Source organism: Polyodon spathula, chromosome 2, assembly GCF_017654505.1.
Source record: "Polyodon spathula isolate WHYD16114869_AA chromosome 2, ASM1765450v1, whole genome shotgun sequence".
Taxonomy (NCBI): Eukaryota; Metazoa; Chordata; class Actinopteri; order Acipenseriformes; family Polyodontidae; genus Polyodon; species Polyodon spathula.
In genome coordinates this window covers 96,385,785-96,443,284 of record NC_054535.1, presented here as the reverse complement: position 1 = coordinate 96,443,284, position 57,500 = coordinate 96,385,785, and the positions used below count along the sequence as shown (strand labels likewise).

Here is a 57,500-nt window from a genome sequence, read left to right as displayed (position 1 = left end):
GAGTGAGAGTAAAGTTTTCTATATGAATGTACTGATATACTACTACTACTATGATCCTACTAATATGAACTACTAATATATTATAGAATAATAATAATATAATAATAATAATAATAATAATAATAATACAGTGCAATGTGACTATGATGAAATCCAAGAAATGTGGAAACAAAATATACTGTAACCACTTTATATGATGAAAGCCATGCAAAGCCAAGGGGGTGCTGCCGCACCCCCAGCACCCCTAATTCCAGCGCCCTTGCGTGTGTTTTGTAATTGGTTGTACAGCCAGGTGGAGCTAAAGTGCACAACACCAAATGACTTCCCAAAATAAATGCATAGTGTATATTTCAAATACTGAACAAATCAAAGGGTTCAAAATGCTCTATAAAGCACAGACTGTGATAGTGTAATTTGAATGTATGCACACCATCGTCCTTCAGCATTATGTTCAATGTGATAATGGACGTTCGCCTAAATACATGTTAAGGTAAGTGGAGTACTAGAGAATATGTTTTCTTTTGCATAGATAATAGGGGACGAACTGGTTAAATACAGCTAAAAGCAAATCTAAGTTTCTGACGTTAGAGTCCAGATGTAAAAGCAAATCTCAACCGAGCATGAAAACTAGTATCCCACGCCCCTCTCGGTGTGTATTGGAGAGATTGCCTTGATAGATATTCAGAAGGCGGCACAGTGAGAGAGGACTGCTGAAACGTCACGTCTGTCAGAAGGAAAGGCCCGCCCCTCAGCTTTGGTAGGATGATCGAAAAGCAAACCCATCCTGGACAGCTCCAGCTACCTAAACACAAGACATAGGAGGAGGAAAGGGCTCGGACATGGGGAGAAACAGCACTGGCCCGTCTGCTAGAGATCGGTAATATTTTATTTTATTTCCAAAACCCGAGAGGCCTTACAAAAAACAATAAAACCAAACCCTGGCACAAAAACATACAATAGATCAATGGACTGAATGAAGACTGCTTACAACGCCTATAGATGTCTGGCCAAGGAGCTGGATGCTTACGCCATGAACCCAGAGATGACAATGGACAGCATTGGCAGTCTGCATGGCGGAGTAAGCCATGAGCAGGATTTGATGAGCAGTCACAGCCCCCATCACGATCGGAGCACTGGGGCTTCTTTAAGAATACATCAGGACTTAGCTGCTGCTTCTTCACGATCCGCTATGGTTTCCAGTATGGCTACGATGCTGGACGGGACTGGAGACTACCGCCCGGAGTTGTCTCTTCCGCTCCATCATGCAATGAGTATGCCCTGCGACACATCCCCACCTGGTATGGGCATGAGCGGCACCTACACCACTTTAACTCCACTCCAGCCCCTGCCACCCATATCTACCGTTTCAGACAAATTCCACCATCCGCACCACCACCACCATGCCCACCACCAGCGTCTCTCTGGGAACGTAAGTGGGAGCTTTACCCTGATGCGGGACGAAAGGGGGTTACCAGCAATGAACAATCTCTACAGTCCCTACCATAAGGAAATGACAGGGATGGGTCAAAGCTTATCCCCCCTGGTCAGCAGCCCCCTTGGCAATGGTTTGGGCTCCATCCATAACACCCAGCAAAGCCTCCACAACTATGGCGCACATGGGCACGACAAAATGCTCAGCTCAAACTTCGATGCCCACGCTGCCATGCTAGCCAGAGGCGATCAACACCTCTCAAGGAGCCTTGGTGTCCCTTCCGCTGGTATGATGCCACATTTGAACGGAATGCATCACACTGGTCACCCAGGCCACCCTCAATCTCACGGGCCCGTGTTGGCTTCCAGCCGGGAAAGGCCGCCCTCCTCCTCGGAAACTCAAGGTAATAACTCGGGGCAGTTAGAAGAAATCAACACCAAAGAAGTGGCACAAAGGATCACTGCAGAACTCAAGCGGTACAGTATCCCGCAGGCTATCTTTGCCCAGAGGGTGCTGTGTCGTTCACAGGGGACCCTTTCAGACCTCTTAAGAAACCCCAAACCTTGGAGTAAACTTAAATCTGGAAGGGAGACCTTTAGAAGAATGTGGAAATGGCTGCAGGAACCCGAGTTCCAGAGGATGTCAGCCTTAAGGCTTGCAGGTAAGACAAGGTATCCTGACAAATGCTATATAATATAGAATTGCGCCGATCGTGCAGATTCATACCGTTTTGAAACCAAGCACTAAAACACAGTTCGCGTTAAGAACTATTATTGTACAGTCTCTAAAATAATGTTTTTTTTAGATGCAAATTTGCAACAGATAACCAACCGCACACATTGTGATAACATTAATTTAACTACCAGTAAGACACGTTTTACATGCCATGGTATTGACTTTTGTGTACTTAGCAAATGTTATTGAAATTTAAGATTGTTGCTCACCTTTTCTTCAAAGGTTTGTACTAAAAGTAAAGCAAAACACATATTCTCATGTTTTAAATTCTATTAACATATACTAAGTCAGTTTCTACATGAACGTTGTTTTAGTGACCTGGTGGTTCTTTTGTTTTATACATAACTTTTTTTTTTCCCATCCTTAATTCAGTTTTATATATTATTATTTTTGTCTGTTAACTTTCACTTTTAGGAGATTTATAGAAAAACGCTACAATAGAATGCTACCAGATCCCTCATTTAAAAATGTCATTTCCCTTTGTCTCCTGTGCACTTGAAAGGGGGGGGGGGGACCTACAGCTCTCTGCGGTATTAGTATGAATCTGGTGAATGTAATACAAGGTCGTCCCCCCGCCACCCCCCAAAACAAACAAACAAACAAATAAATAAATAAATAAATAAACAAATAAATAAATAATTGCTATTGAAAATAAGGAAGTTATGGTAATATTACATGTTTCGATCTACCTATATCCACTATCCGTGTTTTCGTGAAGTCAAGCTTTGTATGGCAGATCATTGAAATTGTAAATATCTTTCTTGGAGATATTTATGTAATTCTAGCGTGATACAAGTATATTGCTATTGTTCATATTTCACAACTAAACCAGCAGCGATAATTCACTGGGCAGTTAATGCTCACAGTCAAATATATATCATGTTTTGTGAAGGTTGTTTAAAGGTTTATTATCCCAGTTGTTGTCCACATTAAATGTATTAATTTATAACAGACTTTGGATTTAAGTAAGAACATCTATGCTTAAAAATAGGGTTACAGACCAGTTGAAATGTAATTGTAGCCGGTTGAGCAATTGATGTGTTATTGTATTGAAAACTAGTCATCTAAAAGAGACCATGGAGAACAAGAATACAAACAGCTACCAGTGACTTGTTCTGTTGTGAGGTGTGTGCACTCTCTAGCGGTACGAAATGGAAACTTTTATCAATCTGTGATCTATTGTTCTTTTCATTTCAGATGCTGGTTTATTAGGCATTACTGTTTTATATAAAATATATTTTAAATGGCTTGCCAATGGTGTGTCAGCTGTATCAAACCTTTTTTCCCCCACATTTATTTAGAATTCACACATTATTTTTTGTTCTGTCTTTGTTAGAATAAATTATCAATGTGATAATTGTGATTCATGTAACTTTTGTGTGAGATACATGCTTATAAATGAGGCTTTTTGCCCTTATTGATAGGAGAGCATATCTATCTATCTATCTATCTATCTATCTATCTATCTATCTATCTATCTATCTATCTATATATATATATATATATATATATATATATATATATATATATATATATATATATATATATATATATATACCTTGTAAGATAAATGTAGCCTCTCCAGAAGATGTTTAATTTGTGCTTTATTTCAAACAGCATATAGATATATTTTAAGTAATTAGTCAAGCTGATTTCTGTAGTTTGTTTGCATTAATACCGTGTTTTTTTTTTTTTTTTTTTTTTTTTGTACAGTGTTAATGTAATTAGATTATCAAATAGGGAACAAAGACACCTTTTTTCGTATATTAATTAATTCAATAAATTTGTATTTCTGGTATTTTTTAAAAGGTTACAGAGTTTTGGACATCTGTCTCGTTTATTTTAATAAAATATGACAGAAATGGCAAAAGAAAATGTATACCAAAATAGTTTACATATCAGCATCATACACAGACTGTGTTGGATTGTACAGTTTAATTATAGCGTAATAATATGTCATTTTATAATATCAGCACTTGGGTTTTGCATTATAAAGATAACGTATTTTAGTACCAAAAGATTGAATTTATAGTTTATACAAATATAAACTGTTATAACAAACCAATGGAACACTTAAACGGTCACAAAAGCCAAAATCCTAAATTGACACCATTTCTAATTGTTTACAAATTAAGTATGTGAATAAATCTAAACCGAACGCAACCCCCTGCTTTGCTAGTTTAGAAAACTTGGAAACATATTGTACAAACTGTTTAAAAACATGTTTGGTCGTGATATACCATTACTATTAGCATATCACAAATGTATTAAAATGTGTTGTATATGATGTGTTGCTATTTAAATGAGATAGCATACTAAGCCATAGTGACGATAGTTAATCTTTCCAAAGGGGTAACATTACGATTGATTTTGCTGTTGTTCAGTCTACAGATTGTAAAATATGCATGTAGCGGGGGGGGGGGGGGGGGGGGGGGCGGTGTCTGGGTGGAGGGAAAGTATTATGTGCTCCGAGTAGCTGTAGGGATTGGAAAGCGAGGAGCAGAAACTGCAGCAACTCAATGAATTATTGATAGAAATCTCTGCATGACCCAGAGCTGGAGCTCAAAACGTCACCTTGCCTTTGGGTTAACCAGGCACAACGTGAAGATGGGAGCCAGGCTTTTGTTCTTTGCACCATAATCATATGCATTCTTAAATAATAGAATGCTTTTTTTTAAATTTAAGTTTGTCCCACCATTTTCAGTTACGCAGTTCATTTTAAAAGATCTGCATATAATAATAATAATAATAATAATAATAATAATAATAATAATAATAATAATAATAATAATGATGATGCTGTAGGCAGGCTAGGCACGGTTTATATTTAAAAATTAAACTCACAGAAGTCGTAAAACTGTTCCATTAAAACATGTATTGTGCTTAAAAGCCACTAAAGGTGTTAAATCGTATCACATCGTCTAAAACAGTATCCAGGGGAACTTAATCAGGAGTCCTGCCCCTGCAGCGTTAATCCTGTCCTAAGGTTAAGTATGTTCTGATTGCTCTTTTTGTATTCGTTCATGAAGCTCCAACAAACGACTGGGAAACAAAAGCGCACCCTTCAAATACGTGATCATTTTCTTTCTGTGTATAAGGGATGACTACCGGATATACCAAAATAGACATAGAAGCGCGCACTTTGTTAATCAGCATGTTGTTATGGCCTTTTACTAATTGGAGACTTGCTGCAGATTATCAAACTTTAAACCTTGCATTTTAAATGCTTCAAATTGAAAAGAGGAATAAGAAAAAAAAGCAACAAAATTAAGATTGTTGCTAAATTATTTTTCAATGGAATTAGCTATTTATAACTAGGATGCTAAAGGTACAGCTGATTAGTAGGGAGATGTTATTTAGTATTCACAGCTGTGTTGATGTGCAAACGATTTATGGAAAATACCCTCATCGCACGAGTACTGGCAATTTTGCAACTAAACGTGCGATTACTAAAGTATTGCTACTGTATATCATCAACACTGCTATTGTTTATTTTTCTTTTCGTTTTTGTTAACTAGAACGAGGTACAACGGTTTCTCGTAGAATGCTCTATTGTAATTGCGTGGTTTATTTTTAAATTAGTACATTTACACATTAAAACATATGAGTAATGCATAGATTGTTCCGTCTAAACAGGTAGTGTGTTTTTCCTGACACCCCATTTCAACCACTTATTGCTGCCTATTGGAATAAGTAAAATTAATAATTAATGAGCCCCGTGTTGTCAGTCCTTGCATCTTGCATTCCCCTGTGAAAGAATAACACCTTCCAAATATACATTAATGTATAGGATCCCTGAGAGCATTGAGGGCAGAGAGAAAAAGACACACGAAAACATTGGAACAAGATCCAATGGTAAAAGCCTTCCTCATTTATTTTTATTCCAATCTTTCAATCGTGTGGTTATGTCACTTTCTAAAACAAATGTGTGTATATGGGTGTGGGTCGATACGGATAATCTCTTGAAGATTAAAAGGGCATTAATTCTGGCAACAATAACATAAACGTGTGGACCCAATTCTCATTGATCTGGAACCTGATCCTGTCTGATTCCAGTAAAGCTGATGATGGCACTCTCTTCCCAGCACTGGGCTCAACACCAGCCTTCGTTTAGTCGGCGTCATCGTAATCATAGTTTAACTGACTATCTCTTTTGTGTATACTTCTATTTATTATTATTATTATTATTATTATTATTATTATTATTATTATTATTATTATTAAATGTAGGTATATACGCAATCAAATTGCAATCTTTTCTCTTTTGTTAAAACACACAAATAAATAAATGTTGTAAATCCATGCAAATTTTAGGTTTACAGTATTCTAACTAAAGGTACATCCCATAATAAAGTAAACATACACAGAGAACCAAATGTTGTTGTAATAAGCCACCTTTATGCGGATAAATCTCGCAGGTCAGCGCAGCCATTGCATCGAATATGTGCTCGGTGCTTCATATAGCCTAGGACGAGCACAGTGTATGCCAGTGGAACGCTTTTCTAATTATGTATGAATACATCTGGAAGTAAGGGGTGGCCAGCATGATACGTCACATTAATTACACCGAAATTTGCAAATGTATTTTCCAAAACCCTGAGTCGTGATTAACAGAAAATAATAAAACGTAAAGAAAATTAACTCACCTCCTTTTTAAGAAAGAAGACCATTTGGACAAACTAAAATTGTATATGCACTGATTAGCAAAACATAGGTGGAACCGCCCTATTTCCAAATATGTGCCTGGATAGAGAAGGTCTTGTCGCCATGTTTTTACCCAACCCAGTCTCACAAGCAGAAACGTTAACAAATTAACGTTTCTGCATTGCTGCTTTCTGGAGGAAAAAAAACGTTAGGTCAGTAACGTTTTAACATTCAACCACAGTGCTTCTGGCAGCTTTGCGAAGTTCTCTTTTTATATTTATTTTCTGTGAACGTTAGTTTATGGATATTTTAGTTTGCTTTTAAACCAATTAAATTATTACAAACTATGTATTTTCTTTAAGAGTATTAGTGGGGTTATTCTTGGCTCACTCTGATAAGGCCAAGTCTCGGGTAGTAATTGTGCGTGCTGTGTTTATTCTTTAAATCATTTACATAAAATACGCAATGCAAATATTTGTAAATAGCATGTTTACACAGATAACCGTTAATAAAAGTGTAGATAGCGTCTCGCTTTGTTCCAATTTGACAAATTTGTCTGTTTTAAAGATCGCTCATCTACAGTACAATTATTCAGAGAATGTGGATTCGTAACTAAATATACTACGGTGTTCCCCTTGTCTGGTGAAATAAAAAAATAAAAAATATTGATAGAAAATTAAATTCAACATACTGAAATGTATTATTTTCCTCACTAACAGTCGGCGAAATTCGGCGCTTACCCTGAATATTAACACCCCGCCTCTGCTCAGAAATGATTGGACAGCTGTCAGATATTTCACTTTCCCATTGGCTACTCAGTTGTCTTCAATTTTCATGCAGATATGTGAACAGCTTCTGCTTGCTTATGATTGGGCAGCTGCGTACAACTCGGCAGATATTCGACTCTCCTATTGGTTAAACTTAAAGTCGGTAACTATACCTGAAACAGACACAGTTTATGTCCCACCCAGCTAACCTATGATTGGGCTACCGCAGAGACAATGCAGATATTAAATTGGTTGATCGTATTGCAAAAGCCATTCGGAAAAAAATAAATAAATAAATGTCCAGTACGTACAAGCACAGCATAAGCGAGCAGCGCTACCAACAGACTGCTGTGGCGTTTTTGTTGGAAAAAAAAGAGTCTGAACATGTGCTGTACAAAAATGATAATTGCTCCAGCTCCAGCTGCTAACTTGAACAGCATAACAACCCTAATGATTCCATTCCAGGTATACTATTAACTATATGCTATTGGTCTGAATGACGAACGATATATATATATATATATATAATATATATATATATATATATATATATATATATATATATATATATATATATATATATATAATATATCGTTATATATATACATAGTTTGTGTCACGCACTCACGTCTGTCATAACCCGTTTGTGTATATACATAACATTGATAAACATTTGTACGTAATACGATGTGTATGAATATAATAATAATAATAATAATAATAATAATAATAATAATAATAATAATAATAATAATAATGAAAACACACAAAGGGCTATTTCTATTAGTCTAAACAACAGTGGATCAATGCTATCATAAAGGGGTCACGGTTATGAAAATTAAACATCCAGAGCAAGTTATTGCCCACATTGTTTATAGCTCTAAAAACAAAAGGTTCATATTTGAGTGATTTCAGTGAGAGTGGTTCAGTTAAGCAATACACACAGTTTGTGTTTATTTCTGATTGAGTGAGAAATGTAAAAGACATTGTTCATTATATAAGCTTATTTAAAAAAAAAAAGTACATTGAGTCTGAATTGGTGAAATACAGGTTAGTGTTAAAAACAATAAACTTAATGTGGGGAAATAAACTATGTATGTGTTGGCTAACACAAAAATGTTTGTGCTTTTACTAATACAATTATTTATTTTTCTATGTACATCTTTTACTATAATTTGGGACATTATTATTATTATTATTATTATTATTATTATTATTATTATTATTATTATTATTATTATTTTCAGCTGTGTAAATCATCTGCATATTTGTATTAGTCTATAATGATGATCTAAATAGTGCCAGATCTAAATACTACCACCCTAAAAGCATAAACCTGTTGTGGCAGAATTCATTTCACTGTAATTTATATTGTCTTTTATGATGTTAAAACAGGGGCTGATAAATATGCCAGCAGGATTAATATAGAGTAAAAGGATGGCTGTATTTAGATACAGCACTGTCAAGATCATTAAAATAGATCCCTAATGATGTTTAATAGGCCTATGTTTAAGTGTTAAAATGTTTAATAGACATACTATGCCGATCAGGTGAGGTAACCTCATGGTTGGTAGTCCGGTCAGTATATCTACACACCAGTCTTATAAAATGTATACAATTGTCTGATTTTTACATCAATAATTCATATCATACTTATTTTTTACTGACAGCTTATGCAATAATTCCTATTAGGACATTCACTTTTTGAATATAAACATCAATATTGTGCTGTTTTTTTTTTGCATTTTTTTTTAATGATTTATCTCGCTGTCCCCACCAGGAGGTTACTGTAAACAAGATGAGGCATCTCAGCGACTTATGTTCTCTGGTAAATTATCATTTTATTTTTATATTTTTTGAAAAAAAAGAGGAGATTCCCTTTGTCTTTATAATAGTAAAACAATACTATGTTATCAGCATTTGAATATGTTTTTGTTTATTTAGGAAATATGTGCTAAAGAAAGGCATTGTATATCAAGTTTCAATATTTATTATTATAATATTTTGTGACAATGAACCTATCACTGTATAATTTCTTATGTTAATACTATATTAAAATGATCTCTTACAAAGGATTCATAATACATAGAATTGTAATGAACACTTATACGTCTTTTTCAAACCCGTTTTAACGACTCATTCTCTTAAATTGTTGCATGGTTTTTAATATTATTGAATAATGTATAAGACACCTTTGTGCTAGTATATTTAATGATTTAAACAATTACTTCAAAGTACTAAAATCAGCCACCACTTTCAAATTGACAGCCCTTGCTACCTATTTTACCCTACAAAAATATACTAATTCTATTATGTTTTCTGCAATAATGTCTGAAATTCTGTAGCATAATTAACTTTACCAGAAGGTCAGATAAACTAAGGCCTTTAACTTTTATAAAATGACAGGAGCTCATGTGAATTGCATTATTATAAAACATGTAACCAAAAGGCAAGATCTAATTATTGTTTTACAGGCACACAACCGTTATTGTCACCTGTTACAGACTGAATTCGGACAGGCTTTGAGATTATAGCCCCTACAGATTGCTGCTCTCTGCTGGTTGCTCATTAACAAAGGAGATATCCAATTAGCAACACTGGGGGTGGGGTGGTGAGAAGGATGGGCGACGGACTGTGGGGTCTTTCCATGTGTTTGACCTGGAGATAGGACAGCTTGAGTTGTCAGAATAGCGTTACTTTCTCAAGAATTCATAATTACAAGGAAATGTATGTGCAATTATTAGTATCCTTTTTAAATGTGTACTTTAATTATCCAGGAATCAGGATCACTTTTGGGTACATTGCATTTAATTCAGAAGAGGTACTTTTGATGTATTTATTTATTTATTTATTTACCGATGATCATTTTGTTTATATCCTTAGATAAATATAACAGACTACCAGCTATTTTGTTTTTACTTCAAGGAAGCTAATAATAATAATAATAATAATAATAATAATAATAATAATAATAATAATAATAATAATAATAATAATAATAAATTGACATACACATTTCTGTACTTGTGTAAAATGTACTTCCGGAGTATACATTTTTCAAATACCTTACACCGCGGGTTTAACCAAAATAATGAAGCAACCGGATGGTTTTGGAAAACATTGCTGCAAAATGTAGCACATCAGTCTTTTTTTTTTTTTTTAAAATGCATTTCTTTCTAAAAAACAAAAAAAGGTATCACTTTTAAAATGGAGGCATCTCATAGCAGTTCATTTATAACCTGCCCTTGAGTATTGATTTCTACATCGCAATCCTCATTTTCTATTTATTGCTCCGTATTGACACATCCCCCGTTTTGTTGCATTTTGCTGGTCGGGTTTTCCATTCATTACGTCTTTCTCTTGTTTTGTGATGTCTACAGACTTTATTTTAGTTTGATACCAAGTTTCCCTGTTGTTCCACAAGGATATTAAAGAGGCACGAAGAACTGAACCCACGCTCGCATTGAACTTTAATTTAATGGATATGCATGCATTTCAACGAATTTAACTACTTCAAATTATGCTTAAATTGTATAACCAAAGATATATAGGTGGTATCACAGACGCTAATTAGCATTAATCTGGGGCTGCCTTACCTAAGGTAACATTGGGTAGTCATTGCTAACTGGGGTCTGTGAAATGTTATGATTATATCTGTGGTGAAAACACAACATGATACCCCCCCCCCCCCTTTTATGAATGTTACTTAGCTATCAAGTAGGCTAACTTAAATAAATTCAAATTCAATCCAGGTAATATCTAGTGCAAGGCCAGATATGCAGGTGGGTTACTGTACAGTACAGTCCAGTGTCTGCTTTCCCAGTGCTGCGCTGTTAGAATCCGCTGATTTACATGTGTCAGAAAGGAAAGATAAACCATGGAAGAGAGAAGCTGTTATCCTTTTGATGCAAGGCCAGGGAAACCTTCGGTATTGATCCTATTGATTCAGCCTTTCCCTTTAAGCAAACCACATAGTTAAAGACTTCTGTTCAATAGATTCAGGCTTCTTTCTGAAAGTACTCTATTAAATGTTGTCATTCGACTTGTTATTGCTTTGAAATCCAAGGACATCATGCAATGCGGATTTAACAGGCAAATTCAAGAACAGCTGTACAGAGTGCAAGGAATAACACCGTCTGTTTTACACGTGGCTTCAGTTTTCTACACAAGCGAGACATGTGCGGTGTAACGATAGAGTTAAAACTTCTATATAGTCACAGCATTAAAGAAGATGATAAATCACGGACTCCTGTGAAATGCAGAATTGTCCCCACATTGATTTATTACAACTGAATACTGTGCTAAAAAACTGAAAGTACAAACAAAACCAAAACAAATTGAGTCAATGTGAACACATGGCAACTGATTAGCACATTAACACAATTTAATTTAGAACCAGTCAAAATCAGAGGTTAAAAACCCCTAATCCAGAATCCAGCAAACACTCAGTAATGCCTGGATGTCATGGTAAAATTACAAATACAGTGGCAAATATATTCAGACCTCAAACGTGAATTCAGACTATCCTCTCAGACAGACTGTTGTAACCCAATGGCCTATTTCCTGCACATAATTTAAATATCTCTATACAGTACTTCGCCGACTGTTACTAAGTTGTTTGGAAGTTCTGTATACGTCCTACTTCTGTAATCAAGCCATTTTTTTGCCCTCTCAACAGCCTGCTTAATTTTGGGTTATATTTAAAAGGGGGAAAAAATGATACATTCTCTGCATGTTGTTACCAATCGATATACATACATACATACATACATACATACATACATACATACATACATATATATATATATATATATATATATATATATATATATATATATATATATATATATATATGGAACTAGTAGTTCTTAAGTAAAATTAACAAGAATGTCACTGTGCAGAGCGCATCAGTTTCAGCACCTTGGACAGATACACACAGTCCATTACTAGACAAAGGAAAGAACTATGACACAGGATACTGTCTATGCAAAGAATTGACTGCTGTTTGGTATCATTACTCCAGTTGTATGGCTTCTTGAAATGTTTTATATAAATGAATTGTGCAACTGCATTTTAAATTATATTTACTTTATCCATAAGGAAATTACAAAAACGTTTCTATACCTTTTTTTTTTGAGAAGGTGAAACCTAAGTTTTGGTTGTTTTAGGAAGAGAACAAGTAAGTTGTTTAACTCAAATGATTTAGCATAAGGACCGAGCTGTGTAACATTCATAAGATAAAGCCACGATAATTCCTTGACCATATGTTTATTTACACCCTTATTCAGATAGTTTCTTCTTACATAGTGGTTTTGTACACAATGGAGTACTTAACCTGATTTATATTGATCTCAATTGGTCTCAGTTGTGCATGCTTAATTCAGAGAGGTAATCAAATTGATTTCTAAGGCTTTCCTTTATAGGACTGTACCAAGGTAGACAGACAACTTCACTGGAATGGGCTTTCCACAAACAACATTATTAAAGTGTTTGAAGTTTTTTGATCTGTTTCAATGGGTAGCATTTTACATTAAGTCAAATGAAGTCTTTGTATGTAAGTTTGTTTTTGCTGGACTTAAGTAAAGCCATCTTTACTGGTTAGTAACTAATTGAAAATACGATTAATAACCCTTATTTTAAATGACAGGGAGCTTATTCCAGTGCTGGAGATTGTGTTTGCAATTCAGAGTCATTTGTTCTATGTTTTTTGTTGTTGTTGTTGATGCTGGTGTATTTTAATCCAAATCATATTGTATATGTGTGTGCTGCTGGCACACTGGTGTGTGTTTGTTACTTTTGGGATTTGTACAGCAAGTATTTAAAAAACAATACCAAGTACATATGTAAAATATGGTCATTTTTCATGAATCTTTACAGATAACACATGCATTGTTTTAATTATGTGTTTTGCTGAGTCTTAGCTGTCTTGGTTGTTTTTCTTATCTTTTAGTTAAAATATTAAATATATAATACTATAAAAATAGTGTCTACTTACAGTGAATGTAGTTTACATAATTGAAAAAAAGGATAACTCAATATAAAGCATTTCAGGTCTCAAACCAGCTTCTATTTTTTTTCTGAATTTACAGAGTGAGCTGCAAACAATAAGGTTATTTGAGGCAGTGTTGCATTTTTTAATAGCTTCAACCACCAGATAGAAATACCACCTTAAATTACAATTTTGTCAACATCTGTGTATCTCAAACGTAAGCTAACTTGCAGTGTCTCTTTTGTTTTTCTTCCATTAAGCATGCAAACGCAAAGAACAAGATACAGGCAAAGAAAGGAGCAATACACCAAAGAAATCCCGTTTGGTTTTCACTGACCTCCAGCGCAGAACACTTCTTGCCATCTTCAAGGAAAACAAGCGCCCCTCCAAGGAGATGCAGATCACAATCTCTCAACAACTGGGCCTCGAACTGACCACGGTCAGTAACTTCTTCATGAATGCCCGGAGGCGGAGCTTGGACAAATGGATGGATGAAGGAAGCCCAGGGGCCTCTTCCTCAACCTCCAGCACTTGTACCAAAATATGATTGAGGACAGTGTACCAGAACAGGGCACGGTACCCTTCAACGACATTTTTAAATTTGCTTTAGAGAGGGTCTGTTCACTGGTGAATAGCTGACGTAGATTTTTTTCTTTTTTTTACTTTTCAACAAGCAGAGTCTATTCAAACAAGATTAAAGCCACTGCCACTATGAAGTCATTGGCATTTAGTTTAGCTGCAATTTTTATATCCACCTGTGTATTGGATTTGCACTTAGTTGCATTTCCTTGAGAATTATCAGCACACAAAAGCTTTTAGACCACTCCCCAAAGCAATTTTACTTAGGCAATCATAAACCAGGCCAATACGTACAGTTATTATTGGAGATGCTTGCAAGTGGTTGCCAAAGAAACATAGGCTTTAATAGTAACCATCCCCATAACACATTTAAGATTTCAAAATTTGACCAAAGAAATATCTAAATTTGGCCAATATCCATAGCAATCCATATAATAAGAAAATAAAATGTTTTGAAGGCACCAGTAGACCAGTAATGCAAATTGTGGCAAGTGGCTTAACCTTAATCTTTAGTGGCAAGGGTTCCCCAGTAATTGTAATCTCAGTTTGCTTTCCAGTGTCAGGTACTGGCAGGTATGCAAGCACAAATCTTACAGATTTAACTAATGCCGGTATTCAGGAACACACATCTACATGTATGTTGAGTCTTGTAACATGCACCGACTACTAAAAGTGTTCTTTGAATGAGCTTTTAGTGGTTAGCATTGTATGTGAGCACAATGTTTAAGCACATTTCTTTTGCAATAGAAAGGGGACACTTTAGGGAATATCGTTCTTCATACATTAGAAAACTCAGGATGTAATTTTTCAAACATTTGAAGAACATATTAGCTTCATTCTCTCATGAACACAATTGGGTTATTTTCTTAATTATGAACATGTTAGTTACTTTAGTTTTAAAACTACTTACTAGCAGGTGTACAGAGAACTTGCTCATGATACCAAAGTAATTTATATCCACACCAAATATTTATTCAATTTAATTTGAAATGACAAAAGGTATATTTTATACAAGTTTTATTTATTTATTTATTTATTTATTTATTTATTTATTTATTTGTTTTTTAATAACCAAAGACAAAATGGTTGTAGGCTGTTAAGCAAGATTGAGGAACAATAAACTGTATACTATATTTAGTTTAACTACTAATGTAGTTAAGCTAAACTACATTCTTAATTTCTATTTAATTGGTAGGTTTAATTGGATGCCCTTTTCAGCATCACACTGGTTTCTAGCTAAAGATAGATTACTTAAAAATGTGTGTAGCAGTTGCCAGGTGTTGTTGATTTTTTTCCCATTAAAACTGAGTACCCCTTCTTGGGCAGTGCTGTTTTTAAAAACGTTAGACATCCACTTTCAATCCTAAATAGGATGCAAATCAAAAAGAAAAATGACAAATGGACTGTTTAGAATGGGAACCAGGTTACCAGGTCCAAATAACAACATGTTCCCAATTTGGCATTTACTGTATTATAGTTACTATATAATGTCTGGATCAAACACATAAGGTGCCGCATTCATCAGTAAACAGCCCCTCCAGGAACACCCTTCTGTGTTCAAAAGCAAGCCAAAGGCTTTAAAGACTCTTCAAGGACACTTGAGACTTTTTCTATTTATTGCCGAATCGAAACCAAAGAAACTTTTTTTCTGCACCTAATTGTTCTGCAACAAACTGTTATAAAAAGAATAAAGAAGAAAAAAGAGCACGTCAGGAAACAGAGAACACGCTGTGTTTTGTTGGACGTCTTGGACATTTCATGGAAGCAGATTATTAGAAAGGGTACAACAAGCAGGGAAGCAATGCCATGGTGGTGTTGCTTCATGAGACTGGGCATTTTGCATCTCTTAAAGTTGAAGATTGTCTTTAACGTGTGCCTATGCAGTTTTTCAAAAAAATGGAAAAGAACAACCAAAACCTCATCAGCTACAAAACCAAAGATTAATGGATATTCCTACACTTTCCCTTTCTTGTTGCATGGCTTAATGCATTCACTATTTACAGGTAAATTGATTCTAATCATCCTTTCAACTGAAGAAGGGGCTAATTCAGTATACTTTCTTTTTCTCTTTTTTATATGGGATTTTGAAAATAATTCATCTCTTTCTCCAAGCATTAGATATTGGGATAAATAAACCAGTGCAGCACCAGATTTCAAAGGCATAACTCTATTGAAGCTAGTGATTGTGTTTGGTTAACTGATAGTTGAGATTCTGTTTTTCTTCAGGACAGTCAACCACAAGACATTCTTGAATCTAACCCCATTTCATCTCACATCCTAAATTGATGTCAGCTATAAATCTAACCCCAATATTCATCATTTATCCTCTTTACCTTCTGTGCCACCTGTATCAGGAATGATCTATTTCCCATAACACTATAATCTCTCTAAAAGATACCAACTGTTAAGTACATATTTTTTATACAAAGCATAATATGCGAATATAGGAGTCTTTGCATATTGATAACATTTTATAGAGGTCACTTTGTTTTGGACACTTAGTCAAACACTGTGTGAGATCACAGGGTTATACAAGCTTTTTGTAAACACCTTGCTTACACTAGTTCATTTTTTAAGGCAGGGTGAACATTCACAAAGAAATGAAATGACTTGAGAGAAACACAAGTTAATAGTGAAAACAACCATCACCAGTAAGGAAACACAACAGGACAATAAAGGCAGCATTAAGCATAAACTCATCCATGTTTTCCTTTATGATGCCAAATAATAATAATAATAATAATAATAATAATAATAATAATAATAAATAATAATAATAATAATAATAATATCATACAGCATCAAAGACATAAACGAAAGTATTTTGCAATAAAATAAATCTGCAATATTCTTAAGGGAGGACTAAGACTTGAATATTGCTTTGTTTTGTCATTAGGTTTAATCATATTTCCTCATATAACTTAATTACTGCATAATACTATAGTACAATGTCTTCAATTTTAAAACATATTCAGCTTCTGTAGACATTTTTGCATTTATCATTGCATTACATGTATGTGATCCCAATGTCTCATGCTTGGAAGAGGAGTGAAGTCTGTGGGTATGTCCAAGATGACTTCAACTTTCAAGAAACAAAAACTGTCAATCATCAGTTACAACTGTTCAAATACTTCGGTTCAATAGCTTTATCCTTTATCGTTCTCTCTATTATTAGAGCTTAACCCAAAGATTCTACATAGGCTGAACCAGCAGGCCACCACTTTGGTCTTTCTAAAAAGTAGGGAGCTCTCTTTGTGAGGATTGCTTCATAATGATCTGGCTGAATGAATGGAAAATGTGCCAACCAAGGAAGTGAAATCAATGATGTTTTCATTGCTTGTCATAGTACTTATGTTTTCTCTAAAATTGGGTGTGTTTTTTTTTTGTTATGTGTTATTCTTTGCAGTACTTCATTTTTTTTTTAAATTGGACTTTAACGTAATCAAAACCACACTGAAGTACCCTTTACCCTAATCAACAAGCCAAGGTTTACATTTTTCCATGTTTGTTCTTTTCATTTAATTTTTATAACACGGTTGGAGTTTATTTATTTATGGCAATTGTATGTTAGAACCTGGGAATTATAAGAATTATAGAGATTTTTTTAATATAATTAATTATTTCATTGTTTGTATCTTATTTAATTAGATTGTAATTATTTGGGTAAATATTTATGACTATTTAAGAATGTTAGAATGACAGTGCATCGAAGATGCAATGACTCATTTTTGTATTAATTTATATGATTGGTTTTAGTTTTGCTTTAAAAAGCAACTGAATGGGGTATTTAATAATTTAGTAAAAAAATGAACAAATTGTTTGATCTGTTATTTATTAATTTGTAGATTGTACTATTTAAGAAGTTGCCAAAAATGATAATTTGAGGATATTTAGTTCCCTTTATAGTGCTAGCTTTAATTGTTTATCTTCCGTTCTGTCAAAACAATATTTTGAAACCAAACTACATTTGTTTTCTATGCTTTTAAATATTATACTGAGAGCTCCTCACAGCAGCCTGCTCAGTACAAGGACAAGCAATGAATCTGGGATTCGTAGTGCTACTCTTGCAGATGGGGACACTCGTTTATTGGAAATTTGCCGTTTCACCAAAGATTACCTGGAGTTCAAAGTGGCTTTCCACAGCTTTATATGTTGGAGGAAGAAAAGGACTAAGGAAAGAAAAAAAAAACCCTTACTAGCTGCTTCCAAGACTGAATTGTGTGTGTAAAAAAAAAACAAAACCTTTCTATTTCTAGTGAGAACCAAAGAGGCTACCTCACTAACTTTTTCCATTTGTAATTTTAATCGTGTTGATGATACCAAAGATACCAAAGATTTCTTTCTATGTGCGGTCTGCGCTTGGCCCATGCTCTTGTTTTATACCTGTATCTCTCTCCTTCTATTTCTATCTCTGTCTCTCTTAAAACAAAAAAGACTGCCCTCCTCAAAAAATAAGTGTAAGGGGAGGGGGGCTTATTTGGGTTATGCTGAACTCTATGTACATGTGATTGAAATTCACCAATTTGACCTTAGAAAAGTGTCCTAGTGTGTGTGGATTGCTAGAAGGTTATTGTAACAATTATCTAGATTCCCATAAAGTCTCCCATAGCTGTTTGCAACCCTCAAAATAGGAATTAAAATATTAACCAAAGAAAGCTGAACTCAATGGGAACACAACAGCAATACAGCTTCCAAGAAGTACCATTCAATCTGTACTTTAATATAGATGAAATGGTTCTTCTCAATAGGGCAAGAATTGAAAACATTTATAGAGCGCCTGTAATTCATAGCTATGCTATTTTGGCATTGAATAAAGTCTCTACAGCGATACAAAGGCGATGTCATTCTGATTTAGTACAGTCTGTCAAAATAAAACTCCAGAAAGTGTCCCTAATTAATCTTTTAAATTTTCATTTTCTTTTTTAATTGAATTCCACATTTTAAGTAATAAAACCGCCAAGAGATACAAGTACTGCTTCCATTGTTCCAGTGTGAGCTATCAAATCTTAATTCATACACACACACACACAACACACAAATCTAATTGTTGAGAAAACATTGCATGTACATAGGGAAGGTGACATTTAAAAAAGAATAGTAATGACTGCTTTTCATGGACGCGAAAACGCTTTAGTTGCAAAGTATGAAATAACCATGGGACGAGTGCCTTGCTTGAACCAAAGCGACGTTTTTTCAAGTCTAGACCTCTCTGTGCTTTCTATTCCTGTGAATACCTCAGCGTCAAATGGGCCACCTTTTGTGTTATTTTGGTGGTCCATGTACTGTGGTGCTTTGCAATGCAATCACGCAAAGAACAAAGAGAAACTATGATACCAAAGGCTTTTTAAATCTAATTTTCTTCTATTTCTTCTAATGGTTGCAAAGCTTTAAACAAAAATAAATAATTGAGGCATGTTAGCGGCGCAGACCGTGCAATTCCTTACCGAATTTTCTCAGATATACCTCATAGATCTCTATTGGAGTATCAAGGTCTTATCACACAATCCCATTACAATAATATCTGCATGACATTTACTTAATAAGTGACAAAAAAACCATTGACACTAGAAATACCTTTTTTTTCGAAAGCTTTGTAAAATTCAACAATGTTATTTTTCATCAAGTTGAAGAGGTGCGCTTACAGAAACAATTTGATTTTCTTTTTTTCTTTTTCTTTTTCTTTTTCTTTTTCTTTTTCTTTTTCTTTTTCTTTTTCTTTTGTTTGGTTGGTTGTTGGTTTATTTGTTTGGATTGGGGACGGTTGCAGAGCGAGCCCAAAGTTTACAGTTTTCATATTTGGATGAATTTTTTTTTGTGTTTTAGACTGTGTTCATTTTCACATTTGTCCAACTTGGTCTTACTTGTTCTGTGTTAAGGTGTAGCATAATTAGCAACTGCCAAACAGTGCTATAGGCCTAATTTTATGCATGAGGCTATTAACAATTAGCAGTGTGATGCATTGTGATTATTAAGATTTTTGATTTAAGAATAGATTTTGTTCCTTTTTAATGGACTTAATTTATGCATGGGAAACTGTTATTTGTTGAAGATTGTGGCTCAGTTGTGTATATATTGCACTGTGAGAACATACCCAGTTGAACTGAACGCACTGGTAAATCTGTTGCACAGGGATAGATGTTTTAACAGGGGGGGAGGGGTTGGTGAATAAAAGGTAACGTCACCAACAATCTAAGGACATTAAAAACGCTACTATTTTGTATAAATTAAATGTGCTATTTGCAAAGTACTTACTGCTTTCCAAATTACTGTGAAATGTATTTCATAAAGGTGAAACATGATTGATTTCTGGTTTCTTAGGCTAAACCCAAACTGGGCAATCATTAGCTATTGTTTTCCAAGGGATGTTCAGACACATACCACTGCGTAATGGCTATACAAAACCAATAAATAAACGATTCCGCCACAGCCACAAGGAAAGTAATAAAAACCATCAAGTTGAATTTGACTGGATTACTCTTTGAAAGGGGGCACATGAAGTGAGATTTCAAGAGATTCAGTTTCTGGTACTCTTGCTGCATTGCATTGTTTTCAAATAGGAGTTGCACTGTGAATGTCATACTGAACTGCGTTACCCCCCAGCTTATTCAAACTTTAAGGCTTGCTTCAAAATCTAGCAAGAACACCGGCTTGTGAGAAATGAAGATGCTGCTGTATGGATGTAGCGTCTGAATGAAATTGGATCAAAATAATTACTTTTCAAGCTAAAAGGCAAACCATTCAGACAAAAAAAAACCACTTCAAATGCAGAATTAGGGTCAAACAAAAAAAAATGAAGGTAAGGATCTAAGTCTTTAAATTACTGCAGGTCTCTGAGTAAAATCCAGAACAAGTAGAGCCATTTTAAACAAACCAAAAAATATGGAAATTGAAAGTAATCTGTCTGTGTGTATATGACTACCTATCTGTGAGATATAACATGAGAACTGTGTGTTTCATAAATGTGTACTGACAACCACAGAACGAACCAAGCACACACTTTCAGGGTATATAGAAAGGGGCCTGTGTGGAACATAGAATTATCCAAGTCAGTAATTGTGCAAACCTCGGATTAGTTGTCAGTTATGAATACCTATAATGCTTTTGTGTTGCTTAGATACTGCTGTGTACATACACAAATAAAATATATGTTGATAGAAGGTTAGTTGGTAAAGTCAGACACTCATATTGAAATGTCTAGCTCTATAATATAGCTCTATAAAAACTACCCATTGTTAATTCTTACATAGTCATGCGGTAAACAATGTGAATTTCCTTTGGAAAACATAGCCTAAGAAACCACTATATTTAACATGTGAAATTCCAAAGAATGACAAGCTATACCTAAGAGCTACTCTCAGCCCAGAACTTTTTGTTGTTTTGTTTGTTTTTAATTATGTGCCAAAAACAAATTAGGAAAAGAAAAAAAAAAAAGAAAGTCAATTAGGAAGTTGTTTGTGTTTATCTATCTATCTATCTATATATATATATCTATATATATATATATATATATATATATATATATATATATATATACCTATATATACACCTAATTGCTGTTCTTCCATCAGAAACAGAAAAAAATTAAAATAACATACACATCTCTATTATGCTGAATGCTTATACTAAATATATTTTAAATCTGCAATACTGCCAACCTGGTGTGCATCAAAAATAATGATCAAAGGTTTGTTTTCATGACATCTCTGCATCATCATCAGTTAATTGTTTCAATGGGCCATGGGGCTTGATAGATTGGGAAACAATTTTGTCCTTATAATCAAAATTGGTATGTATCAGAAAAGTAATCTTACAAACCAGTAATGTTTAATGTTATGCAGGTATACAGTATACTTTGTAACTCCTGTAGGTTATTGTATTGTGAGACGCCCTCAAAAGCCCTGAGTTGCATACAGTATGTGTTTTGTTCTATGCTGTCATCTGGATCTGTTACCTGTTTTAATGCATTGCCAATATTATGATTACTTGAATACAGTAAAACCGCCTTTAACCAAAGTGCCCAAGGGATATGAAAGGGTTAGTAAGGCAGGCATTGAGATAAATGGATTGGGTCCACCAGAGTTTATACTGGTGAAACATTTCATGGGTAGTCTGAGGGGCTAAGTGGCAAAACGGATAAAACACCTCCATGCCTTTCACCTCTGGGTGACTGGGTCGGTCCAGCTTGGGTTCAAACAAAGGGGATTATACTGTATTTGAATTTCTCCAACAAAAGGCAGAATAGGGCATTACAGGGATGAGATAATGAAAACAAAATGGATGATTTTAAGGTCACAAATTCAATATAAAGTTTATAATAAAGTGTCTTCTAGTTGACTGAAAAAAATTAAGAATAATTTGGTGTTAAAAGATGTTAAAAGTTACAAATCTCAAGCACCCGGAAACTATCAGTATTTGAGGGCTTAAATCTACCCATTCCCACATTGAATTGGTTCACCACTGGATAAAGAAATCATAATAGTTAAAACCACTATAATAACTCTTGAAGCAACGACAAAGATTAATCTGTTGCAGCTTCTGCAAAATGAAATTATATTGTCACATGTCTCAACATCGCTGTGACCTTAATAAGTAGGTTAGAGTATAAAATGATGTTGACAAACATACAATCAAAACTTTAGTTGGCTTTTCTTAATCAATATATGTGCACTGCATTTTGTTCAGTTGCACACTTGCACACATATATATATATATATATATATATATATATATATATATATATATATATATATATATATATATATATATATATATATATATATCTGTGTGCAAGTGTGCAACTGAACAAAATGCAGTGCACATTAGGTTTGCATTATTTCAAAATCTCTTGGTGTATAAATCCTACAACCAGGTAGGATTCACAATTACCATTTGAGCCTCTTACCTGTGCAATATTATTAGCTGTGTAAAAAAACTAGAGTTACAACTTGCTGTATCAGTATTACATGTTTCAACTACTGCATACATTGGAGCTTTTAATATTGTTGAAGTTGTTGATGTATTGGGCACTTTAAAACCTTTGCAGAACATCCCAGTCCTTGTTTCAAAATATTCAGTTGTGTGTTTGTATATGTTTTCTATTTGCCGTTTATACATAATGCTCTACATTGCGCACGCATTAGTGTTTTGTCTGCATCATGCTAATGTTTTTTTGTTCTTATTTAATTTTTATTCCCACTATCATCAAATGGTAGTGCTGTATATTCTGCAATTAATATCAAATAAACAGCTTTGATTCATTCACATTAAACTTGAGAGTTGTTGTTTTCATTGATTTTTTTATGTTTCTTTGTTCAAGGCTGACTGCGCGTTCACCTTCAGGAGATCCTATACATTATTATTATTACCAAGTAAGGGAGGATTGCTAATGTAAAATTGTAAGTAAGCATTGCATAAATGCAGGTGGGCAGTAACACTAGTATGTTTCACTGGGGATGCCCTCCCTTTAATCATATACCCTACCAGGGCACAACAAAACATTACTTAAAGCAGAGTCAATAATGTCCACTTTTATTTCAGATCATTTCCAGGTTCAACAGGACCCACAATTAGGATCAAGTTCCATAGTGATCAGCTTGAAAAAACGTTCACTCTAAGACTTCAATTTTACTGTTTCCGTTTTCTGGAACGAGTATGACCAGCTGAAAACATAACCAAAAACCATTACAGGGAGAATTTATTCTACTCAAGCCATACCCTTATGGTACATTCAGAGTTTGCTCCAGTGCAGTAAAACAATTTAACAGGAAAATCACATTGCACAGTTGTCAAAAATAAACATTTTAAATAAAAATACAAATGTAAATAAACCGCTTGGTTAATTTAAGGCCTTGCTAGTTTTCAAGCATAGCCAGTACTTCTTTTTCACTATTTTTAGGAAACAGATGCAACCTAACTTCTCTTGCCAAAGCATCTCCTCTTAAGTTTGACTGAATATCGCCACAACACAGGAAAACAATGCGGGTTATAAAGCGCTGCTGGATTTACTGAATGATTACATTCAGGCTTGACTCAGGCGGGTTAACGGGCCTCAGTGGAAAGACTGCTGGCTGCTGATCTAGACTTTAGGAACATTCAGGAGGCAACAATCCAAGACGCTGAAGACCTGGTAGCTGTTACTCTTATTTCTTGCTATTTCTTATTCTGCAATGTTAGACTGTCCAGTTATAAAACAAAGCTGAATGAAGCTCCAGCATCAAGACATTCTGTGGTAAGAAATAGATTATTAGAGGCTTGATTGAACTCACTCTGTCTTTGCATGTGCCCACATGATGAACACTTTAGAAATTATCCAATTTCTCTTACAATTGGCACTCGAGGTGCAAAAGAGAAAGTGTCTTTGCTCATGCTGTATCATGAACATCTACATTAACTGTAACATAGATTCCTGTGAAATGGGTCTTCTTTTCTGTTTAAGATCAAGCAGCCTGGCAGCATGCCAGCAATATGTTTAACAAGTAAATTAAAACAAAAGAAAGCATTTTAGGTCAAATTACAAACTACTTTTCCTTAATTCAGACAAAGAACTCAAAGGAAGTGAATGACAGTCGCAGACCATAATGGTCTAATAATCTTGCAATAAAATAACTTGTGGGAGTAATGCTTCCACTAGCTCAGCATAGTGCTATAGATACAGAGCTACCCTTAAAATCCACAGTGGTGTACTCAAAAGCATTATAGCTTAAGTGCCCATTTTGGACTTCCTCCCAAATGTGATACAATCTCTCGGGAGCTGTAATGATGCATCAAGAGAGGGTGGTGTTCACACACTGTAGATCATTCTCAAAGATGGCAGCACTTATAAATGGCCTGATCTGTTTTAAACAGTATTTTATAACTTGATGTTCAACCCCACCATTGCTGCACAGACAGCATTGGCCTGGGTTTACATTTTTTAACTTCATATCTCCATACATAACATTCTTTAAGTGCTGCAAAGTGGTTTTGGGGGCTGTAGGCACACACATAACCCTGTGCCATAATGCACATGGTTTCTGAGGGATTGTTTTCTTAAACCCCCATTGGCTGCTATTGAATACCCCTGTTGCAGCTGATGGAGTTGATGAGCACTGCTCATCTTCATTCCTCAACTTGAAGACATCTGTGGTTACAAATACAGAACATAAAAAACACAGCTTAGGAAAGGTTGCATTAGAGATGCTTTTGTGGACATGGTCCATGTTGAGGTGTTTAACACAGAGATACTAAGAGGCCTTGGCTGAACTAGCACACATGTCTATGCCAGGCAGGTAGAACTAAGTTACATGATCATGCAACAATCTCTTAACATAGGGGTTGTACTGACAGACTGGAGAATTGCAAACATCATACTGATCTACAAAAAGTGAGACAAAACCAAACCAGGTAAGTGCAGACCAATAAGCTTGACTTCTATTATATGTAAACTTAAGGAAACTATAATAAGGTCCAAAATTGAAAATTACCTATATGGTAACAGTATGCTGGAAGACAGCCAGCATGGTTTTAGGAAAGGGAGATCATGTCTAACTAACCTGCTTGATATTTTTGAGGATGCATCATTGACAGTGGATAATTGCAAAACATATGACATGGTTTATTTAGATTTCCACAAACTTTTGACAAAGTCCCACATAAAAGATTAATTCTCAAACTGAACACCGTAGAGATTCAAGGAAAGGCATGTACATGGATTAGGGAGTGGTTAACATGTAGAAAGCAGAAAGCACTGATTAGAGGAGAAATCTCAAAATGGAGCGAGGTAACCAGTGGAGTACCACAGGTATCGATATTAAGTCTTCTGTTCTTCCTAATCTACATTAATGACTTAGATTCTGGTATAGTAAGCAAACTTGTTAAATTTGCAGAAGACACAAAAATAAGGAGTGGAAAACATTGTTGTAGCAGCAAAGTTCATTCAAAATGACATTTAATACAAAAAAGTGTAAGGCAGTGCACACAGGCAATAAAAATGTGCATTATAAATATAATATGGGAGATACTGAAATTGAAGAAAGAATCTATGAAAAAGACCTGGGAGTTTATGTTGACTCAGAAACGTCTTCATCTAGACAATGTGGGGAAGCTATAAAAAAGGCCAACTAAATGCTTGGATATATAATGAAAAGTGTAGAATTTAAATCAAGGGAAGTAATATTAAAACTGCACAATTCATTAGAAAGACCTCATCTAGAATATTGTGTTCATTTCTGGTCACCTCACTACAAAAAGGATATTGTTGCTCTAGAAAGAGTGCAAAGAAGAGCGACCAGAATTATTCCGGGTTTAAAAGGCATGTTATATGCAGACAGTCTAAAATAATTGAATCTATTCAGTCTTGAACAAAAAAGACTCAAATGTCGACCCAAGGGACTTTTCAGCTGAGAAAAGAAACAAGGACCAGGGGTCACAAATGGAGATTAGATAAAGGGGCATTCAGAACAGAAAATAGGAGACACTTTTTCACACAGAGAATTGTGGAAGTCTAGAACCAACTCCCCAGTAATGTTGTTGAAGCTGACAACCTGGGAGCCTTCAAGAAGCTGCTTGATGAGATTCTGGGATCAATACATTACTATCAACCAAACAAACATGATGGGCCGAATGGCTTCCTCTTGTTTGTAAACTTTCTTCTGTTCTTATGTTCTTATATGAGAAAATACTATATATTCCACTCAGAATAATTGTAATCATCGTAAAAAAAAAAAAAAGTGAAAGGAGTTGAAATGAATTTAAAAAAATTAAGAAACATACTCTTTAAATCTTTATACCGGTCTGTTTTAGAGGGGTGGGTATCCGGGAAAAAACAAAAAGCATTGGAAATGTGAAAAAACACCTAAGTTATCAAAAGTGCCCAGCCGTTTAAAGTTGTTTCTAACTTAGCTTGTGTTTTTCATACATGTTAGAAGAAACAATTGGGGCAACCTTCTCAATGACCATGTTGTGGTGTTCGGCTTGGGGTTGTCTTGTGAAAGATCCCATCGCGAAGCAGAAAAAAAACTTTACCGTAAGCCAATCTGAAGAAGATCCGATACCAGAATCGTATTGAGACTGTTTGGTGTCTGATAGAACAAGAATTCAAGAAAAGTCAACCATGCAGCCGAAACTAACTGAACTAAAGTGTAAAGGCTACATGGATCAATCTAAAGGATAACTCAACCCTTCAGTGCCTCATCGAGTCCATGCCTGAGATGATTAAGGAAGTCTTAAAACACAAATGGAGTGCACTGCAAATGCTAAGAATTACTATCACGGCTTCCGGCAGACTTTTGTCATATCATTTTGTAGTTTCTTTGATTACCAGTACATTTTTGAATGTTGAAATCCTAAAATTCTAGGGTGATGCTTTTGGCTATGGCTGTACATTTTTGAAATGCTTAAGTAGGAGTGTGTAGTGCAATCAAATAATGCAGTTATTTTCCTTGATTCACAAGAGATTTGGGCCAGTATTATAAAATCTATTTAATTTCTATTATCTGAACTGAAGTGCATGGAGTGCCAGTGAGATCTGCTAATAAAACAAACAAACAAATAATTGTGTAGCATTGAATATGAAGATATTATTCAACGCTAGACCTCAGAACTTGTTGTAAAACTAAAAATGCACATGTGTAGTCCATGTGCATAGTATGAAGGAGCTCTTAGGTTGCACCTAAAATGTAACTGATGTTACTTAAAAAATAGTATTGCAGAATATCACTGCTTATACATAGTTTCACATGTTCAGTCTTCATTTCAATGGGAAAATTAATCAAAGGCAGACATAGTTTTTTTTGTTTAAATGGATGACTACTGTATTTAATATTAGGTGATTCTGTAGTGTTTTGCAAGATGTCTCGTGTTTGAAGGTATATATTTGTAGAGCATACACACATATTGCACAGAATACATTAATGTTAATTGGTATTTTATGAAACTACCTTTTGTAAACAGCTCTACCTGCATACATATTGTACTCACTTTTGTACTAAACCGCTTAAACAGAGCAAAGAAAAGCGAGGCATTAAATGCATTTTTGTTTGAAAGCAAAAAGTAATACTTAACAACCACAATTCATACATAATTTGCAAATACAAACCTACTGTTGACTAAAAGAGCAGCCTGAATGGTCGGTAGAGGATGTGTTATTAAAGAGATCTTGATGAGAGACAGCTTTCTTTTTGTAAGTACAATAAACTTTGCTGCAGTCTTACTGCAAAATGCAGAGTGCAGCATCATAAACAGTGCTGGTTAATATCTAATGGCAGAAGATAAATTGGTCACATTCTTGTAAAATAAAAATCATATATCATTCTGTTAATTCTTCAGTCTAATTTGTTCTTACCATAAACCAATACCTCACAGTGGTCACCTTACACTTGTAATGCTTTTACATTTCCCCTGGTTGAACAATTTCCTTTTCCCATTGCTTTGTTGCTGAGCAGTTGGCAACACATGTAATAAAACACCCAATTGGGGAAGCTCTCACTGTACTTCAATCAATCAGTCAATTCTTTGATTTGACCAGGTAAGAAACCATTGAGAAGAACCTCACATTTACAATATACGACCTGCCCACGAAGGCTCACAAAAGCTGCAAAACATTTAGCACAGCAGTACTTCATAACCCTTCATCAAGCCTTTACAGCCAAATAACAATTACAAGACCAAATCATGTCAATATTTCAACTTATTTACACCACTGAGTCTTTTTGTTTTTTCACTCAGGTTAGTTCTCAAGCTATGGCAATCTATTTAAGTACTTTCATTCTGAGGTTATGCAGTGTCATCTAACTGCCTCTCTAGCTTTTCAATTATTAGGAGGCTGCTGAAGAGCAAATTTCAGGTCCTACAGGTCAGCATCTTTCACTTTCCAGTTTCCTTGTCAGACTGCTGATGACCTCTAAGCCACCAATGCATTCAGACTCCAGGCTTATTTGGGCTGAGAAAGCTCATTCTTTACAATTTGATCAACAGCCATTATTGCCTTTAGATAACAGAAAAAAAACAAACAAACACTTGATTACACAATTCATGTATTTATTTTTAAATAGGGAGACCACTTTAAATGCCAAACATTAGCCACTGGGTGAGTCTTTTTTCCCCCAGAATTAGATCAGCTGCAACACTGATTGATGTCTAATGTTATCTATTGTATGACTAATCTTAAATACCCCATAGAGCGGAAAAAAATTGCTAAATCCACATACTATAGAAGATAGCTGCTCCTGTCCTCCAAGCTTGCCCATCTGAGGCAATGGTGTTTAAGGCGTCCTGCAATGTGTGATTTAAATGTTTTTTTTCCTCTCCTCTCCTCTCCTCTCCTCTCCTCTCCTCTCCCTCTCTCTCTCTCTCTCTCTCTCTAAATGTTCACCTTTTGTTGCCTTATAGTCTGGAATTTTTTTTCCCCATTTATCTATACATCCTACCCCACCGCTTCCAAGTGAAAAAAATATTCTAGAAATTTGTAGAAAATTAAAAATAGAAACTGAAATACCTTGGTTGGAATAGTGTCCACCCCCCTTGTAATAGCAATCCTAAATTAGATCAAGGTGTAATCAATTGCCTTCACAATCACACACCAAGTTAAGTGGCCTCCACCTCCACTGGATGACCGAGCAAGAAGGAGACTGATCAGAGAGGCTATCAAGAGGCCAGTGGCCAACTTTACAAGAGCTACAGGCTTTTATGGCCAAGACTGGTCAAAGTATGCATGTGACAAAGCTACACTGGAGTGGCTAAGGAACAAAAAGGTAAATGTCCTTGAGTGCCCAGTCAGAGCCCTGACCTAAATCCAATCGAAACATTATGGCATGACTGAAGGTTGCTGTCCATCAATGCTCCCCATGGAACTTGACAGAGCTTGAACAGTTTTGTAAAGAAGAATGGTCAAATATTGCCAAATCTAGATGTGCAAAGTTGGTAGAGACCTATCCCAACAGACTCACAGCTGTAATTGCTGCCAAAGGTGCTTCCACCAAGTATTAACTCAGGGGGGTGGAGACTTATCCAGTTCTGTATTTTTAATATACATTTAAGCACTCAAAGCAAGTACACTGCACCTTTCTGCTCATTGTTTTGTAAGTAAAAAAAAAAAAAAATGAAGATTTTCATCATGACAAGACACTTATGGCAAAAAAAGCATAGGAATCTCCATGAACCAGTCTTAGCTGTGATGGCATGTCCATTTCAAATATGCATGCCATGTTTACCTGGAAGTATTTTTTATTTTTTTTATGAGTGTAACTTGTTTCACAGATCTAAGAATGCAATCAGAGTTTCTGTCTGGCAAAGAAAGCTTTTGTCTGTCCACACACTGCATTAACACAGAGCGGGCAGCTCAGGGGTAGCTGTCTGGAACAGGTTTCCTTAGACTTCAAGTGACTTTGTACCAAATCAGCAAGTGCCTGCAACAGAGATTTAAGAAAGATCAGTGCACATACTGAGGAGAAAGAAGTCCAAGCCCAAAACTATTCAGCGGATGAGTACTTCCGTTAACTAAGACTTGTTCTTCAGCACTGGTAATGATTTTCGCTGTCTTAACTAGTTCACATTTCTCTATTCCATTTCGGTGTCAGTACAATTTCCATGAGCAATATTCCGTAGGATTAATGCTGAGGTAGTATCCACCTCCAGGGATTATAGCTGTGTTTGTTTTTCATTTGAATTATCAGCCACTAATTCAATCAAAGGGTTTCGACTGACGTCATAACAAGTGTAAGTGAAGTTCAAGTGGTTTAGAGTCAGCTGGACCCTGAGATTGATTTAGTGGCTTCATAACACAGTAAACGTTACAACAAGCCAGCTGTTATTGTGTATAATGTATAGTGCTTCTGAACTAAAATGGTGAAATGGTTTATTGAGATCATTTTACAGGAAATGCTTCATGCTTGGCGGACAAGTGATCAGTACACAGTGCATTACCGAGCTGATACACACAGGAAACTAGATAGGAAAATGCTTTAAAAAAAACTGAAAAATGCTACTAATAAAGACAATTTACCAATCAAATTTTTTGTAATAATAATAATAATAATGCTACAAATGCTCCCTAGGAATCAGCCTGTTTGGTAGCTCCAAAACTCATTGAGACAGTTACTTTTTTTAATATCCATAGTTAAATAGTATTGTATATTGAATCTCAATTTTGTAAAGTTTTAAACTCTTGAAATGAAATATTTTGAAATACCTTTAATTTTTTTCCAAAGGAACAATTTGCTGACTGTACTGTATAAACTTAGTAGCCTGTTTTGTTCTGAAAGCTAGCTTGAATTGAACTTTAAGGAAACTCATAATATATTAATACTTGCTGTCAGCAAAAAATAAAACAAAACAAACACGACAAATAGCTATATATCCCCCAGAAAAAACACAACCAAAAGTTCTGGAGAGACAATACACTGCAAATCTTAAACAAAATGAATTGCAGTCAATTGTATCAGTCATACCTTAAAAAACAATGGGTTTCTGTTGAGGGATTCTGCTCTTCTGATATTTTCTGCACCGCACAGAAAACACAAAGTAAATCAAATATTTAGTTGCTGAAGATCCAGGTTTTCCTGATACATGTCTCAAACAGTTTATCTCTAAAAAAAAAACCCAAAAAAACTGCACCTGGAACTGAGCATTTAAATAAAACAAAGTGTTTTAAATCACACACAGTGCAGCTGTATTTAAAGGAAAAGGCAATTTTTCAGAGGAATAGAATAATTTTAACAACAGAACAACAATTTGTAACTGATCCAATTCTTACTTTTTGCTTACTTGTTTCTTACTAGTTTTACAACTCCTCTCAAAATAAAATGCATTTAACGTTACAACAGTGCCTAAATCTATTACAGTGTTTACATTGATGCATTATCTACATCAAGCAGATTAGTGCAGATTGTCCTAAAAGATGTCAGATGTGAGAATGTCATCAGATTGCAAGAACAATTTTACATGCACCTTTGAAGACTGCAGCATTTAGGGAATACTACAACTACTAAGACAGCAAGCAAAAACTTTGATCCACACACCTTTATACTTGAATGAAATACTTATCAATAACCTTCTAGTTAATTTTTTGACATATGTCAGCAGTGTGAATTCCTTTAACTGCATTAAAATCACACATTTTAGACAAACCACATCACACACCTGAATGCTGAAGCAATATTAAACTATTAAAAAAAACCAACAACAACAAAAGAAAAAAACGTAGTACAAATCAATGCTGCGTATGCAATCCACCCTGCATGGCACCAACAAAATAGATTTGTGGTTAGCACAGGAGCCCTTGGATCAGGAGGTCAGGAGGTTCACTCAAGTCTAGACACTCAGTCTAAAAGGAGCACTCCAATGCAGGTTAGACGCCTCTCCAGGACAAAAGGTGAAATCCTGCTTAGTTGTGAAAAACAATCTCTGCAGAGATTTCGCTACTTCCCTGTAGATCCCCACTAGAAGGGAGAAGGGCTTTGTAAGCTGTATCGGTCAATAGAAACGCAGAATACTGCTAAGCACATTTGCCATTGAGCAGACCAGAAACCTGAGAGTCTATGGCAATCCAATGTCACTTTTAGGGACATTTAAAATGTTTTCCTCTCTTTATAAATCAACAAATAATAGATTTGCATTGTTCTATTTTGCATTGTCCTATTTTGCATTGTTCTATGACTAATGCACCTCAAAGCTCTTTACAAGGCAAATACTTGACGGAATAAACTTCAGTAGACAAATGATTTTTGTATTGCATGTAAAGCATAATGCAAGCTCACAGTATGCTAGGACAGGCGTCCAATGGCCCCTGGGGGGCCACAGCACATAGAAAAATGTTCTCTCCCAAATGACCCTGACAACGCATTGTTTCCCAGACTGAGGGATCAATTAATATACATGAACACTGCTGTTAGGTGCTTGGGGTTCTTTTTATTATGTTTTGATAAATGTGGGTGTGCTTTCTTGACTAATAAAAGAAGCCACTCACAAGTCTGGAGAAGTGGGTGAGTGGATGGCAATTATATGAATGTACTTATAGCATTACATTTGAAATAAATAAATACATGCAAGACTTCTACCAGTGTGTGGTTTTATGGTAGAAGTTCTTGACATATTTGCTTCCCCTTATATAAATAAAATAAATACCACTCCTGTTTACCTTCACAGGCAGGGCTATATTGCATTTGCAGTCAGTCAGCGTAGAACAACCGAAACATGACGTACTGAACATGACGAAAACAGTAACACTTCTACCGGTACAAACAAACAGCCTCTCTCACTAAAGGGATCAAAATCAAAATTCCGGATGGGGGTCCTTAATCCGGATGCTTGTCACGGGGTGCCTGGAGCCAAGAAAGTTTGAGAATCCCTGCTATGGCAAATTCGGTTTGTCGGTCCAACGGTTAGTCCTTCAAAAAACGTCCACAGAGTTTGAAAATATTTTCAGTATTTATGCTACCTTCTTGCCTATCATAGTATGTTTTGTACATTCTGCTTGGTGAAAAATACTTGGTCAGCACTCACCTCCTTCCCCAGCACCTGTGAATACTCAATATCCAGCTCATGCAGTGTTTCAATGTGGTCGCTGGTGAAAGCTATTGGGACCAAAAGGATATTCTTCTTCCCTCTCTCACACAACCCCTTAATCGTATCGCCTGTCTGAGGGCCGAGCCAGGCCATGGGACCCATCTGAGTCATGAAAACAAAACACAAACCGTCATTTTCCCCTTGCCCACTGTAGACTGCATTGTATCAACACATGAATGACCAAGTTATGCCTTACAAAGAGTGAAAGAGAAACTGCTCCGATGCTCAACAGAATAAGCACTTCTAGAGACAAACGTAAATAAGTAAGACAGACAGACAGCGGTCCTGCTTATTCCCCTAAATTGTGATACTCTCAAATCACTTCTGCCAAAGAATGGACAGTTAGCAAGTTCTATCATAACATGGTAAGGGTTCAAATGCGGTTAAAATGCTACTTTTGATGGCTGGCCTATTTGTTTTGAATTTCTTTGCTGCAATTATAGTCTGTCAATTCTTAACAATACCATTTTGTACCACAAAATAGATTTAGCAGATGTAGAATTAAAAGACCAAAAAGAGAACAGATTATAATGAAATAATGGGCCTTAGGCATTAAATGCTGCTTTTTATTATGTTTTGATAAATGTGGGTGTGCTTTCTTGACTAATAAAAGAAGCCACTCACAAGTCTGGAGAAGTTAAATGAATAAAATGTATTTCATTAATCAAGACACTCTTTAAAATGGCTTGGTGAATTGGGACCTGTATATAATTATAGTTTCTTGTGATTTAAGGTAAGCTGCAGAGCCACAAGAGGAGGGCTTTATTTTTTGGTAAGGCCCATCTTGTGCACTTCCATGATTGCCACCTCGTACACAAAGGAGAAGATGCTTTGTTAACTCTTTGTTTTTATCTACCTAAAATATAGAGCATGGAAAAGAGTAAAAGTAAAGGAAGTAGGATTTGAGCCCGGGTTCTTGTATGTGTGTACGTTTCAGTATAAGTTAGGTACCAAAACAAACGTTTTGGCAAAATAAAAATAAAAATTTAGTAATTAAAAACAGGTAGTAGCCAAACATATTAATGCTGATTGCCTGATCAGTCTGCCTCTAGTTGTTTGACTTTTACAACTTGCCATTCAAATCAGAGACTATTTGCTATTGCTGTTGTTGTGGTTACTGCATTGCTGCTGACTCACCAAACACTATTCAATTATTTTTTACTTTATGTGTTAAACTCGGTTTAAATAGGCAGATTGAACGTATAAGACTTTAGTCTACATGATTTAGAAGACAAAATTCAAAAGGGCATGTACTAGAACTGAGATTTTGTTTCATGAAGCAGAAAAGGGTAAATACTTTTTTTCTTTTCCAGTAGATTGATTTGGAACAGAGGTTATATAGTTTGAATGATAACATTCAAGAACCTTTACTAGAGACTCCATACTGACCAATCACTGATTTATTTCCTAATGCTTGCTAATGGTTCAGGGAATATAGTTCTTCATTTTCCTTGTAAACTAAAAGCATTCTTGCTCTACAGTAATCAGGCTGTAATAAAGTGCCGTATCCTCTAGGTGGCATCACATAACAATTTTCTATCACACCAAAGTTAATTACCACAAACCTACAGGTACAGTGAAATAACCCTTTTAAGGTCAGAAATTCAACTGTAATCATGTTGATTAACCAAAATGAATGACATTTCTTTGGTCCTAATGGCAAACTGAATTTATTCTCCACTCAAATAATAAAAACATACATTTCAGGAAGCGTGAATTTAGACAGGCCAAGGTTGAATGTATTGGTTAATACTTGAGTGCCACGGAGACTAATTGACAACAATGGAGACAGGATGTTTAGGAATTGTAAAAACTTAAAAAAGAACATTTGAGTATCAACTATAGACTATCGGTTTAAGAATAAGCACAGAAACAATAAAAAGAAAGTGCTTGAACAGTCATGCAGACAATTCAAGCAATAAACACAGATCAATTGCCTTATAGATGAATAGGATGACTCATCCACAACTCCAAACACTCAATAACAAAGCAGGAGGTAGAACTGCAAGAAACTGTTACAACTGTGACAGACTGGATCTGTTAAACAGCACAAACACTTAGCCTTGTAAGATTATGACTATGGATTTGTGAAACGGTACCCTGGACTGTCACACCAGTCTGTAGGGGTTACAGTGGTTCAGCTTCTCCATGACATGCTGTACAGTGGCGCCCACCTCCTGAGGGTAAGGGTCCCCTCGATTCACCACCTACAACAAAGGCAAGAACACTGAGCTAAGAACAAAAAAAATACAACAGTGGAACCTCCAAGCTCGGCACATCTCTTCAATGAGGACCCCCAAAAGGAAAACTCAGGCTGAACAGAAATAACAAAATGCAATATGCACGATGCCACTGCTCCCTCAAGTCCTGTAGTACATTAACTTTTTTCTATATTTCACACTATACAGATATTGTGGAAAGTAGGGCACATAGCATATTTTAGTCTTGCATTCATAAGGCAATGTTTTGCAGTGGATTTATGATCGTATCTTACCAGTGCATGTGTATGCATAAAATTACAAACCTGCCCATGCTGCCCATTACCACAGGTGGAAAACAACCTGCAACTGTATTTATTGCTGACAGACAATATATGACTTTACAAAAAAACCCAACTGTTAAATTAAGTTCATATTAAAATACAGTAGCTCACTACTCCTAAAAAAAAATCAGTCTTAGTTAACCAACAGGAGGCTCTTCTCTCTTACATGTTGAAACTACAACAAACAAGAACTGGCACAATAAATCTAAATCCCAATCAAAAATCCCGTATCAGCTCCAGCCTACCCACTTCCAAATCCCTTTCTAGAGCAGTTAATGATGCAGCTAGAAACTGATACGTACAGACATGGGCAATGAATGAGCAGAGAAGAGAATGACCACGTTGTCACGTTTCTCAACAGGAAATTTCTTGAGCTCTTTTTGTATATGATCTGCAAAACACTGAGAAAAATAAAGGAAAAAAGGTAGCAGGAATGCATTCAGTTGTGTAAATAAAAATATTATTCTCTCTTTTCACTACATAAAAAGAAAGGTATATAGTAGTTTGCCAAGCAGGTCAGTCTTTCTGGCACTTGTTGCTTTGCAGTTGCTGAAGTAAAGTGGTTATTATTTCCCTTGTTTTAACCATGCAGAAGTCTTGAACAGTTTCACAAATATCTAACTATAAAAAATAAAGCTGTATGGGCTACATCCGGACAGGCAGTTTCTCTTCCATTTCTGAATATGCAATAAACATAAACAAAACTACCACAAGGGGGAGCATGAACTTCTGTACAAACAGCCCAGTGCTCTGTCACCTTGAATTTACAAATACAACATCTGTATTCTAAGACAGATAAACTTTAGGAGGGAAAAAAAAGTTGTTGGGGAAATAAAATTTCAATCGTTATTTGTGGTGTAGTCTGAAAGTCAACATACATATTTTGGCAATATGAAACGTGTCACAGACCAGTGAAGAATATAGAGGATACACCATGAACGTCCATAGCTAACTAGCTATTCCAAGATAACCCAGGAGCATCCGAAGGGGTGCAGTGGGTTGTTTTGGGCTATCCTCATGAGTGAAATAACCTCAGGACTCTATGAACGTTCATGCAGCGTTCTGTTTATATAACAAGAATCATTATGGAAAAGAAAGTATGTTTAAACCTAAATTATTTTGGAGAATTAGTTTCCTTGAATCTGCTAACGTGGCATAATTAAAATCACTCAGGACCACTGAATATAAAAATAAGTTATTTGATGCTAGATCTCTCTTTATGCTTGCTGTATAAAGTAAAATAGCTCAATCCAGTCACATCCATTGTACTTACACTTCCCAGCTATAATGTTACAAATGACTTAATCTACACTTTATATATGAATATGGACTCACTTTCTCTAGCCTTTTTATATGAAAATTAACAGGTGGTGTTGGTAATCTTAGTTAAGATTCACCTTTAAGGGAGCAAACCACTCACTGTGACGTCATAAACCTGTGCCACTGGTGCTTGATTCTGTGACTAAAGAATCCAGACAGGTTTCATCCTGGACGCCTGTCAATGCTTTGTAACTCCTGTTCTTATAACTTCATGTCTTACTTCAATAAGAAGAGGGTGCGTGGGCCATCTGTCGATTGCACTCCACCTCATCTTTGGTTCCTCCCCTTTATTGTTGTAGTATTGGTAGATTGCATTTAAACTGCTACCTATAAACCACACACACACACACAAAATATGGCTTTTAATGATCACTCTAGATTTAATTTTGTTAGTTCCCCCCAGGGTTTCCGTAACTATGCAACCTCAGCTGAGCTGCAGGCCCAGTTTTTCTCTACGATCTCCATGACATGCCCTGAGGAATGGAAAAATCACACAGGCCCAATGTTCAGCAGTAGTTATGGTGTTCAATGATCAGAGCACTGGATCTGTAGACCTGGATGAGCGTATTCATTTAAACTGTGGCTTAGTTCAAAGCAAACTTTTAGCAGTAGGTATATTGAGTAGGAAAACTCAAAACACATGCAGCCATTACGTAGAATTAAACAACATCTGGGCACTGCTTCCTCATTGCTTTTTATGGAGGTCAGCCATGGTGTTATCACTCAATAACAGAACATCAAATAACGCATGGCCAACTTAATAATGACACCTGTTTTAAAACCACTGCTTATTGATCAAATGACTCACACAGATGCGCAAGCCCTGCTCTTCACTGAAATACATATTATTTCAGACCAGAAAAAGGAGATCAATAATTTAAAGTTGTAGTAAAATTGTGATAATGGCATTGCTTTGACGTATGAATTGATTGGCCACAGCAATGGTAAAATATATATTACTGTAATATGGTAGTTTTAATGTTGTTTTTAACTGCCTAAACTAGGGATGCAAGTCGGTTAGGATTGGTTCAGATTTGATCAATTCAGCTGTTTTTGACGTCCAAATCGGTTTTTGGTGAAACCGAAAAAAAACAACTGCATTTGTGCAGCTCAGAGAACTGGACATACTATTATTCACACGTCATTTTTTATTTATTTATTTTTTTAAATATATCAATACAGTGTTATTGCGTTACCATATCAATGAATTATACAGCTAGGCACAAAGTAGAAAGAACAAAATAATCTATTAATACATTCAACTTTATTTACTACTTTCCTGGTACCATTGTCGCCGTGGACGGTTGTACGGTGCAAATCCCGTCTGAGTAGAACTGCAGCTTGTAGTTTTCAAAACTGCAATTATTTAATCAGCACGCTGGCTTCAAAAGGGACTGAGATATGTGGCAGCATTTCAAACAGTTTCTGATGAGGAAACGTCTAACTTAAAATGTCACCTAAATTAATGTCAGCAAAAAAATAAATCTAGAACTGAGAGCCTGCCAAAACAAAAAAACATACGCAAAGTTGATGTTTAGTGTGCAGGTTTATTATAGCTGTTACTATTGTGCAATACATAGGACTCGATGGCAAGGCACTTACACCTGAATTTAACCTGTATGCCGATAAAATGCAGAAACAAAGTAAATCATACTAATTAAATTAATATTTCAATACATGCACAGTAAATGAAGCTACCTTAATAAAAAAAATTAATTGACCTGCTCACAGAAGTATCCAATTTAAAGGAGCACCCAGATATTTGTCTGCAGTATTCCTTTTGTTTGTTTTGCAGTGTCGCTCAGGTTTACTGCATATTCCAGGTTTATTGCATATTCCAGGTTTACAATGGTTTGGGAGCTCAGCTAAAATTGTATTTTTTTTTTTTAATACTTTTGTTTTTGGCAGTTTTAGTCAGTTTAGCATCATATAAATTTTTTTATAAAAAAAATGATTCATGTGACTATTTTCCTTACACTTCTCAGTGGAAGGCTACCCAACAAATCATTACTACTTCAAGGTAAATCTAGGTTTTAAAAAATAAATAAATAAAAAATAACAGAAAATAATGAGAAGGCAAGGGTGCTAATGAAAGTCATGGTCAACTATCACACTTTACAGCCTTCATCGAGAGGGCACTATCGCCATCAGAAAATAATTGTTCTCATTATTTTCTTTAAAAAAACCTTACACTTACCTAGATTTACCTAGTTACCAAATAAACTTTTACTTGTCAAAGTTGTTCATAGTTTATCTCAACAGTGCCAGTTAGCTGAATGGAGTAATATTAATAAATTGTCTGTGTCGGTTTGTTGTTGTTGAAAGATGCTGTCTGAGCACCAGTCGAGCTCCAGGCTGTGATTGGCTGACTTGGCAGTTGCGGGTATGGGAGTGATTGCTTTCACCCGTGCAAAGTATTGATTGGCTGGCTGGTAATAAAACACGTTTGGACCAATCGTGTCTTGGTTTAGTATATGCTGTCCAGTAGATGTGACCTGAGCTTTCACTACTGCAATCAAAATGAAAAACTGGCACTAGCATGGAATCATTTTTTTATTTGCTTCAGCTGATGCTGCGATGTTCCAGCGGGCATCTACAATTTAACAGACGCCCACTAGAGCTCAAAGCTGATGGTACTGAATCGTTTTCTAAGTCATGGCAATCTTTGGTTTCTTAAATTGAAAAAAATTAACCAGTTGTATATTATTTTCTACCGCGATATAGCTGTAACCTGCTTTAGTTAAGGTGTATCGTGCTTATGGTGTATGATTTTACACATAATACTGGCAGATAGGGCTCATGTTACCTGTTGTTGAACAGCTATACTGTGGGTACTGAGTAAAAGCTACAGCTCTTTCCACTCCATCCCTCTCCATCTCTTCAATGGCTTCTTCTGTAAGTGGATGGACGTAACGGAAGCCAATGTAAAACTTGTGGGGAGCTGCCAAGAGAGGAAAACAGACCATTAGTAGGTATATTGGCAAGACAATACAGCTTGATTCAGTGGCCTATGCTATTAACAGATATATGCTTGCCCTAGTTTTTTTTTTTCTCATATAACTGAGGCACCAAAGAGAAGGTGAATCAGCTCCTTCTGCACAGTGATTATAAACAAGCCCTGGAAATCCCCACAGACCATCTTGCACAGCAGCCTCCCAAATGTTCACTGGTGCTTGTTATCTAATCACCAGGAGACACTAACACCCTGCTACTGAATCACTAAATGGCAGAATGCTGAGGTCCAACGTTTCTGCAATGCTAACTGCCAACTCCTTGAAGCCATGTCTTAATTACTTACTCAGACCGATTGACTCGTTTCTGTCTAGTACATCACTTTATGAGCATTACCCTCAACGTTAAAAACACTTCAGTAATCCACTTGCTCCATAATGTTATTATCAGACTTTTTTTTTTACAAATTGTTTTTCAACTGTGCGGATACAATTTATACTTGTGCTATAAAAGTATTATATTTAAATGATGTTGCAACCTTTCAGAAGATTTAACATTCCTGAACGTTAACCTAATAACTGGACAAAAATGTTCAAGTGAAAAGGCAGAGGAGAAAGAAGTGGAAAACCCAGACTAGGCCAGTTGAGCAAACATATTTCTGTAAATTACCAAAGGTGCAACAGGGTTGTCCTTTTAACCATATGGGCCAAAATAATAGTGAGCGTACACACAACAGGGTGTTTAAATACGGTTCAATATCTGCATCCCCAGGCACGTTAAAAAGCAGAATCGTGCTTACAAAATGGCACCTCCCACCCTACTGCACCTTAACAAAAGTGGATTGTCAAGTAAGTGGCTGAGTTGTTCTAAAAGTTGCAAGTTGTGCTGGTATGGCAACACATTTACATAGCTGTGGCAGGTTCAAATGTCTGTTTATTTACAATGTTTTGGTTGTGTAGATACTTTATATGACTTTCCTAAATAAAACTACAACTTATATTCAATTGTTTGTCCTTTCATTATAATATTTGCACTGTTTTTAATTAAAATTGACCAGTCTTGGTTGTTTTAGGTATGCCTATAAACATGGTTTGTAGTGTTAGAACTGCAGCTTCTTGTGTCCGAATCTCTCCGACAGTAATAAGCCTTGCCAGCGCCGCTACCCTGTCACAACACTTGTTAGCCACTGGGATTGCTTCTTTTATTCCAGGTATTTTAGAAAACCTATTATCCTCTGGCCACTGAGTGGCTTTCTTTCCATGTTTTTCTTTTTTCTACTTTAAGAAACTCCAGTCTAGTCCTTTTGTATCTGACTTGTAGTTTTCTAAACTGACACGGAAAGTACACTAAAGCATGCCAAATGGCTGTGCTAAAATGAACAATAGATCAACAGGGAGCCCGAGACGAGTAAAACCAATCACTCAAATTGTTTTCTCCATAAAACATGAAACTTTCAATGTGTAGTTGACAATATTCTCTTCATAGAAAATGAAGGCTTTTATTGTCCCCACCTAGCTTAGCTGTTATGGGAATTGATAGTGGACAGTAATCAATTGTTGCTCGTCTGCAGCTCTTTTCTAGTGGTGACTGGGGTTTAATACGGTGTAACAAAGACCCTACCGAAACCAGCTGTAGACAAGCATTAAATGATCATTTTCTATGAAGGGAATATTGTCAACTACACATTCAAAGTTTCAGGTTTTACAGAAATGTCACTTTCAAGCCAACAAAAGTCAGTGAGACACTGGTAGTTCTTGTATTTTTTGTATTTTGTGTGCATAGCTGTTTTCACACTACACCATCCAATCCTGTGTTGAGTCGCCATGGGGCAGCCCTGGGGTGAATCATCCGAGTTCAGCCCTGCCTGCATTCACGTTTGTCGTGCTCTACAACCTAGGGGGTGAGATTCGTCTCAGGGTTGAACGCGATAATTTCACACTACATATTTTCCTCCCAGGGAGTGCTGATGCGTGACCCTTGCCCTCAGCGTTTGTATGTGGCTACTGCCATACACGTTTAACCCGAGGCGAGCGTAACTCTGTTGCGTTCCCATTTCATTTTTTGAGACTGGCAATGTGAATGCACTTGCCTGTTCACTCCGTGCTTTTGTAGTTAATACTGAAAACTCAAACTGATGCAAGACAACACTTACCTGTCTCTGGAGACATCTCATCCAGCAATTTCACCACCCCTTCTCCTTGAAGAGTGGTCCACTTCTTAATCGGACAGCCTCCGCCAATTCGGCTGTACTGTTCCTGAATTTTTGGGGTGCGTCTCTTGGCAATAAATGGTGCAAGTTTACTGCAATTTACAACAAAACAAAACAAACAAAAATCATAAAAGTTAGTGTAGTAACCCATTGCAGTCTGCATTAAATATCACACTTTAATTATTATTAGTGCACAATATATTTCACAGATGCTTTGAGACATGCCTCCTGTTTTTAGTTATTAAAATACAGTGTGCACTGCTTTACTGGGACGCCATGTAACATAAATCCCGAATAAGAGGCTGCCCCAATTAAACTGTTCTGTGCTGCTGGATGACTGAGATTGGTGCAGTTTGTGTCATTTATAAAGGCTTTGACGATCTCAGACAAGAAATCCAGTGCTAATGGCATTGTGATTTGCCCTCCTCTTTTTAATCGCTAAGCTGGTGCTACTTGGAAGCAGTTTGTTATTTTATTCAAGGGAGTATGTGGAGTAGCACTGTTAATATGTTTAGTTGTTTTTGCATGCCATTATGGTGAGTGCTTAATTGAGACTGCAGTATTGCAGAAGCCTTTGGCTGTGGCTCCTGGATTAGCAATTAACCACCCTAAAAAAAAAGAGACTACTTGGCTATTTACTTTCAACGGTAAAAGATGAGCTCCCTTAAAATTACTTCTTTTTAAATACAATGGAAACTGAAAAATATGAGCATGAATAAAAAGCCCTACTTTTTATGTGTGTGCTGCTCTTGCTCCAATTCTGATTCGATGTGTTATGTCAATCACGGCAGAGATTTCTTGTTTAAAAAAAACAACTATTTTTTGCTAAAACCGCCCAAAATCAGTATAATTTTCTCCCGCAAAACACAATGAAAAAACCCCCAGTTGGCAGCACTGCAACTGACACCCGACAGAAGGCCAGACAGGCCGCCAATTGAAGAACACTGCCCTATACATTGGAACCTTAGGGCCAGCTCCCGGTCGCATATCAGTGTGCTGCAGTCACGCACATGCCCATAACACCAGTAAACAAACTACCTTTTGGTAACTTGGTAAGCAGTTTATATATATGTGTCTATGAGTCTTTTGGGATAGGTCTCTACCAACTTTGCACACCTAGATTTGGCAATATTTGACCATTCTTCTTTACAAAACTGTTCAAGCTCTGTCCAGTTCCTTGGGGAGCGTTGATGGACAGCAATCTTCAACTCATGCCACAAATTTTAGATTGGATTTATGTCGGGGCTCTGACTGGGCCACTCACCTTTTTGTTCCTTAGCCACTCCAGTGTAGCTTTGGCTGTGTGCTTTGGGTTGTTGTCATGCTGAAAGGTGAACTTCCGTCCCAGTTTCAGCTTTCTTGCAGACGGCAGCAGGTTTTCCTCAAAGACGTCTGTGTACTTTGCTCCATTCATTTTCCCTTCTCTCCTGAGAAGTGCCCCAGTCCCTGCTGATGAGAAATATCCCCATAACACGATGCTGCCACCACCATGCTTCACAGCAGGGATGGTGTTCTTTAGGTGATGCGTGTGTTGGGTTTGCACAAAACGTAACGCTTTGCTTTTATGCCAAAAGGTTGAATTTTAGTTTCATCAGACTGCAAAACTTTTTTGCCACATGACTACAAAATCTCCCGAGTGTTTTTTTGCATACTTCAAATGGGATTCACAGTGGGCTTTCTTGAGTAATGGCTTCCTTCTTGCGACCCTATCATACAGGTCAGATTTGTGGTGCTTGGAATATTGTTGTCACATGCACACTTTGACCAGTCTTGGCCATAAAAGCCTGTAGCTCTTGCAAAGTTGCCATTGGCCTCTTGGTAGCCTCTCTACTCAGTCTCCTTCTTGCTCAGTCATCCAGTTTGGAGGTACGGCCTGATCTAGGCAGGGTCTTGGTGGTGCCATACACTTTCCACTTCTTAATAATCATCTTGACCATGCTCCAAGGGATATTCAAGGCCTTTTTTTATACCCATCCCCTGATCTGTGCCTTTCATTAACTTTGTCCCGAAGTTCTTTTGAAAGCGCCTTGGTGCTCATGGTTGAGTCTTTCCTTTGAAATGCACTACCCAGCATAGGGAACCTACAGGAACTGCTGAATTTATCCTGAAATCATGTGAATCACTACAATTTAACACAGGTAGAGGCCACTGAACTTGGTGTGTGATTTTGAAGGCGACTGGTTACACCTGAGCTAATTCAGGATTGATATTACAAGGGAGTTGGACACTTATCTAACCAAGCTATTTCAGTTTTTATGTTCTACTAATTTTCTACAAATTCCTAGAATATTTTTTTCACTTGGAAGTGGTGGGGTAGGATGTGTCGATAAATGAAAAAAAAGCAAAACTATTTTAATGCATTTTAAGCTATAAGGCAACCAAAGGTGAACATTTTGAAAGGGGGTGTAGACTTTCTATAGGTACTGTATATATATAATAATAATTTAATTATTTTAGAAACTGTTACCCAGACAACAGTGTCAATCTCCCTGTCTCAAAAATGAATACTGACAGAACACAAGGTCATATTTTCCATTTTCCATATTTTTACTGTAAGATAGACTGATCCAGGCACTACAACGAAGTTTAAATATCAGCTTGCATTTTCTTTTACAGGAGACAACACTCCATAAGAAAGTGTGGTTTATGGAAGCTGACACCCTGGGATCCTTCAAGAAGCTGCTTGATGAGATTCTGGGATCAATACGCTACTAACAATCAAACGAGCAAGATGGGCCGAATGGCTTCCTCTCGTTTGTAAACTTTCTTATGTTCTTATGACTCCAGAAAGTACTAATCTAAAACCCCTTTCACACTTGCACACCGACCTGGGTTCTGGCTACCCCGGGTCACAATCCTGCGTAGTATGAACCCGCACACCTGGGTCGTACCTGGGTTTTCCCAGGTCCCAGCGACCCACCTTTGACTCGGGTTGAGTGAGACAAAATGCACGACGGCCTTTCGTAAGCCGACGAAATAACAAACAGCCACGTCTGTGTGAAGAAGGCATGGTAACCGACTAAACTTTCAGAAATGGGTCTTAAACAAAAAGAAAAATATAGCATAGAACTGAAACAAAATGGCTCGACTGAATCCTACATCCTATAAATGAGTGTTGAAAAATATTCATGTACACTAGATCCACATTTAATAAAACTCTATAACACAAAATTGTACACCAACCCAATAAATGAGGCAGTTTTTATCTGATCATTGCGTTTCACAGTTTGATCTAATTTACAAAAAAACCCCATCAATTTAGCATATTTATTTTGGAGCATTAGATTTCATTGTAGCATATCTCTATGTGAAAGCTGCAGAGATGTACTTTATTAAAATTATTTATTCTCAAATGGTTTAGCTGACCAGTATCTCAGCTTCTTAAATACACAGAGCCCCAATCAATGTATCAACCTGGCTGTCACCTTTTACATACTTCTGTTCCTGAGACTGTGGTGTGGCAGCTGTTGTCTGCTTTGTTGCTGCTCTGGACTGCCATCGGAATTGCTTACTGGCACACAATGTTCTACCACTGCTACCCTTTACAACTGTAAAGAACAAAGCTATTACTTTCATAGTTGGTTCCAGCACACAATAAATAGGACACAGAAGGAATATGAGACATACAGAAGTAGACACAAACACAAAGCATGCTTCTTACAGAGACTTACTCGAGACTGTTTGGCGCTAAGTGGCACTGGAACAGGGTTGCATCTGTCAGAGGTAGGGGGAGATAAGCTGGCTGGACTTCTGATTGGGTACAGCTTTTACAGTGTTTCAACTGTCTATGTCTGTGGTGCTGTTTAAGGACAGCCTGCCTATGGCAAGCCATTTTAACATTTAATCCTCAATTGCTTATGGCAATCAAAAATGGCATTTTTGATACCAGTATTGTAATCGCATTTTTTATATCAAAAACATTATCAACACTATCGGCTATGCCATTCTTGGCATACCCAGGGTAATTTGAAGTCCAAAATTGAATCTTGATGTTAATTAGCATGCAAATTCAGACCAGATGTTCATTGGCATGAATTTTTGATATCGGAAATATAACTGTTGATATCAAAAATAAAATTGTTGATATCGGAAACACAATTGTTGATATCGGAAACACATTACTGATATCAGTATTAAAATTGCTGATATCAGCAATTGAGGATTAAATGTTAAAACGGCTTTCCATACCTGCCAGTCACTCAGGTTGGTGATGCGAGTAAAGAGTGTTGTCGAGTGCTGTGCTGACAATCGTCTGAACCTGTTTGCTACCTGTACTGCAAAAAAGACCCCACTCTTTTGCTGTAAACCTGCTTCCAGTCTCGTTCCTTTGCGTTTTGTTACAATATCATTACAATCCTAGTAGACCATTCATTCTGACTCTCGGTATTCCAGTGTAAAATCAGCTTGGAACATGTAGCTAGCAGTTGTGCTGTAGTATAGTACAATAACTAGCTATGTATGGCACAAAGTATTTTCACATGTGAAATAAATTATATTCCATGAATAAAACCAAACACTAAATACATTGTTCAATTTAAAATTTGAGAGTTTTAAGTAACAACTGCTGCATGATAAAAACTCAAGCTAGTTATACAAGCTCATGAACGGGTTGTGTAACACACAGCAAGATGAAGGACAGTATGGCTGATATACCCGACGTGTTGATCTAATTATAGCTTATCTAATTAGATTTTTTCACAATGAGTGTATGGGGGGAAAGCGTTTGTATTCATTTAGCAACAATAACACAATAAAAACACATTGATAACATAAATCAAGTATAATACATACTTTAAAAAAAAAAAAAAAAACTAAAGGAAGTCAGTTCAAGGTCGTCGTATCTGTCAAACAATAAACACAAATGAAAAACAAAACTACAGTTGTACTAATATTCAGCTAAAATAAAGTTAACATTCGGTAGAGTAGGCTACAGCAGAAACATCTTATTGTTAGAAACAATAAGACATTTTGATGCTCATAGAAATTGTCACAACGCGATTACAATCAAAGATGTCAACACCAGACAAAAAGAAAAAAACAAAAAAACCCAAGTATTTTCAAATTAGATTTGCTTGCGTACAGTGCACTTACATTTGAGTAACAACCGACTTGCACTTCCCAAAACAGCCATGTTGTGTTAACTAAAATATTATCCCGACGTGATTTTAATAACTTCAACAAGAAAGTCCTCTTAGAAGTGTTTTCTTTCCCTGTTTATTGTATATATTATTCTAGACATGTGTGCCAATTCCTCGATTATTGGACAACTGTCTGCAGTTTCCATGTTCCAGACCTCCTGGTTCTGAGTTGCAACAGGTTATTTGTACTGAGGGGCTGGATGGATCGTTTCGAAGGTTCCACCCCCCAACACGTCGGTGTGGCTCTGTAGTGACACAGATATCATCATCAACTATATGCTATACTTTTCTCGTCCTGGAATGTTGCATGCATATTCACGTCACAGACGTGTAAATGTGCCTTCGCCAAACACCAGTAATGTGCTACAATTCAATATTTACTACCGGATTGCATGGGCACCGGAGTGCAATTAGTAGAAACCGTTCATTCCCCCAAAGTTATATTATCGAATTCGATAAATATTACATCAATTACAGTCAACTGTCAACATTAGTACACACACACAGACGAATGAGAGAAATTAAAAGATTCACAATACATAATGTTCATTCATAGAATCTGAAAAAAAGAAAAACACGGTATATTCCCCAAAGGCAGCACACTATACATTCTTCACAAGAGACATAACCGAACTGCTTTTTTAAAATTTGATAAACATTGGCGGTTGAAATTATGTAGTTTCTGTAGGTAATGCAGTCTCGATTATTTAAAAAATTCCTGTTCATATGCCAGCCTACTCACTACGCCTGCTATTCAATGGGTCAGTGAATAAAGAGCTTAACACTGTAGCGTACCGTTTGATATACATGTGTTAGATGTTTCCTTGTTTCTGTTCGTGGCTCCAAATTATATGTACAGCTATGGTCAAAAGATCTGCATCCCCCTGTTAGAGGCTTTAACAATATAGATCATATTGTCTTCCTTGAAAAGTAATGTTTGTGTACCAAATCAATATCAAAATACCATACCATTTTCTTTGTATATGTTCATTATATCATGTCAGAAGTCATACAAAAATATGCCTGGGCACATTGTCCTCTGTATTGTCAATATTTTGATTCCACTATATCCTGTTTACTAACAGAACAGTATGGGCATCATGGTGTTCTTTTTATTATCAAGCTCTGCCCAATGCTTTGTTGGCAGAAAACTCTAAAGACAACATGATGGTTCTACACATCCTCTCACTTCCTATCTGTGGTAATTCCAGTACATGCCAAGGGTATACCCTCACAAGGAGGGAATTATTATTACTTTTTTGGTGCTGTATTTCTTTGTTTAATTGTAAATAAAGTGTGCAAACATGCTTAAAACTTAATGAAAAAAATATTAGCAGCTTTCCATTAAAAGTCTGTAAAATGTACTGCAACCGATTTAAAAATGTATTCATTAATTGAAAACTATTACACAGTAACTGAGCTGCACTATAAAGCCCATAGAAAAAGAAAGAGGTAGTTTCCAAGATCTGCTGAAGAACGTTTTGACAAATGCAGCAGATGATGGTCAAGACAAAGGAGTTGTATTTACGTTGAGAAAAGCACCCATAGCAAACTACCTACAGACAGTATCAAATAAATACAGAATAGCACTATCCACAATCAGAGTATATAATAATCAAGAAGTATCGTACCACAGAGCTAATGTTTGAAAGAAGTGGATATCCAAAGAAAATTACAGGCATAGCAGGTAGGCAATTAAAAAAAAATCCAAGATTAAAAGCCAAGGACTTAAAGAAAGATTTAAGCATCAGACATAATAGAATGTGAAAGAACTGTACAGAGGACAGAGAACACAGAAGAGTGTTATACGCAGACCTCACTGCAAACCACTTTTAAAAGAAAATGCATAAAACAAACCATCTTAAATAAGCCAAGAAATATGAACAGAAATCTGAAGTATTCATCAACAAAATCCTCTGGTCCGATAAGTCTAAAATATTACTACCCCCCACCCCCCCCCCCCCCCGAAAATGGACCATAATGTATGGAGAAAAAGAGGAAGCCTTCAATGAAGAAAACCTTGTACCTGCAATTAAACATGGAGGTGGTTCGATCGTGATATGGGGTGTTTCAGCATTTCAGGGACTGAAAACATTCATGCGGTTGAAGATCGAATGAATGCAGCCATGTATCAAAACATTCTAAAAAGTATAATGATACCATCTGCTGGTAGGCTGATTAGCGCTGTTTCTTTTCTTATAGCTCTCAACTCTGGAATTACTCAAGAATAGAACTTCTGGATTGACCTTTGCAATCACCAGATCTCGATCCAACAGAAATGCTTTGGACTGGTCTGAAAAATGCTGTAGCCATTGTGTATCCAATCTGTCTGAGCTGAAGGAAATATGCAAGCTGAATGGGCCCAGATATCGCCAGCAAGATGCACCAGACATGAATTACACTATGTAACACAATTTTTGTTCCTGGGTAGTAAGTGTTATTTCCTAATTGCTTATGCCTCAAAAGTATAGAAAATGGCTATTATTCCCCACAAACTTTGCTTTTGTGAGCAGGACAGTGATATTTCAAAATATCACTATTTCCAATGGGAAAACGGGCAAATGTGTGTCTTTTCGTTCACATAAAGTCAGAAAAAAACAACATATTAATCCAAAGTAACATGTATTTATACTAAAGTAATACAAAAATGACTACAAAAGATTTAGAAGCGAGTAGTTTTTCAAGATTTACGATTATACTGTAAATACAGTATAATCATAAATCTCGAAAAACTACTCACTTCTAAATAAGCAATTAGGAAATAACACTTACTACCCAGGAACAAAAAAAGAAAAAAAATTGTTACACAGTGTTATCAAACATCTGAAAGCTGTAATAAAAGCAAAAAGCAGATACAAAATACTAAAGCAGGAATGCCAATACAATACTTTCGTCATGAACATATTTGAAAATGCTTGTGTGCTTTTGTTTTTTTAATAAAATGTTTTTGTTAAACTACCAGAAATTGTGTATTTCAGTCTTTGTAATATTAGTTAGTGGCTAATGTTCACTAAATTCTTTTATTTAACATGTTTTCTTGAATTATCTTATACTAAGTATAGGGTGCCAATACTTTTGTCTGCGACTTTGTGTGTGTGTATACACAATATATTGTAAACAGGCTGACCGTAATTTGGGTTCACGGCCCTTTAAGAATGTGACCCAGAAATAAAAACTTCATTTTTAAAGTGCAGTCAAGCTCTTTACTCCACAGCAGCAACAGCCCCAACAAACTGGCTGCTTTCCTTAAATACCCTGCACCTGGCTTTAATTTACAATGATAGCCAGGTGCAGGGGATAATTAACAATAAAACAATTAACAAAATTAAACAAAGGCAATTAAATCAAACAAAACATACATTTTCACATGTTTTTAGGCAGGGGGAATCTGACCATCCACCTGCCATCTTACTATATCTATCTATCTATCTATCTATCTATATAGATAGATAGATAGATATAGATACACACACACACACACACACACACACAGTGCCTTGCAGAAGTATTCAGACCCCTGACCAATTCTCTCATATTACCGAATTACAAATGGTACATTGAAATTTCGTTGTTTGATACTTTATTTCTAAACACTGAAACTCAGAATCAATTATTGTAAGGTGACATTGGTTTTATGTTGGGAAATATTTTTAAGAAAAATAAAAAACTGAAATATCTTGCTTGCATAAGTATTCAACCCATGTTGTGGAAGCTCCCAGTTTGCACCAATGAAAGAAATTGCCCTAATGAGGACACAATTACCTTACCATTGGCCTCCACCTGTGAACCATTAAAATTGCTGTCACATTTTCTGGATAAAAACCCCACTGTTGAAGGATCATTGGTAAGGCTGTGAATCTGAAAGAAAATGAAGACCAAAGACCAAAGACCATTCTACAGAAGTTAGTGATAAAGTAATACAAAAGCATAGATTAGGGAAAGGGTTCAAAATAATATCCTAGTGTGCACAGTTGGATCAATAATCAGGAAGTGGAAGCTGCATCACGCCACCCAGACACTACCAAGAAAAGGCTGTCCCTCAAAACTCAGCGCTCAAACAAGGAGACTTGTGAGAGAAGCCACAGAAAGACCAACAATCACTTTGAAGGAGCTACAGAGTTCAATGGCTGGGAGTGGAGTAATGGTGCACCAGTCAACCATATCAAGAGCTCTGCATAACACTGGCCTGTATGGGAGGGTGGCAAGAAAGAAGCCATTACTCAAAAAGTGCCATCTGAAAGCACGTCTGGAGTTTGCCAGAAAGCATGAGTGACCCAGCTACGATGCAGGAAAAGGTTTTGTGGTCCAATAAGACCAAGATAAAACTTTTGGACCAAAACTCAAAGCGCTATGTGTGTCACAAACCAAACACTACCCATGCCTCAAGACACACCATCCCTACAGTGAAGTATGGTGGCGGCAGCATCATGTGGTAGGGATGCTTCTCATCAGCAGGGACTGGGCATCTTGTTACAATTGAAGGAAGAATGGATGGAGCAAAATACAGGAAAATACTTGAAAAGAATCTGCTTCAGTCCGCTAAAAAACTGAAGCTTGGGAGGAAATTCACCTTTCAGCAGGACAATGATCCCAAGCACAAGGCCAAAGCAACATTGGAGTGGCTCAAGAACAAGAAGGTGAATGTCCTACAGTGACCTAGTCAAAGTCCTGATCTCAATCCCATTGAGAATCTGTGGCACTATTTTTAAATTGCAGTCCACAAGCGTCGTCCAACAAACCTGAACAACCAGGAGCAAATCTGCCAAGAAGAATGGGCCAAAATCACTCCGACACTGTGTGCAAAGCTGGTACATACTTAACCCAAAATACTTTAAGCTGTTATTGCAGCAAAAGGTGGCTCTAACAAATATTAATGTGTGGGGGTTGAATACTTATGCAAGCAAGATATTTCAGTTTTTTTTATTTTTCTTTATTTCCCAACATAAAACCAATGTCACCTTACAATAATTGATTTTGAGTTTCAGTGTTTAGAAATAAAATATCAAACAGAACGAAATTTCAATGTACCATTCGTAATTCAGTAATATGAGAGAATTGATCAGGGGTCTGAATACTTTTGCAAGGCACTGTGTGTGTGTGTGTGTATATATATATATATTTTTTAATGGTACAGATTTTGCCACTGAACCACTTGAATTATATAACAAAAAATATTCTTAAGCATGAGAAAAGGATTGCTTCCGCTGAGGTAAATAAAAGGCAGACTCAGCGAAACTAAAGGGAGGGTAACGTTTACCTAATCAGGCAGCAAACCATAGTGTTGTAGTTATATCTACGTCGATATAACTGCAGCTGTCCATGCTTGTGGGAGTTCCCTCTGTAGGGTTTTACTGTTTTAGATAGCCCATGTCAAATATGTGGGCAAAGTATGAGCAAAGCCACTACAGCACAGTAGTTGAATGCAATGTAACCCATGCAACCTGCTTACTCTTTAGGTCCTTTTATTAAACCTTGGAAGAACACGCATTAACACTATATAGTCTGTGTGGCAGAGCAAAGCTCTGCCCTTTTCAAATTGGCAGGGATGGGGTTAATTTCCCCTACCTGCCTGGGTTTATTATGGTCAGGTGGCTGGGGTTGATTAGGTTAATTAACAATCAATCAGCACCCAGCCACCTGACATAAAAGGAGGCCTCTGCTTCTCATTTTGTGTGTGTGTGTGTGTGTGTGTGTGTGTGTGTGTGTGTGTGTGTGTGTGTGTGTGTGTGTGTGTGTGTGTGTGTGTGTGTGTGTGTGTGTGTTTGTTTGTTTTTGTTTGTTTGTTTGTTTTTTGAGATTTGTGAATCCAGTGAAGGCATTGCCCAGCCTGGAAACCTTTATTTTTGTAAGTTTGTTTTCTGTACTGTTTTTTTTTGTGTTTTAAATCCCTTTATTTTGCCCTTGTGCACTTTTATTTTGTGTTATTTATAATAAAATTGTTATTTTTTTTTGAACTGCAGACTGTCTCTGGGCCTCTATCCACTCACCAGCCTGCCACAGTCTGTTTTCTAATTTTAAACATTTAAAGTTTATTGTCAACTCACATTCGCCACCCAATCACAGGGACCTTGAGACTTGAAATAGTACAAGCTGCAGCTACAATATTACACATTGGCTCAATCAGGGCACCAGACAAAGCCAAACATGAAAACACGGAATAACCAACAGTATTTGGGAGTCTTTAACCTAGATACTTATACATTAAATTGAGATTTGTCTGTATTCATTAGGGAGAACTACGTGATTTATCGGTATTGCAAAACAAAATGCCTATAATCAAGTACTGAAAGTTTTGCAGATACCCAATGCATTTAACGACATGGATTTATTTGCAGACGAGGCAGTACTGTTTTTACAGACAACCAACATTACTCACGATGCGAAATCAAGAAAAGCAAAAGCATTTAGCCAGTTTGCAACATTTGCCTATGTAAGCATCTTATTTCTAAAGGATAACTATTTCTATGCTATGTTTAGAGAGGACTGTTGTTTTCCACTCTCAAGGTCTGCAGCGCTGGATGAAGCGTGGGTACAAGCACACGTCCCGGATGTGGTGTCTGTTCAGCACCCAGGTCAGGAATCGCTCCAGCCCCAGACCATACCCACCATGAGGACAGGTGCCGTATTTGCGCTACAAAATACAGAAATAATTGAGATCAGCGTAGCATTTGATGGGATATACACAAATGAGAATCAATGCAAAATAATGGAAGACTATTTATAACTCTAAAAAAGCCACAGTGACATTAAAGGCATTGATAGCCTTTCACAGAAACATCTGTTTAAAATTACCAAGTTTCTTTGTTTTTTACAATATGCTGTGTGCACACACATGCAGTGAAATGAGTATTGAAGTTAATGATTTTTTAGGTTAGCATGCATATCCTTAGCAGTATATAGATTTAAATTACATATGATTTATTATTAGGAATGAATTTTAGTTTTAATGAGCCAATATACGTGTTTTTAAAAAACAAAAAACCTCACCACACAACTGAAGCTGCTTATATTTAACACCTGACACATTTTATACTGACATCTAATGGCTTCACATTGTAACAACCAAACAAACAGCACAGCAAACCAGTAACCTTTCATTAATACGAATTTGACAATTATTCAAACACTTAACATTTGTAATTAAATGACAGATTACCACAAAAATAAAAAGGGTAACACCCTACCCCCAACCCCTGGACTTACGCCAAACTTGGTGCGCAGGACTGTTACTCTGTTAATGCTTCTCTAACAGGTACACACTTAAACAATGACAGATATACTAATGTACTGGAAGAGGGACGGACTTCTTCAGCCAAGCGTGCCAGCCCCCTTTAGTGATCCTATGGCAAGCTCTGAAGGATGCTAACATTTCCTCCATTTGTATTACACATTATTATTATTCCATTTTGAATACTTTGTTACAAAAATCAATATGAAAAATAGGAAAACAAGCCTGAATCAGTTTTTGTATTTTAAACTCAGAAATTGGAAAATGAAAAAAAAACGTGTCGATTTGTTTCTATGAAAAACAAGTCGTTCTCTGGTTTTCTGATGGAGAATGCAAAAACGATCGGGCGGAATGTACATGGACCTTTTAGCCGGGCCAGAACGTTATTGAGCAGAGTCGGAATTTACCCATGACATTTACTTATTGTCCGTACCTGATCTGTGTACCAGTAGTAGGGAGTGGGGTCAATGTTTTCCCTCTTGTAGCCTTCCAGCAGTTCTTTACTATCCCAGATACGCATTGACCCTCCAACAATCTCTCCAACATTAGGCATCAGTACATCAACCTACAAAAGCACATGACAATAAAACCATTTCAACAGAGGCTTAGCTAAAAGCAACACAACTTATTAAACTCTTAACAATGAATACAGTACAACGTAGACTTGTGGCACCTTCTCTGGAAGTACCCTGAAGCACATCACACAGACTCAAACCCTTTGACCTACACCTACTGTAAGCACAACAAAATATAATATATATATTATATATATATATATATATATATATCCATTAGGTATATAGGTTTCTTACACCAGATCAAGTTTACTGATTTACTCTATGTTAAATATAAGTGCATTACATCAATGTGTCATGGAGGTAAGCTCTTCTGTACATCTTGCAACGCTACTGTAGCTCACTACTGAGAATCGGCTGTTGACAGGCATTCAGATTCAAGTGTTCACTGAAAGAGGAAAGGCGTAAATCCAGAGCAGTACTGAGACTGCTTTACTTTCAAAGAAACAACAAACAGAGACTTCCATGTTCCAAAAGTCCACTGAAAACCGTGAAGCACGAAACACATTAAATTTGACAGAGGCGTTTGCGCAAATATGCCTCTTGAAAAACTGGACAACCAAAAGTTACATAAATTACTCAGACTATAGCAAATGGTGAAGCGACTGTTTCATCAGCCAAGCTGAGACGTGAATATTTCACCAGCAGGAGGTTATGGAATTGGAAAAACAGTCTGGTTGATTGTCATTGATCATTGACTCGACTGATGCCCAAGATCAGTACGTTACACGCTGTATTTGTTTTAAAAGGCCTAAATGGTGAACATGCATCTAACGTACTAGAACTGAAAGCCGTCCTTGCAGATACACTTTACCTGCAGACTGTTAATTACAACCGTTTCACAAGCTATTGTAAAGTGCAAGAATAACTTTGATGTTGAGTTTCATGCTGTCAGGGCATTTATCCTGCTATTTGCTGTTTAAAATTATCTATATAAATAATAATCTGCAAATTTCACAGGGCCTTAACTACAGTGTTGCAGGGGGACAGTGTACAGCCTTTAAACAGAACCTTTAAATACAATTTAATCTCAATATAAAAAGCACTTTCAAGCCTCAATCCCCTGGTCCTCATGACCCAGACAGAGGAACCTACTGATTCAGTAAGGCGTCTATCTTCAGGGCAGCGCTGCATATAAAAAGACTTGATCTCAGCTGGGAAGCGGCAAAGCAGGATGGTCTCATTGATGGTGTCAGTCATGAGTCTCTCAGGAGCTTCAGGAATGTCCTATTGAAACATCAGCAATTGCATGTAATTCAGTTATTCAGTGCACATTAAGCTATGAACATGGAACTATATAGGTATTTTAGTACTCTTTAAACAAACCAGCCAACAGGATGCCCTCTCATTGTTCCAAGTGTAACTGAAAAATACTTCTTAACAACCATTTAAAATGACTGAAAACTAAGAATCCTTACTTCTCCAAATTCATAGTAGGTCCCATCCTCTTTTTTCACATCGTGCTCCTTCAGCCAGGTGATGGCCTCTGGGTAGTTCATTCTCTTGAAAGGACGTTTAGGGGGCTTGAAATCCTGGAGGCATCAGAGCATGGAAAATGTTACATACAATGAATCCACAAAACAACAATGATAGTAAGAGTAAAAGGAACCAAGCTTGGGTAAACATTTTGACTTCAGTGTGAAAATAGTGAATTCTCATTAAAATGAATTTGGATTAGACACATTTCCCGATACTGCTTTTGGGACAACTGATCCTATGACCGCACATCAAAGCCATTACTATGTAGCAGCGCAAAAACCTGCACGATCCTGGCAGACAAAAGAAGAGGTGTTGAAAGCGGTGGATGATGCACCACTCTAGAAGATGCTGCTGCAGATTCTAATGTTGCCA

At 36.4% G+C, this 57,500-nt stretch overlaps 3 protein-coding genes across 4 annotated transcripts in view; 1 reads left to right on the top strand and 2 right to left on the bottom strand.

Moving 5' to 3' along the window:
• The first annotated feature begins 807 nt into the window (after positions 1-807).
• On the top strand, positions 808-15,093 carry LOC121328606 (one cut domain family member 2-like). Of its 2 annotated transcripts, XM_041273441.1 has the most exons (3): positions 808-2,093; positions 9,359-9,406; positions 13,828-15,093. In XM_041273441.1, exons 1-3 carry the CDS (start codon positions 974-976, stop codon positions 14,112-14,114), a joined length of 1,455 nt encoding a protein of 484 aa, XP_041129375.1. In that variant the 5' UTR covers positions 808-973; the 3' UTR covers positions 14,115-15,093. The 2 variants fall into 2 exon arrangements, with proteins under 2 accessions (XP_041129375.1, XP_041129384.1); XM_041273450.1 differs by lacking the exon at positions 9,359-9,406.
• Positions 15,094-37,710: 22,617 nt separating this feature from the next.
• Positions 37,711-49,770, bottom strand: LOC121304527 (ferrochelatase, mitochondrial-like). Its single transcript, XM_041235704.1, has 5 exons — positions 47,800-49,770; positions 46,145-46,256; positions 42,652-42,800; positions 40,354-40,488; positions 37,711-37,874 (listed from the first exon to the last, which is right to left on the bottom strand). The coding sequence occupies exons 1-5, from the start codon at positions 47,837-47,839 to the stop codon at positions 37,726-37,728; spliced, it is 585 nt and encodes a 194-aa protein (XP_041091638.1). The 5' UTR covers positions 47,840-49,770; the 3' UTR covers positions 37,711-37,725.
• A 4,080-nt stretch (positions 49,771-53,850) lies between these two features.
• Positions 53,851-57,500, bottom strand: part of LOC121327226 (asparagine--tRNA ligase, cytoplasmic-like) — a gene marked incomplete at its 5' end in the record, with an annotated part of 5,919 nt that continues 2,269 nt past the window's right edge. The window contains 4 exons of the mRNA XM_041271116.1: positions 53,851-54,477; positions 55,508-55,639; positions 56,745-56,876; positions 57,068-57,192. Of these exons, the coding sequence (XP_041127050.1) occupies positions 54,346-54,477; positions 55,508-55,639; positions 56,745-56,876; positions 57,068-57,192 (521 nt within the window). The remainder of the gene's footprint in view (positions 54,478-55,507; positions 55,640-56,744; positions 56,877-57,067; positions 57,193-57,500) is intronic.

Bases quoted from the DNA above. Each gene is read 5' to 3' on its own strand.
- LOC121328606 (XM_041273441.1), top strand. From the start codon at position 974: ATGAAGACTGCTTACAACGCCTATAGATGTCTGGCCAAGGAGCTGGAT. The intron at 2,094-9,358 runs GTAAGACAAGGT...TGTCCCCACCAG, and splicing joins GTCAGCCTTAAGGCTTGCAG to GAGGTTACTGTAAACAAGAT. The intron at 9,407-13,827 runs GTAAATTATCAT...TCTTCCATTAAG, and splicing joins TCAGCGACTTATGTTCTCTG to CATGCAAACGCAAAGAACAA.
- LOC121304527 (XM_041235704.1), bottom strand. From the start codon at position 47,839: ATGGCTGTTTTGGGAAGTGCAAGTCGGTTGTTACTCAAAT. The intron at 46,257-47,799 runs GTAAGTGCACTG...TGTTCTTTACAG, and splicing joins AAGTCGGTTGTTACTCAAAT to TTGTAAAGGGTAGCAGTGGT. The intron at 40,489-42,651 runs GTAAGTGTTGTC...CTCTCTTGGCAG, and splicing joins TGAGATGTCTCCAGAGACAG to CTCCCCACAAGTTTTACATT.